Genomic DNA, 72,089 nt, shown 5'->3' on the forward strand with positions numbered 1-72,089 from the left:
CTGCATTTCCAGTGAGGGAATCAATAATAATCTGTGATTCTCCCAGCACAAAGGCTTCCCCCCAGGAGAATTTATGAAAGTCACTGAGCATTCCACTTGACCCGGGCCAGACAACAGTTGCACAAATGCCCAGTTCGGCTCCATCCCCACATTTTGTTAATGTGGGCTCTTTCTTCATGGACAAGATAACAAGATCTTGGAACCCCTGGCACAACTGCTTATAATAAGTTACAGTTAAGAAAAGCTAAATATTAGACTAAAGCTTAAGTAATATTACTTGAGCCCAAAGACTCCAGGTGGTTGAGTGGATATTTCATTTGGTTAATCCAAATATTAAAGAATCCACACAAAGGGAGCAAAATGCCACCAAGGCTGTACAGCCAGTATAAAATAACCAGAAGTAATTCAAAGTCTGGCTTTATAGACAAATGAAGTCACTTCCTAGATTTGACCACAGTCAAGCTGGGCAACCTCTCAGCTTCCATGTCCCCATCTGTAAATGCAGAGAACAGCAACTTCCATAATACAGGTCTGCTGTAGGGATGTGTTCAAAGCACGTAGCCCAATGCCTGACACACAACAAGCACCAGATACATGTCAAATATGCTACTTTTATTATTCACTAGATAAATTCTCACCTCTCACTTTACTTACCTTTTCAGTATACCCTACCGTAGTGTCATACATGTTAAATATCCCCAGGAACTTTGAACACACACACACACACACACACACACACACACACACACACACAGATACACCCTTCATCGTGGTTTAGAAAACTTAACTGGTTTTAGAAATTGGGATTAAAAACTTAACTAGAAAGACTTTTCCTTTCTCTTCTGTGGATGCTGAAGCAACCTCATTCACCAGGAAGATCTGTGACACGTCCCACTTCACGTGCACAGCCTCAGATAGTCACAAGGTTAAGCACGCTGAATTTTGCAATGCCAAAAATAAAAGTGTGGATATGCATATGTATGTATATGTGTATATGTGTACAACTATGTAAATTCTTGTCATTTGAAAGGCATTATATAATCTCTAAGTATGGAATATATGTACAACTATCACTTTGTATTTGACTGTGGCACCCTTCTAAAAAAACTGTGTTTTTATATTTCCAGTTGAGTTGAAATTGTAATTAGTGTGAATTTCTAAACTTTATACTCTTGTAATGGAAAAAGTCTCACTATTTTCCAGAATTATAGATGACCTTGCCCAAATGGGGGAAGCAAAAGATTGCTTATTTGAGGTGAATTTATATTTATGGCCAGTGAAATATTTCTCTGGTGCTCAGAATCCTCCTCTCCGGTACTATGAGAAGGCTACTTTGGTTAGTTGCTCCCATTCACATCTGAGCAGAGCTGCAATAACAGCAAATGGCCCTTGGAAATCACAATCACATTAGGCTGCTGTTCAAATAGCTTTTAGGGTTGTGATAATAGGAGCCATTCCTAATAACTGGTGACTCTGTGAGACCCTGCCCAGAAGGCCTCCAAATGGCAGCACACAATTTAAATTTTAATCTGGAAACAGTGGAAATGATGAGATTCCAGCTGGGGACCTTCTGGTCTGAGGGCCATGTTCAGCCTCCCCATTATGTGCCCCAAAGCTTCGTTGAGTTGATGAGTAAATGCCCCTACTCTTTTTACACTTTCCCGTTCCATGCTCTTCTCCCACCTGATTCTCCAGACAGCAGGAGGTTGCATTTCTCTGCTTCCAGAGAGGCTGCTTTGGGGCTGATGAAGCATTCCCACATTGCCATGATGCAACCAAACACATCTGTGCTTGACATAAGTGGAATGATACTTTTATCATTCTGACAAGTGATAACTTTCTGAACTTCTTCTTTCCATGTGCGGGGTGGGCTTTGGGACATGCATTTCCATTTTGAGCTTCAAATGAAAGCTGACAGATGCATGCCATGGGCAGGAGGAAAGCACTTAATTTTTTCCTACAATAAGCAATAACCCTTAGTATAATAACACAAGTTAAACAGCTAAAGGGAACATTAGTGGGACCCTATCGGCATGAAAAGGAACAGCTGGCCATGTTAGTAACCACTGCGTGTCATTACTTGGGAAGTCCACTCCCAATTCTACTACCAACTTGTATTTCCTGAGTGTTAGGCGTAACACTTGACAGATGAGAACGCATCGTAATGGGACATTGGAGGCAGAGCTCTAGATTTCAATATGTGGCAATGCCAGATTTGGTTTCCAATAAGCAGAGAGGAAAAATCTTACTAAGTGAAATAAAGTTAGAAAGAACATTTTGAAGACCCCTGCAATAGCTCTCTCATATCACTGCCTAAATCCTTTTTTTAATAGGAAACTTTTTGCCCAGTGCAGATCAATGACGCCTAAGAATGCTGATTTGTCTCTCAGACTGGGAGTGTGGATCTAACGAAAGCATGGACATTAATATCCGGATGTGGGAAATGCTCAGAGTGCAAACTCAGCTGCTTCCACTGGGCTCCATCAGGAGACCTAATCCAGAACCCCGATACCATTGGCAGCAGAATTAGAAAGTTGTTTTGATTTAAACACACACACACACATACAGACACACACACACACACACACACACACACACACACACGAGCAAATTTCTGCAAGGTGGAAATGGGAATAAAAACCAGTGTTTCAGAATTTTTTCTTTGCAGGTAGTTATCAAATGAGGTACAATATTTGCTAACTGAGGGTAATTTGAATTATCCATGGATAGTTCAAAAACACAAAGAGTTCATTACCCAGATATCTCTATTTAAAATAGATTTGCTTTTGTTCATCAGTGCAGTGCACATGGCTGGGAAATGGCAAAGTGCCAGGATGAAACTGCTCCTAATTTTCAGAGGAGGCCACCAGCTAATTACACAGACTGCAGGTGTGAAGAGAGAAGCTCAAAGTAATCAATAGCAGTAATTAATCTGCTAGACTGGAGCTAAAGAGCTAACAGCTGGACATCAGAAATGGACACATGCAACAAGATCAGCAATAATTACCTCTTTAAATATTGAATTTCCATAGCAACAATTAAGCATATAAATAAAGGCTGGAAACCAAGGCCTCAAGGCATGACACTGCATGGCAAACACAACATTCCCCAAATCAACTCTTTTAATAAAACACCAACAATATGCTTGGGCTGGGCTGACCAGTTTCCAGGGTTGAAGGAAGATGACTAGCTCATACAGCCTCAGCTTTCTTGGCAGCCTGTCATTGGCTATGGGATCCTGAGTCACAAAGATAGCCCTAGAAGTTTGCTTTGGGCAAGACAACAATGCCTTTTCATGTCACCTATTTCAGCAGAGCTACCAGCTATGAGACACATTTCCCATCTGTGCAATATGTTGATTTTTTTTTAAAGTCACAAACCCTATAGCCAAAATTCCTAGCTAAAGTGCTGAAACTATTAGTTTTAAAGAAAGCAATTGGGCCGTACTTTTTTAATATGAATTTTTATTGAATTTTAGAGAGAGGAAGGGAGATAGAGAGAGAAACATTGATGCCAGAGAGAAACATTGACAGGTTGCCTCCCACATGCCCCCTCAATGGGAATCCAGCCTGCAACCCAAGCATGTGCCCTGACTGGGAATCTAACCAGGGGCCTCTTGGTGCATGGGATGATGCTCAACCTACTGAGCCATGCCAGCAGGGCTTGAGGGTGTTTTAAAGACCAATATGACAAACAAAAGATGCACACATTGAGGCTTCCTTGACATTCTTTTTTTATGAAAAGAATAAAGAAATCTTTTTGTCAGTTGGTTTTGTATTATTTTTGAGCCAATGGGAAAGGAAGGTTAGTGGTGATTAAATGTAAACTGAGTACCTGGCGCTATGCTACACACTTTATGCTCTTCATCTAGTTGAGCCTAATACTGTTTGTCTGATGAAGCAAAGAGGCATATGGAGGCTAAAGCTAGTAGATGGGAAAAGAAAGAGCTATAATTTGAACTCAGTCCTTGGAGTGTTTACGATGTTTCAGCAAAGCATGCTGAAGTCTTTGGGAAGAGAATCTGTTCTTTAAAACACTGCAAATTACTGTTATGATTTGAAATGCAATTTAAATTATGCTGTTTATGTTCTACCACTGTCACAAAATCAGTGTTGGTTTACAATATTCAAAAGATTTTTGTTTAATTTTCTTTCCTTTCATGTGTATTAGTTTTGACTTTAGTTCCCAACTTCCATGGCCTTTATTCAAACAAATAAGCATTCCATAAACAAATATGATGAACAATTACCAATCATTTACTCACCCAGAATCATATAGCAGGGTAACTTTGAAATATGGAGTTAGCCAGCCACCTTTCAACTTAATCATCATCAAAAGAGAACAGTTTTTATTGAGATCCTATTCTCTGCTGTGTACTAAGCAAGGTACTTTTCGTGTATTATCTCATTTAATTCTCATGACAATATTATAAACTATATAATTAATACCCATTCAAAATCGAAAAAAAAATGAGGCTCAGATAGGTTAAGCAATATTCCCAGGCATATGTCTATCAATTCAAGCTTCCTTATGTTAGGACTTACAGTCAATTTACACTCTCTCTACCTCCATGCAACAGCCCCTTACGTTGTCCCTTTTTTAAGGCATTAACTCCTAAAACATCAGTAGTGGCATTCTTCTGCCCACCCAAAGTATGATGATTACAGTGGCAGCTTTTGCTAATGAGCATTTTTTTAAATATAGTTAAGAGCTTAGACCCTAAAGTTAAACTCTGGATCTGAATTCCAGCTCCAACAGCTGGTAGCTCTGTAGGTTATTCACCTCCCTGTAAAGCAGCAGAATAATAGACCCTGCACAGTGTTGCACATCATCTGAGCTAGCATTTGAGGACCCCTAAACTAAAAGACTCTCAGAAACTGGTACAAGTCTATCCAATTTTCCTCAATGTCAGTAACAACATTATTCTATTAATCTCAGTATTTAACAAACTCCTAATGTATACCCAACCCTCCAAAGCAAGTACACTGAAGATTCAACAGAAACTAAACTGCGTCTGATTATAAACTGCGTCTGAAAGATGAACAGTCTGGGGATTGAAGAGAGCCTCGTTTTGGACAGATGGATTATGACACTACACAGGAGGAGGTATTTTAGTGCCTCCCTTTATTGATCCATGTAATCAGTGAGCAGAATTTCTCCATCTCAGTAGTCTGCCATATCTCTTTAACTCAGCATCTCCAAACCTCTGACCTATTGACAGCTTCCCTACTTTTCAGCGTGCACTGTTTTGTTCTGCTCTGCACCTTCTGAGTCTGCTCATCGATTTCACTCTCCTTCTATCTTCTAGGGATCTCATGTCTTTCAGTCCATCTTAACATTAGTGTGTGTTCAATTCTGAGAACATAAAGGTGAAGTCTATCCACTCCTTTGTCTCCTTTCCGGTGGTTGTTTTTTAACTCTCTGCATGAGCCTGCAGATAACATTTTCAACATGTGGCTATGTGAGCCAAATTGCAGTGGACCTAAATATCATAGAAATAGCACACACCATATCCATTAAAACAAATGTCACTTAATTACAATCTCCTTGGATAATAAAAGAAAATATTCTAGCCCAATCAAAGGCCCTCTTAATTCAGGCAATCTTCATCATGAATTAATAGTACAACTGAAGAATTTGGATATTCCTTAGATATCATTAATAAATGGACTAGAGCTATAATTGATTAGGGCTAAGATCATGGCAGCAGTATATAACCAAAACCATTAACAATTATAAAAATTGCTTTTTAATATGTATGTAGTCGAGTCAACAATATTCAACACAGCTCCTAGTAGGCACTGAGAACACAGAAATGAGTGCAGCATAGTCCAGTGATCCTCAGCCTTTTTGAGTTTGCGGAACAATGTGAATGTTGGAATTTTTGATGACAGTAAATGAGCTGCAGTTCATCCACTATACACTTGGTCATCGTTTATAATTATGCAGGTGTTTGAGTAGAACTATGCACATCCCTGACCGTGATTCTTTTATCATCCAGTGGGAAAGTTCTTACACGTTTCCAGAAGGCAAGCCATCTTTCTTGATTTGGCTCGGTGTTGTACTCGACCCAATTACATAATACACACTGTGCACTGATTTATATAACTCAATCCTCACCCATCACACAGCGCTAAACAGTATGGATTCCCAATGGCAGCAAATATGTTCACATCCTGATTAAAAGCTATTGGTACAGTTGTGAAAGGTTTGAATATTTTATAGGAAACAAATGAAGTCAATATTTAACCTTTTTTTCCTTCATGACTGAGATTTCTTTTCTCAGACTTTAGTTATTATTCTAAAATTTTCCAAAGCTTCTCTAGTACTAAAGACGGTTTCCAAAGGCCTGATTTCTTGCACTTTCCGAAGTTTAGCTGCTATATCTGTCTTTTTTTCCCCCCAGGCATCCTATATAATAAAAGCCTAATATGCTAAGTGTACAACCAACCATTCGTTCAACCGTTCGACCAGTTGCTATGATGCGCACTGACCACCAGGAGGCAGATGCTCTGACTGGTAGGTTAGCTTGCTACTGGGGTCCGGCCAATCAGGACTGAGCAAGATGGGCTGGACATGCCCTGGAGCCAACCTCCTAAGGTCCCTCCCCAGCCTCTAAAATATTTCATCTAATTAATTTCCTTTCAATGTGCATGAATCCATGCACTGGACCTCTAGTAGTATTATAATGAAAAGTCTGTGAGCTTTGAGATCAACAGACATGGTTCCAAACCTAGTTCATCACTAATTAGCTGCATAATCTTGAACAACTTTATTAAATTCTTTGAGCCCTTCTGTCCTTACCTATAAAATGCAGATATTAACCTTCCTTTGAGAGTTTGTCTAGGAATTAAAGATTAGAATTTAGAGTATAAAATGCAGGGTTATAAATAAACACTTCCTCAATAAAAAGCAGTTATTACCATTTTTTATTATTAGTCTTACTTGAATTATTGCATTAGTCTCCTCTGTAACTTCTATATTTATAACCTGCTCCCTTCTTCAATTGACTCTCTTTAAAATCATTATTAATACTGCTACTACTACGGCTTTTCTACAATATGGTCCTGCTTCATTTCCTTCCCTGCCAAAAGTCATTCAATGGCTGACTAACACTTTATCCCAAATGTATCTGAACTTGCAGATCCCTGCGAGGGACTGTATTAGCTCCCTATTGTGAGGGACTGTATTAGCTCCCTATTGTTGCTATAACAAATTACCATGGACCAAGTAGCTTGAAAAAACACAAATTTATTATCCCACAGTTCTGGGGGTCAGAAGTCTAAAATCCAGGTACTGGAAGGGCTGCATTTCCTTTGGTAGCTCTAGGGGAGAGTCAGTATAGAATTTTCATATCTCTCTGTGTCTATTCTCCTTTATTTCTCCCTCTTCCACTTCAAATGATTCTGGTGGTTACATTGGTCTCATCTGTACAACCTGTAATAATCTCCAGCTGTCTTTTCTGTGTTTGGAATTGAGCTCAGTTCCACACTGAAGTCTCTCTCCCCTACTGCAGTAGCTCAAATAAAATCTGCCTTGTCATTTACCAAGTGCCTGGAACAAAATTTATTTTATAAACAAATGCTAAGAAAATTCAGACAGAGTCATCAGAAATCACTGCTTCCTAGCCCTGGATTCACGGGAGATGTAGTCTATCCCTGCTCCCTTGCAGGCAATTACAATCTCCTTGGATAATAAAAGAAAATATTCTAGCCCAATCAAAGGCCCTCTTAATTCAGGCCCTCTTAATTCTATGCTGAATCCCATGGTTGAGATTCAGCATAGAATACTACTTGTGAGCAAGTCCTTGAAGGATTAACTCAGGGTCAGGCAGCAAAATCAAACAAGAAATTCACAGAAGAAAGAGGAGCCAACCACAGAGTAGGGTATGTCTAGTGACCATGATGTACCAAAACTGGTCCCATGGCATGAGCATGGCTATTGCTAATATGCCCTGGTTTCCAGTCTAATTCTTCAGCATTCTTGTTGATTCTATTGGCTGTTTCTATCATTCTAACAAATTTTATTTTAGTATATAGTTAAAATAGCAACCCAGAAACCTGATCAATAGGCTTCACCATTACCTAGTTTCAATTTTATTTTTTTTAATATATTTTATTGATTTTTTACAGAGAGGAAGAGAGAGGGATAGAGAGTTAGAAACATCAATGAGAGAGAAACATCGATCAGCTGCCTCTTGCACACCCCCTACTGGGGATGTGCCCGCAACCAAGGTACATGCCCTTGACCGGAATTGAACCTGGGACCCTTGAGTCGGAAGGCCAACGCTCTATCCACTGAGCCAAAACGGTTTCGGCTCAATTTTATTTTTATTAAAATTAATTTTGAAATATGCAAAAGAAAGAAATATTAGTTTCCTAGGGCTGTGGTAACAAATTACCACAAATTGGGTCACTTAAAACAACAGAAATTTATGTTCTCACAGTTCTGGAGGCTCAAAGCCAATGTGTTGGCCAGATTGGTTCCTTCTAGAAGCTCTAAGACAGAACCTGTTCTGTGCCTCTGTCCTAGCTTCTGCTGATGGCTGGCAATTCTTGGCATGCCTTGACCTGTAGGTGCATCACTCCAATCTCTGCTTCTGTCTTCACACCGTGTTCTCTCTGTGCATCTGTCTGTGTCCACATTTCCCTTTTCTTGTAGGGACATCAGTCATTTGACTAGGACTCACCCTAATACATTATGTCTTATTTTAACTTGCTGACATCAGCAAAGACCCAATTTTCAAATGAGGTCACATTCACTTGTGCTATGGATTAGGACTTGAACATATCTGTTGGAGCAGGGAAGAAGGGGACACAATTTAACCACAACACAGAGAAATTATTTACCATGTACTTTCAGAACTGAAAGCCAGAGTAAAGTAAGTTGGGTCAGAGGTGGAAGGTTAACATAGGACGACGGTATAAGTATAGGGTGGTGGAGAGGTCCTGGGAGACAATGTTGTCACAGAGCATGCTTTACAAGCCAATCATCTTCAATTTTAATTACATTTACCCTCTTAAATTTAGGTAAATTTTACCCTCCTAAGAAGAGGGTAGGGAGCTACAACTAATAAAGGGGAAAGAGGTAGAAAAAGACAGTAATATTAGGGTAACAAAGTTAAAATTAGACTGACAATTTGAAGGAAATAGAGACCCAGCTTCATAAGAATTCAAAATAAATATTCCAAAGCAAATATAACAACAAGAAATGCTATACCAAATAGTTCACATAGAAAATCAAAACTGTGTAGCATAGTACAAATGTGAATCTAGTTTTAATGAGTCACTGAATAAATACATTCTCATGAATTACTCTCATATTTGACGATACTATTTGCTAGAAAACCAGTCTCAAGATAATTGTACATAACAGAAGGAGCCAAGGAAAAACCCCAGGCATTAACTTTCTAAAATTATGGAAACTATAAATGAGCAAAACTTTGTTCTTGGGATTGAAATGACTGCTGTTGTCGCTCTTTGGTCTCCCTTCATTTCCTTTTGATGTCTCCACAAATCAGTGACAGCTACAGCACTTCTGCTGAGGCAGCACTTTTCTCCCAAGTGATCTCAAAATGTCTGAGAGAATGTTTGAAACTTCGTACACTCCTTAATTTGCAAAAGAAGACCTTATTTTCAAGTGCCTTAAACCTTAAATCAAGAGGCATAGAATAAAGATGAGAAGTACTCTAAAGGGTTAAAGTTTTTAAAAAATAGCACCAGAAAGTATTGCCACCTACCTTTGGAATCTTGGAAACAAGATTTAACCATATATTTAATTGAATCCTCAATGTTATATTTTTCTACACTAAGCAGTATTAAAGAAAAACATCATCAAATGCAGGATAAAATGAAGGCCAAAGGGGAAATGGGCATCTGCTCCATTCTTGATGAAAATGGAAAGTAGAAGTTTGTTTAAAAAAAAATTGGAATGTTCAATTATTCTATTTCATCAAATTATTTTCTTTATATTTCTTTCTCTTTCCATCCCACTCTTCTGATCAAAATAGTACTCAAAATTTACACAATCTTCACAACTGGTTCTTGTGAGAGAATAGATCTGAGAGGTACAAAGCAGATGGAGGCATGGAGCCCCATTGGATGGAGACGTATTAAAAGATTTCAGGAAGAATGAGTGAAGCTTTGAAATCTGCTCCTTAGCTAACTGGCTCATTATCTCTCTGTGGTGGTTAAATGCATTCCTACTTCTCTACAGCCAAGGGATGCATAAGTTGCTGTATTCCAGAGTCATGACCTCCAACGTTACCAATGGTAGCAACCACTTTTTATTTCACAGAAATGTAACAGGGAGGCAACGTGCCAATGTGAAAATAAAGTTCTTACATAGAAGGGAAATGTTCATGGACAGTATGCAAGTAGAGGTTTCCACTGGGAAATGACCTCCCTATTCCAGATAACCCTAGGAAATGATAGGGAAACACTAATGGGATGAGGACCAGGAAGATGTGGTGAAAATGGGCTGGAAAGTCTATCAGGGAAGGGTCAAAGACCTACATACAATTTTTGCAAAAGATTCCTTTTTGTAGATTGATCCCAACATTCTTTGTTCACCTTGAAAGAATAGCACCCTGATCCCCTTGTTTATCCGATTTTAAGCACTTATCATCTGTTTTCTGTCTCCTTTGCTGCACTGAAGTAGCCAATGACCTTCTGAACACCAAATTCAAGTCTTGCCTGTCTCCCTCCTACCGAGCCACCCTGCTGCATTTGACTCTGTTGGTTTTATCCTTCTTCAAACTATCTCTTCCTTATACTTCACTGAATACATCATCCTCATGGTTCCCTGTGTCTCTGATTACTCCTCTCTATCCTTCAATTTATCTTCCTTTTCCTAAGTGAAGAAATCTCCCCCCAAAGTCATTACATTTTGCTTTTCTCTCACTCTACTGACTCATTTCCTTCACAATGGCTGTCTTCACCCCACTGCCACCTAAATTTGAACTACTTCTCTTTGAATCTCCATTGTTTTTAAACCATCTCTTGGCTTATGGTGGAGTTTGTTAGCTACTTGTACATATCTTTTTTTTTTTTTCTTACAATCTATTAGATTCAAGCAGTTGGGAGTATAGATAGACTCTGTCATATATCTTTGCATCTCTGAAATTTAAGCCAGTGAAAATTTTTCTAATTGAATTGAATCTGCTTTTCTCTTACAGAAATGATAGTTTAAGTAAATAAGGGACAGAGGTTTTTGTGGATGCTTTCAAATGGCATTTAAATTCAAAATCAGTCCCTTTTCTACACATAGAAATCATTCTTCTGTCTTGTAAGAGAAACTTTCATCCCACTGATCAAAAAATTGAAACCAGTTATCCTTTTCAAACACCTCAAATGGGCTGAAATAAGGAAGAAAGCAACAGGGTAGCATTTTCTAAAACACATACATACATTGCTGTACTACTAGAAAATCATGGTGACGTGTGGTGTTTTTTTTTTTCTCCTCCATTAAAAATAAAGAAAAACCTTATTTCTTTGTCTACTTGAAATGACATACAATATGTACTTAACTTGTAAGATGTTCAAACTCCTAAAAATACCACCCATTATAGCATGGCATTTTCCTCATTCTGTCAGAAATTCAGCTTACATCAATAGAAAAACTACTGTACACTTTTACCTAGATATTTGAATAGTTCCAAGCAAAAGCATCTATCATTTCAGTGCATTATTCTCCCCCCACCCCGCCCCTTACCACCACCACCAAAAAAAAAAAAAAAAAAGGCTGTGATGAACTCCTATCAAGACATTCCAAGATACAGTCTTCAAATGAACAATTTTTTACAATAACTTGAATAATATTTGCAGATGAGAGAAGCCAAGAAGCCTGGCAAGATGAGTGAACCTCTTCCCCCAGACCTAATAGCCCGGCTGCAATCTAATTTTCCATCACACTTTATTTAACTTTTCTTTACTTATATCGCATAAATTAACTCAGCAGCCAAGCAGAATAATTTTGCTTCATTTAGATCTTAATTAATGAATGTGATCACAAAGCCATGTGTACAATTTCAATGAAGATACACTATAATTATTCTATTGTATGGGTTAGCGTTTCAGCCGTGCACTAATATATTTTGAATGTGTAATATATGATGCTTTTGTTTTCATCTGCCATAGCACCCTACTGAAATATGTCTACCAGTTAAGAAATACTAAAATAAATTATTAAACACAAAGAAAGCGAAAAGAAAGGGGGTAAATCAGGAGGAAAAAAGAAACGACAAAGGAATAAGTATGCTCCCAGTAACTCATTTTCTCATATAAATTTTATTTCCAAATCACTTCATTAAGTAATGCATTAAGTTGTGCTACAATCGATCATACTTCTTTACCAGCATTTAAGTGAGGGGTTTTGCAGATAGGGAACTCTGGGCATGTGAGCATATGTAAAAAACGGAAAAGAGAAATCACAAAAGAACACAGGCACTTATGTCTGCAGTCAGTCATGAGTTACACCAGTAAGTACCAGCTTGAGACCATGAATTATTTCTGCCCAGGCCATACAGTTTATGGAGTCCTGCTCAGGGAACATTACACCCGTAGGGCAGGCAATTATATGTCTTAGAATTAATCCCAAACAAGACAGTGATTTAGAAATAGACACATTCTCTTTTGAAGAGCTTTTAGTTATAAAAAGTCATTTTTTCCCTCCCCTACCCTGAAGGCCTTCTAACCACCCCCTCTCCTCTCCCCTCCTCTATTAAAGGTATAAAACAGTGCTTCCACCTGCTAGCACTCACAGACCAATAACTTTAATTTTTGGCACTTATTTACAGGCTGAATAGACCCATCCACACCTGCTTTCCCCTTAATTAGCTGGCTATCTAAAGGCTGCAGATTGGAGGCTGCCAGCTTCCTGAACCAAGAGGAAGATCATTTAGTTGCTGATGTAAGAGAACTGGAGGTGGGGAAAGGAGGAAAAATAATCTTTTTTTTTTTAGAGAAACCAGAGAGGAAAACATTAGTACAAAAGAAGGAATCATTGATGAAGAATAAGAGAACAAAATAGACATGTTATTACATATATCATTATATATACACTAGAGGCCCAGTGCACGAATTTGTGCACCAGTGGGGTCCCTCAGCCTGGCCTGCACCTTCTCGCAACAGTTTTGGCCTGATCCCGCAGGCCAGGCCAAGGGATCCCACTGGTGCACAATTGGCACCGGTGAGGGACACTGGAGGTTGGCCAGCCGGGGAAGGACCGTGGAGGGATCTCGGGCATGTCTGGCCCATCTTGCTCAGTCCCAATCAGCCAGACCCCAACAAGCTAACCTACCAATCAGAACCTCTGCCCCCCAGTGGTCAGTGCATGTCATAGCAACTGGTCGACCAGTCAACTGTCTGCCCTCTGGTGGTCAGTGCATGTCATGCGAGCGGTTGAGCGGCCTTAGCATATCATTAGCATATTACGCTTTGATTGGTTGAACAGATGACCAGACACTTCGCATATTAGGCTTTTATTATATAGGATAATATATTGTGATATACATCATATTTATATAACTTTACAAAAATATAATATGTATCTTTCATTTTTTAGGCAACTTCAAACCAGAAAAATAAACAGCAGCCCTGATAATTAGCAATGATATAATCACTTCTACTTCAAAACATCTGAAATTTTTCATGGTATCCAACTTTCTTCCCAATTTATTACCTAAGACATCACCCTATATAGCCCTTGCAGATGTGAGGAAAGAGACCCCCAGAATAGAGTAAAAAAAGAACTGGGTTGGGTTCAGAAGCCTCTGGGGCTCTGGACTTCATTGTGCTGCTGACCCACTGAAGAATTTGGATAAGTCTCATAATTAGTTCTCCTCAGTGTCCTCATCTGTAACACATGGGGATGGATAAGGTGGTCTCCAAATTATTCTTCTGCTTGACTATCCTGTCATTTCACCCCCTCTCTGCAACAAAAACTACCACTGAAATCACCCAGTGACAAGGAAAAACAACAAAAAGAAGAGTGTTTAATGAAACTTACTCACTTCACATCACTGTAATGTTTAAAAAAGTTTCAAACCACAGTAGGTGAATTTCAGAGCTCAGCGGAAACTTTAATGATGATCTTCTCAACTTCCTCATGTAACAGATAAAAACAAGGCCTAAGATGGTTTACTGATTTGTTCCAGGTTCACAGAGCACAGTCAAGAATAGAAATCAAGTTAAACTGTCTCCCGGGTCAAATAACGGGTGATTTTATAATGAAACAATCTAACCGTACATACACACGTGTCCTTAAGTTTGCACCAAAGTAAAACTGGACTCATTAAACAAGAAGGGCATGCTGCACACTAAATTTTAGTTGCAAGTTTCTCTTTCCTTCATATGGTTTACAAACTCTTTATAAATGCAGTGGACGCTCAATATAAATTTGGTATAAGTAAAAATGTACTCTCCAAAGGCCCTTCAAGATGAGTCCCAGACCAGCATGTCTGTATACTCCAGATAAATTGCAAGCATGCCCCCAGATGATTGCACTTCTCTACTTAAATCACATCAGTAGGGTCCACTGCCCTCAAGATGGTATCAGACTCCTCACAGGAACCTAGGAAGCCTTTGCAGCCGACGGCTGCTCACTTCTCCAGCTTTATCTCCACCTGATGCTCACCCTGGCAAATTGTATCTCTCAGCCACATGGAGCTATTTGCAGCTTCACAAGCACAGCCTGTTCTCTCCCACTTCTCCCTCCCTCTCTCATTTTCGCCTGCACTGATCTAGTATTCATCCTTCAAGTTCCATGTTTTGCATCACTTCTTCCAAAAAGTTTTACATTTGACCCTCCTCTGGCCGACTCAGCACCGCTCATGTGCTCCTGGTGCTTCCCTCCACCTGGTACAGCTGACCCTTGAACAACAAGGATTTGGAGTGCGAGTGTCCACTTTTATGTGGATTTTTTTTTCCAACACAGTTGGATCTTCTTATCCACAGCTTTCGCACTTGTGAACTCAAGCAACCGAGGATGGAAAACAGTATTGTCACATTCCCATCCGCGGATTTCCAACCACGGACTGAAAATACTGTCTTCCATCCTCGATTGGTTGAATCTGCAGTTGTGAAGGACCGATTGTAGTTAAGTTTTGCAGAGTCAAAGGTTATATGCAGATTTTCAACTGGTTGCTGGGGGCTGGGGGAGGGGGGGGCAGCGACCTAACCTCTGGTGTTGTTCAATGGTGAACTGTATTACCTCACTCTACTGTACTTGCATTTCATTCTGCTCTCTCACTGCATTGTAAGCTGAAGAGAAGGAATTTTCTTCTTCTGGGTTAAATGCCCCATAGTCCTTAGCACTGTGATAGCTACTCAAGAAACGTTTGGCAAATTTATATATATAAAAGCCTTAAGCAACCAGCCGACTGTTGGACCATCCGACCAGTAGCTATGACATGCACTGACCACCAGGGAGCAGACACTCAACGCATGAGCTGCTGAGCTGCGATGACTTGGCAGCTGTGGTTCTCAGGTGGCGCACCCAGAACCAGAGAGGAGGGAGCCTGATTCCGGGGTGTGTCACCCAAGAACCGCCCTCTCGCAATCTGGGACCCCTCAAGGGATGTCGGAGAGCCAGTTTTGCCCCAGTCTCCACAGGTGAGGCCAAGGGGCCCCACTGGTGCACAAATCTGTGCACTGGGCCTCTAGTACATTAATATTAAGAGAGCTGAAATTAGGAATACATTACTGTAAACTAATTTGGTCATGTATATTTTAAAGAACTGACCATGTGTCTCTATAATTTACCTAAAGTGTTAAAGTATTTTCCTTTATGCTCATGGACTCATTGACTTGCCCAGGATTCTTTGAGCATCCTCAAATTCATGAGATTTACTAACTGAGGTACAGGTATGGATGCAGAGCTGTTGGCTGGGATGACTCAATAACTGAAAATGTACTACTGCACTCTAGTCTTGTAGGATTATCAGTTTCAATCCTGCCCAGGAGTCTATAGAAGAGAGTGATTAAGATATGAATTCTGGAGTCTGATTACCTGAATTGAGTCTGATCTCTGTTACTGAATGTAGCCTCAAGCAAGTTCAAGCTCTACTTTATAGACTTAAATTAATCAATTATGTAAAAACCTTAGGAAAATATTGGCACATAGGAATTGTTCAACACTTGCTTAATACTTTTGTTATGATGATGATAATCATAATCATTATCCCTAATCACTTTATATATGTTGTTGCCTCATTTAATCTTCACAACTCAAGGAAGGCATTGTCTCCATTACGAATTAACACAAGATGAAACACTATAACATCATTTTGGAATATGGGATGTTACAAAAGTTGTATCTACAAATGTCAAGATTCCTCACCTCACTTCCACACTCTAAAGACAACTTGTCCCTCAGATGTCCCTATTAATGTTATATGTATGATTCTCTCAGTTACCCACAAACACAAAGCACTGGAATTTTCTTCAATTTGCCTCTCAACCACAATACACAACCGATTCTCTTTTACAATATCTTTTGCATTGTTCTCACCTTTTAATTCTTACTCCTACCCTCTTTATTCAGGTCCTCATTGTCTCAAAAATTAGATGACTCTACACTTAATAACTTTTGTTTTTTAGGTTTTAAAATATCAATTTTGCAGAGACAGAGCTCTGCTTTCAGAAATTAAAATTTTTTAATGTAATCCAATAAAAGCCAACCACAAACTTCTCCCAATTTCTGCATCTCTTCCCCAAAGCCAGTAAAAAAATTTTAAATAAGTCAAAAAGAAACAGAAAAAAAACTCTGATCCAATGATTTCCACATCAACCACATCATACAGAAAGCTTTTGAAATAATCCACATGTCTTATTAGGAATGTAAATTCCATACCAATTTAACTTTGCAGTTTCCTAGTGTGGGGGCCTTGTCTAGAGTATGCTGGATGTTCAAGGCCAATCTGAGCATGGGAATCCTAATCAGAGTGTTCAAGGCTAGTTTGCTATACACAGATGCAAAGGCCAGGACGCAGCAAGCTATACACTGCATAGGTGTGCCTTTCTGTAGCCCAAATACTGATGTCACTATTTGGCATAAAGTCTCTTTTGTTTGAGCTTGTTTGAACTTGTATATAAGTTGCCACTGACCAGCCTGTTGCTGCCTACTTTGTTTGTAATAAAGCATGTCCCATTTTCCTGCTTGTTTTTTTAGTTTCCTACCCCCAGAAGGGTCAAGTCCCTGGCTGAGGAGCTGGCCCTGGCACCTAGTGACTTATTTGTGTGTGTTTTTTTGTTGTTGTTGTTTTTTGTGTTTTTGTGTTGTTGTTTTTTTTTGGATAGTTAAGCAAAAGAAGACACTTAGTGAAGTGAATTAACTTCTCTTCTACAATTTGGTTTTCATGATACTGATAGCTTTTGTAAGACCAGGTATGCTTTGAGATATCAACAAACCTTTTTTATCCTCAGCTCTTAGAAATAAACAAAATGAAGAGAAATGTTTACCTCAATTCTCCTTAAGAGTTTGTCAGTTTTCCTTTTGACTAAAACTAAGCTCCAATTAGATTTTTCTGATTCTTGTGACCTCTTGGTCAGGACAAAATAAGAAAAGAAACAGTTCCCTGGCTAATAAATTGGATTGTGACCTAGAGAGCATTCCAGGGACTAACCTCTGAGAAATCACAACTCTTGGGCAGCCACAAAGTTTCAATCACCATCATAGCCTGGGTGGATGTCCAATCCAGTAGACCAAATTCTATTTATCTTCTTAGAAAGTATCTCAGAGCCAGAGATGCATGTCTATACTGTTCCCTGTTCCAAACAGTGCATCACACACAAAAAAGGAATGCTCCTAATGTTGCAGGCATCCTGTCTACAATTCAACAGTACTCATTTACTTTATTGATTGGAAAATAAACTGCAGGTTTTGAAAGATGACCACCTCACTGTGGGGTTTTCCTTTACCCTGACTATGGCTGCGCTTAGAGAATAATGGCTCCTTTGGTCAATAATGACTCAGAATACTTTTACAGGTATAATTTTATTTATTCTCAAAATACACTGAGTGGCCAGATTATTATGATCTCTGAACGCATAATAATCTGGCCACTCAGTGCATAGCCTATATAATAAAAGGCTAATATGCAAATTGTCCCCTCAATCAGGAGTTCGACCAGCAGGCAGGCTGGCCAACCACCCATGTCCCCTCCCCCTGGCCAGGCTGGCCGGACCCCACCCATGCACGAATTCATGCACCGGGCCTCTAATATATAAATATTAGAGGCCCGGTGCATGAATTTTTATGTGGCCAGATTATTATGTGTTCAGAGATCATAATAATCTGGCCACTCAGTGTATATCTGTAATCCAAGAGTAAATTGTGAAAACTTTGAAACCAAGGAGTTAATTTAAACCATTTTCCCCAGATTTGAGTTTTAGGGTAAATGAGAGAGAAGGAATGGAAATTTGAGAAAAAAATAAAAATGGACATATCTTTGTATTAAAGGATACCTTTTAAAATATATAGAGATATTTTATTTGAAAATACATGTTTTTCTATAAAATTATCATACGTTATATATTTTAAGATAGTGTACATAAATAATAATTATAAAATGATTGTTTAAATTAGTTAGCCTTTCTAAGTAAAGCCAATGTGGATGAAAGGGACCACATGCTAACCTGACAAACTCAGGGAAGGCTGCAAGGTGCTCTTGCAAACTCAGAGACCTAAAGTAACCACAAAGGATGGTCTGAAATTAAACTTTAACTAAAAGGAGTTATGGTGGGTAGTTACATCCTAGGCAGGTATCTTCATTGACAAGGTCAACCTTTACCTTAACTGAGCCTATCTGTCTTTTTGCATCTATGTTAACATATCCTTGAAATGCCTGGGTAACTTGTAACTTCCCTTTTTCCCAGACCCTCAGGCCACAACCAAATGCCCTGAGCACCAGGACAGGAGACCATACATTCCTTCATTGTTATCATGTTAATTGTTGACTGTTGGCTATCCTGCACCCACCTAAGTATGTGTCTATCATTTTACTTTTTATCCAATCCCAGAGGTTCCCCCTCCCCTCTGCTCCCCCACCCCACCCCCACCCTTCCTATTCCTGCTTTGCTTTCTCCTGCCTCTCTAATCTATCACCAATAGATTTCAGTCCCCTCCTTTGATTGCAATGTATAAAAATGGATGGAAAAATAAAACATTCTCTGGAGCATTATCCCAATACGTTGAGATTTTGCTTCCCGGGAATTGTCGACAGTTTGGCTCAAATAAACTCACAAAAATTATTTACAGGTTTGAATGTTTTTACATTAACATTAATCATTAAAAAGTAGAGAAAATCTTCCTAACAGAGGAAACTAATTTCCTAGTTTTAAAAAGATAAACAAAAAATGTAACAAATAAGTTTGGTTTTCTGGACTTTAGTATTAATCACTTTGAAATGTTTCATTGAATTTACTGAGGAGAAAAAAAGGACAGGGGAAAAAATCCCTGATACCCGTTTTTGCCATAAATATTCTTTAAAATAATCTCTTATTCTGAGCTTTCACCTTTAGAATCTCCGAGTCCTCTAATGCGCCCATCTTATCACCTCCAGTCTTTTGAAAACTGTCTGATGGTTCTAAGACAAGTGTCCTTCAAAGTTTCCCAACATGTGATTTTTCTAAATCCAGACAACTTGCTTTCATGTTGCAAAAGATGAGAGTAAAACCAGATGCAACCCAGCAGGGGACTCAATGCTGGGTCGTGCAGAGGGCTTGTTGCAGCAAGCCATGGCTTGATAAACTCTCAGGCTATGTCCTTTGACAAAGGCCCCAATGTGCATTTTATTTTGCAACAGGGCAATGAAACCTTCCACTTCCACCTCTGAGGCTTTGTTTCAAACTAGTTGAATAGGTAGCAGTCCGTTATCCCATTTTTGCTTTTGAAAATGGAAGCTACTCCAGACTGTGCTGGATCTCTTCTGTTATCCCATCCAAGTCCACTATGCACTCTCCTCCACCATGTCCTGGGAGGCTGACCATGTGGGCCACTCTATCAGCAAGCTTCTTGCACTCTAGCTGCTAATTGGGTTTTCTGGGGAGAGCCCATCAGAGTAGACAGGAACTCAGAGAGTAGACAGAAATCAGTGTAGACTTCATCAGCAAGCTTTTTGCACTCTCCCAGAGGAGAACCCACTAAAGTAGACAGGAAATCAGAAAAAAGGAAAAGATGGAGGTGAGGTAGTCATTCATGAGCTCCCTCTCTCCAGTGTCATCATAGGATAGCACTGTCCCTAGACTGAAGGTCACAGCCCCTGTCAAGCATCCTTCTTCACACAGTTTCTTTTAGGGCTCTGGAAACTCTTCCTCTCTTAAATCATCCTAGATTATAACTGGTGGTTTCTCTACAGTCTGAACACACTGTTGTGAATAGTCCCCTTAATAAACTCTGTTCAGATTACCTAATTTCCTGCCAGGACCTGGACTGACACAGATTGTATTCAACTCCCACTCTGAGAACAAACAAGAGGATGAAACCATAGCTATGAATATAAAGTCAACAAAAGGAAATACACTAGTGCCTTTAGGAAAGCACAGCATCCTAAATTGAGAAAACAGTGGTCTGCCCAAGCTAGAAAGTATCCAACTCACTTTTAAAATGTTACCCGGGCCCAGCCAATGTGACTCAGTGGTCGAGCATTGACCTATGAACCAGGAGGTCACGGTTCAATTCCTGGTCAGGGCACATGCCTGGGTTGTGGGCTCAATTCCCAGTAGGGGGCATGCAAGAAGCAACTGGTCAATGATTCTCTCTCATTATTGATGTTTCTATCTCTCTCTCTCTCCTCTTCCTTCCTCTCTGAAATCAATAAAAATATATTTAAATAATTAAATAAAAAAAAAATGTTTTTCTGCTATGCTTTCCTGTAAAATAGAAATAACAATACAGTATTTCCTAACAAATCATGCCCAAAATAGTTTTAAATAAATGTCTTTAGGAATAGTTTAGTAGGAATAAATTTTAGGTAGCAAGATTTAAAATACTTATCCTAATAATGATTTTATAATTCTGAAATATTTATAGTTCTTTAAAATATTTCAAGGGGAAAGTAAGAGAAATCTTTATGTTTCCCTCCATTTCTTGCCCATTTGTATGTTTTTTAAGCCTTCATGTTTCTAAATAGGCAGAGTTATTTTTAACCCTATTTGAGAACTAGGAAAAGCTGAGGAATGAAGAGATGGCTTGATTAACTAGTGTTGGGGATAAATTTCCATGAAAGATCATCCAACTCCTAGAATTCATAACTCTCAGCTTAATCTCTGAAAAGCAAGTATAACAATATCAAGACTCAAAGATAATGCCAAGTAATTCCTGTTAGAAGCATTCCTCTGACCCATGATGCTGATAGACTTATTTCACACTCACATTTTAATAGTCCATTTGGTCCTAATCCAAGACATAGCCCTAGCTATAGCCCTAAATGAATTCCCCTACACTTTTCATTTCTTCTGGGGAATTGGACTAATTATGGTGACTACTTTGGAGAGAGCAATGGTTTGAAACCCTTGCCTGAGGGATACAAAAGTTGTTTTACTTCGTAATTAGGCATTTCTGTCCCAGGGGCATTTTATAGTCATAGTTTGAAATAACAGCCATTATTTTATTACACTTTTCTATTTTTTGCACGTAAAAAAATATTTAGAACATGTTTTCAGCTGAGTTTTATTAGTCATAATGCCAGAAAGCGCCTGGTGTTATGGATGATGGAATTATCTTTGAGGGCTTCCCTTTAGTGTTATTTCTTCCTTATAGTCTACATTCTCTGCGTGTTTGGTACTAGAAGTGAAATACAGAGTGGAAATTGAATATTCTATCTGTTCCTGGAAGTGACCTGTACACAAGGATAAAGTGAACCCCACCCATACGTCTTCCCATTCTCTTGTCCCTAGTACGCATTATATCTTCTTTGCCACATGGGTAGCTACTTCTATCTTGGGTAATGCCATATTAACAAGAACTAGGAATGTGGAATCAATTCAGCAGGCACAGAAGTAACCATTCAAAAACAATTGACATTAAATAATGCCCCTATCAGGCAATGGGATTAAATGTCTCTCCTGGGGATGTAATAAACACAAAGTTATATACATGCACTGGCACACATGCATACAGAAAGAACAGAATAATGAAGTCATAGAAATGGAAGGGATTGTCTAATATATCTAGACAATTATTTAACATAATACAGTAATCGCGTCTATAATATCCATCAAGTTTCTGCATAAATTCTTCTAGGGACAGGGTACAGGTTACATTACAGCACACATCACACTGCTACTCTATGAAAATATTATCCCTTATGTAGAGACAAATGATGTTTCCCCTTCACTTCTGCCCAGTGACACCAATTCTTCCCTTTGGTGGGACATAGAAAGATCCTAGTTCTTTCCTTACATTACAGCCCTACTAATGCTTGAAAAATAGTTACCAGGTCCTTTATAATGAAGGGTGTCTTTTTTGCTAGCCAGTACTATTCTCCCGCCTTCTTGTGATAATAGCATCTAATTTTCCTTTAGCCAGACCTTGCTCACTCTTTTTTTTTTTTTTTTTTTTTTTTTTTTTACTTTTGACACTATTACAGATGTCTCCCATTTCCCACCTTTGGCCCCCACCACCCAGCCCCCAGCCCCACACCCCTCCCTAGGCCTTCACCACATTCTTGTGTGTATCCACAGGTTATGCATATATACATATATGTTCTTTGGTTAATCTCTTCCAGTCCCCCCACTTCTCTCCCCTCTGAAATCTGTCAGTCGGTTCCATGTATTCATGCCTCTGAACCTAATTTGTTCATCAGTTTATTTTGTTCATTGTATTCCATATATAAGGTAGATCATGTGGTATTTGTTTTTCTCTGATTGGCTTAATTCACTAAGCATAATAATCTCCAGGTCCATCTATGCTGCCTCAAAGGGTAAGGATTCCTTCATTTTTACATCGACATAGTATTCCATTGTGTAAATATACCCATCCTTTTTTATCAACTCTTCTACTGATAGGCACTTGGGCTGTTTCCAGATCTTGGCTATTGTAAATGATGCTGCTATGAACATAGGGGTGCATATATCCTTTCTGATTGGTGTTTCAGAATTCTTGCTCACTTTTAATCCATGTGGTTGTTTGCAGGGTGGGTACACACACGGGAATGGGTATGTGACCCAGACTTGCCAATAAATACATAAGAATTTCCTGCCTCAATGCTTAGTTTATAACTGGGAACTTGACAAAACTAAATCAATGAGACACAATTCCAGTTGTTTTTACAGAATCTTTGAGAAAGAGAAGTTCTCTTTCTGGTATTGGTTGTTAGTTTTAGAATGATGTAAGCTCAAAGTCTCAGGTACTACCTCATGGAGTGATTTTTGCCTGAGAATGAAGCCAAATAAATCAGAGCCAAGAAGCAGAGGAAAGAGATACGATGACATGGTGTGGGTATAAGGATATCAGTTGAACCTTATGCCAGGTCTATTCCTGGACTTTTTACTTTATGCTTGAGTCACATTCCATTTCACTCTTTGTATAAGTCAGTATGAGTCATTTCCAACCAAAAGAATTGGGTCTTATTTTTTCTAAGGAGCATTACAGCTCCTCCAAATATTCTTTAAATGGAATATTTTCCTACCTTTTTACCATCTTAATCAACTAGAGGACTCTGACTTACAAATACTAGTACAAATGATATCATACTCTTTCCTTGTTTGGAGTTCTCAGACAGTTAAGACACTCAATTATTTTACTTGCATAAGACTCCCCATCTTATACTTGTTAATTCATTGCTTTAAACTAAGCTTATTTTACTCTACATGTATGCATACTATCATGATTTCCATCAATTAGATTCCTTCATTTAGCATATTCATTAAGGTTCCCAGTTTGGGACCTACGCACATTTGATAAGAAGGCTTTGATCTCTTCATTTTAGTAATTGGAAAAATGTTTATTAAGCTATAGCGTATATTGGAGCCTTGTTGAACACAACTTGAGGCTCCTATCAATCAGTATCCTATTATGTGAGCTCTTTAACCATTTGTTAATCCATCTAACAGAATATTATCCAGCCCATACTTCTCTATTTTGCCTACAATAATGGTATAAAAGTTTCCAATAAATTCTCTGCAGAAATAAAATTGACTATGTTCACAGAATTCTTTCCATCTTTCAATATAATAACCCATGCAAACCAGTTACTTTAGCATATTGTTTATGGACTCATTCTGGTTCTAACTGGTCACTGTTTTCTTTTGTGAAGACTTCTTATAAACAATTCATGTAGAATTTTGAAAGAGCACCATCAAAATAATAGCATAGTAAGCTTACATTCTATAGTTTTGCTCATTTTTTAAAATACCATCTTCTTCAAAGATGAGCAATATTGTTCCCATGATTATATTTCCAAGTTTTTTCATTACCTTTAAAGGTATTACATCAGGGAAGTGGCTCCACACATTTGAAGGTGCAAAGTGCTTATCACCTTCTTGAACTTTAGTTAACTTTACTCATGTTAGTTTCACTCTTTACAGTTTAAATGTTTTTCTCTTTGGTAAAGAAGGAAAAGATAAAACTGGGTTAAGTGAAAGGCAAATAACCAGGAAAAAATAGTATAACCGATAAAACAGCAAAATGACTTGTATCTTTGTTCTATTAAAAAAATTGATACTTAAACTATCAAAACTCCAAAACATAAGTGAGCAAAGGACATACAAATATTCATGGAACAGGAATTATATCTGGATCATAAAACATGAGAAAGGTTGTACCTTCATAGGGTTCCAATAATATAAGTTAAGATAAATACTTTATTGTTTGTTTAATCTCTTCACCTTTTTCACCCAGTCCCACAACCGCCTTCCCCTCTGACAACTCTTAATCTGTTCTCTATATCATGAGTCTGTTTCTATTTTGTTTTTATTTTATTTGGTTCATTACATTCCTATGAGTGAAATCATATGGTACTTGTCTTTCTCTGACTGGCTTATTTCACTTAGAATAATGCTTAAGGGAGATGGGGGAAGTAGAAGAGGGTAAAGAGTGGATAAATGGTGATGGAAGGAGACCTAACTTGGTGTGGTGAACACACAATTCAATATACAAATGATGGATTATAATATTGTATACTTGAAATGTATATAATGTTATTAACCAATATCATCTCAATAAATTCAATAAAAAAGAAAAAAATTACCCTGGCCTTTATGGCTCAGTTGTTTGGAGTATCACCCCATACACCAAAAGGTGGGTTCTATTCCTGGTCAGAACATACTAGTACTAGTATACCCAGTTTTCGGGTTTGATCCTTGGTTGGGCAAAAGAAGCAACCAATTGATTTCTCTCTCACATATCTCTCTCTCTTCTCTCCTTCTCTCTCTCTTTCTCTCTTTCTCTCTGCCTCTCTCTCTCCCTCCCTTCCTCCCTTCTTCCTCTCTCTAAAAAATAAATAAAATAAAATGAAAAAATAAAAACAATCATAAAAAAATAAACCGTTTTAAGCTCAGCCTATAAAATTAACTATCTTTTTTTTAAAATATCATACACATTGTATATAGGAAGCTATCACCTATATTTTTACATATATATTATGTAATCACATATATTGATAAAAGAAATATAACCTTCTACTACTTTCTTGTGGAGCTATCAATATTTATAACATGCCCCAAGGTAATATTTTGAAATGCAGGAAAACCTTTAGTTACAAATTCATAATTAAAGATAGACACTATCCATATAAGCAAAAATAAGGAATGTGAAATAAATGGTGCCTTATCATTATAATAGGATCCTGTTTAGACATTAAAATATAATTACTATGAATTTTGTATAAGAGAAATATTTATGTTATACTTTTAGGTTTGAAAAGCTAAAATGTGTATTCTAGGTAATAATAACTATGTAATACAAGTCAGAAAAACTCTTTATTGACCAATAAAGCATAAGAAAACATACCAAAATGAATGTGGTTGTGACTCACCAGATGCTAAATTTCTTACAAAGAGTGTGAATGATTTTTATAAGTGAAAGAATGGTAATGGGTTTCATTTTTGAAATGGAGTTGAAAGGTTCTGTTGTCTTGAAATTCAACAGAATTTGGGCATATTTTTTTAATTTAATTTTTTTTATTGTTTAAAGTATTACATAAGTCTCCATTTTCCCCCACTGACCTCTCCCCATTTGCTTCCAGCACATGCTCTCCCCCAGCACATGCTCTCCCCATTCCCCTATTGTCTGTGACCATTGGTTATGCTCATATGCATGCATACAAGTCCTTTGGTTGATCTCTTATCCACTCCCCACCCCCATTCCCTTACTTCCTTCTGAGGTTAGACAGTCTGTTTGATGCTTCTGTGTCTCTGGCTCTATTTTTGTTCATCAGTTTATGTTGTTCATTATATTCCACAAATGAGTGAGATCATGTGATATTTATCTAGCTCTGATTGACTTATTTCACTTAGCATAATGCTCTCCAGTTCTGTCCATCCATGCTGTTGCAAATGGTAAGAGTTCCTTCTTTTTTGGAGCAGTGTAGTATTTCATTGTGTAGATGTACCATTGTTTTTAATCCACTCATCTGCTAATGGGCACTTACGCTATTTCCAAATCTTAGCTATTGTAAATTGTGCTGCTATGAACATAGGGGTGCATATGTTATTTCTGATGGATGTTTCTGATTTCTTGGGATATATTCTTAGAAGTAGAATCACTGGGTCAAATGGGAATTCCATTTTTAATTTTTTGAGGAAACTCCATACTGTTTTCCTCAATGGCTGCACTAGTCTGTGCATGAAGGTTCCTTTTTCTCCACATCCTCACCAGCACATGTAGTTTGTTGATTTGTTGATGATAGCCATTCTGACAGGTGTGAGATGGTACCTCATTATTGTTTTGATTTGCATCTCTCAGCTGATTTTCATATGTCTCTTGGCCTTCTGTATGACCTCTTTCAAAAAGTGTTTATTTAGGTCCTTTGCCCATTTTTTGATTGGATTGTTTATCTTTCTTTTGTTAAGTTGTATGAGTTCCCTGTAAGTTTTGGATATTAAACCCTTATCAGAGATAACATTGGCAAATATGTTCTCCCATGCAGTGGGCTTTCTTGTTGTTTTGTTGATGGTTTCTTTTGCTGTGCAGAAGCTCTTTATTTTGATGTAATCCCATTTGTTTATTTTCTCCTTAGTTTCCATTGTCCTAAGAGATGTATCAGTAAAGATATTGCTGAAACATGTGTCTGATATTTTGCTGCCTATGAATTCTTCTAAGATATTTATGGTTTCCTGTCTTATGTTTAAGTTCTTTATCCATTTTGAGTTATTTTTGTGTATGGTGTAAGTTGGTGATCTAGTTTCAATTTTTTTTTTTTTTTGCATGTATCTGACCAATTTTCCCAACACCATTTATTGAAGAGACTGTCTTGACTCCATTGTATGCTCTTGCCTCCTTTGTCAAATATTAATTGAGCATAGTGGTTTGCTCGATTTCTGGGTTCTCTGTTATGTTTGTTCTTGTGCCAGTACCAGGCAGTGTTGAGAATATAGCTTTGTAATATAGTTTGATATCTGGTATAGTGATCCCTCCAAGTTTGTTCTTCTTTCTCAGGATTGTTGTGGCTATTTGGGGTCTTTTTTTATTCCATGTGAATTTTTGGAGAGTTTATTCTAGGTCTGTGAAATATGCTGTTGGTGTTCTAATGGGGATTGCATTGAATTTATAGATTGCTTTGGGAAGTATGGACATTTTAATGATGTTGATTCTACCAATCCATGAACACATATCCTTCCATTTGTTTATGTCTTCCTCTATCTTTCGTCCTGGTGGTCTCTCAACTCTCTCCAGCCCAGATCCCCAATCCTACCATTTTCCAGGTGTCCTCTGCCCTTCCTGGCTGTGAATTGTCTCACCAGCCATGTCTGCTTTGCCAATTCCAGATGGATTTATTCTATTTAGTTGCTCCTTATGTCTGTTCCTGGATAAGGCTCAGGACACGTCTGCCTGTTCAGTCGAAATTTTTTCCTCCGGGCATACTTTTTATAAAAGCCATTTAGATAGTCAAGAAAAATCATGAAAGCAATCACATTTTCAGAATAATAAGAGAGGGAGAAAGAGAGTGAGTCAGTCAAATCACAGCATGATTTGTGAGATCTAAGAAAAGCCCTCCCTCTGTCCACCACCACCACCCATGAACACACATATCCAACACATGTGGTGTCCACTACGAACCACCTTCCCACTTGTGTTCTGCCATAGGTTCATATATATATATGAAATTGATTTCAGAGAGGAAGGGATAGGGAGAGAGAGATAGAAACATCAATGATGAGAGAGAATCATTGATTGGCTGCCTCCTGCATGCTCCCTACTGGGGATAGAGCCCACAACCCAGGCATGTGCCCTTGACCAGAATCAAACCCGAGACTCTTCATTCCACAGGCCGACACTCTATCCACTGAGCCAAACCAGTCAGAGCATGCCATAGGTTCCTTCCAGCTATAATTAAAGGCATTGTAGCTATTCCTCAAAAGGTTAGCACTCAAGCTTTTCAGTCATGAATTAATATTTAAATCACAGTCAGTTGATAGCAAAGTCTTCTGCATGCAACAATGATTAATTTGGTTGAGGAAGGGAGATAGAAGAAGATCCATTGCCATATGTAAAATAGTCAACCTCTTCACTTCTGAAATATGCCCGGGAGTCCTGAACACAGAATTTACATGAATGCAGTACATCTCATACACACTTAATACTTTGAGTTCCTATTATGAAACCATGCTTTCATAATTAATACCATTCTATGCTTAGCAGGAATGAGCAAAGCCATTCTGACTTAGGCCTTACAATACACTAGAAATATCCTTGAGCATTCTTCCAGTTATAAAATGACATGAGATGTTTAATATTTCAAAATGTAGAAATATGTAGGATGAGGTGAGGAAAAAAGCAATTCCTATCTAGAAGGAAGAGAGAAACTAAGATTGTACTGTGACCCAACATCTGATATTTATTATTAAATCTACATCATGGTGAGAAAACTAAACACCAGATACCACAATTTTTTTTTAATAAAGGCAGTTTTTTAATGCCAACAATGCATGACATACTGATTTGAGTGATTCAAAATTGACTTCTAAGTTACCATATTTTTCCATGTATATGACGTCCCCATGAATAAGATGCCCCCCACTTTTCCAATCCAAAATTAAGAAATCAATATTTTAAACATCAAACAGAACATATTTTTATTTAGTAATTACCGCAGGTAATGTTTACATACCAGTACTATGCAGTATATTACTTTATTTAGCCTCTGTTGCATCACTGCTCTCTTCTTCATCACTATTAGTTCCATACATATCAATTTCTTCAACTTCTATTGTTCACTGCTGTCTTCTGAGTCATTGTCTATATATGTGAGATCATCCTCATAAACTGGTGGCTTTTTTCTGAGCTAACCTTGTTCATGTTCTCATGGCTAACCCTTCTCTCCTCATGAAATTGAAGCACCATTTTGACTTTCCTATAAAATCAACAATGTTCATTTCACCTGCAAACATTCTTTCCTAACACTGAATAAGCTTGGTTGACACACATAAGCCATTCTGGTGCTGCTCCATAATCCAAATCTTAAACCTCTGCTCCAAGTTTGCCCATTTTGCTGTTTTTTCTCTTAAGGCCTTCTTTTTTGGCATCTTAAGGAGTTGTTCTTCCTGTTTTCTCCACTGTCTGATTATACACCAAGTGGGAGGAGATCCAAATGGTCTCTCTGCAGCTCTATTTCCATGCTCTTTTGCATAGCTGATTACATTCAGTTTGAATTTTGCAGAGTAAGACAATCACTTACTGGTATTTAGTATCTTTTTATTTTTTGACATCTTTATGGGCTCAGAATGCTCTGGTCCCTGTTGCATCAGTGCACTCTCCACCTCTACCTCCAATTATGGCATCAGCTGATGTCAATAACAATAAGGCTCATGATTGGAGGAAGCCTGTTTGACAAAGTATGGGCAGCTATGCACCCGCACGACCCCCACCTTGGCTGACTTCTGTGTATAAGATGCCCCTCAATTTTTAGTTTAACGATTTTGGAAAAAACAGTGTCCTATACACAGAAAAAATACCGGTATGTTGACTGCATGACTCTTTCTATAACAAATATATAGGATTCTCCTGTGAGATGACTTTCTTCTCACAGTTTTTCATGGCTTTTAAGATTTATTTTTTTTAAATGTAAATGGTACATAAAGATTTATTTTTTTAATGTAAATGGTACATTTGCATTTCTGCTTATGTAGAAGAAAGCCTTTGTTCTTAGCAGATACATCCTATTTAATAGTGATGTTTCCAACTTCCTTTCAAATGTCTTAGCAAACAGGAAAAATAAAGTGTAAAAAAATGATATATATATCCATACACATCTATACATAGAGATGGAGCGAAACCAATACAGAAATATGTTAACAAATGATAAAGAAGATTATATTAGTTTATTGGTGATCATAGTATTTACCATAGTACTTCTTTTAATTTTTCTACAGAGTTTTTTTTTCAAATAAGTTGGGGAAAAAAGACATGCAAAGCAAATATATAACCCCATGACATAATGGGGGAGTTTAGAAATCCAAAGACTGTGTTTTGCACACCACTCTGACAAATATATATTGGTGACCCTAGGCAAGTGGCCTAACTTCCGTAAAATGACATGGATGAACTGAATGATCTCCAAGGCCCTTTCCTGAAATATGAGTATTTGGCAATAAAAATAGTCATATGCCCATGCATGTTTACATATGCAGATAGCATAATAAACTTGCTATCCTTCTTCATAAAATTACTCCTTCTCAGCACCTTATTGTGTGTGCTTAATGATATTTGCCTACTTGGCACTAAAAACGTGTTTCTTGTTCTAAGAACAAGACCTTTTATCTATCTTTTTTAAAAAATTATACAAAATAGCAAGAAATAAAGGAAGAAAGCAAGAGAGAAAGGAGAAAGGGGAAGAATAAGAGAGGAAGAGAGGAAGGAAAAGAGAGAGGGATAAGAGAGAAAAGAAAAAAAAGAGGAGGGAAAGAAGAAGGGAGGAAGGAAGAATTCTAAGCTGAGGACTTCTTCAAATAACTATATATTTTAACACTGAAGCTGGGTTGTAACATGGGAATTGAGATTTCTATTTAGTAGTACATTATTAGTATTTCTAATTGGGAGTTGGAAATGGGACCAGCAGCCACTCCACTGACCCTTGAATATACATATGTAACACATGTGGTGTCCACAAGGATCCAAAGGAAGCTGTGAATAGAAGCAATAATGGATAGTCCTGAGAAAGAGAGTAAATCAGTTTTTTAAAATTGTATGTATAATGCTCCCAAAACTTCACCAGGTGGACCATTTTCCAAGACTAGAACAAGTTTCTAAGGCTATTAAGAAGAAAACCAATTTAACCAATACTCTTAAGCTTAAAAAAAATAAAAGAACAGAACAAAAGAACATAAAAATTAAATGCGTATATTTGAGATTCTTATTTATTTAAAAAATGCAAGAGAGTTGCACAAAACCACTATGCTCAAAAGTTAAAAAATTTTAAAAGTCACTCTAAGTCAATTTTTACTATATATTCTTTGGTATATTCTATTTGTTTGGGGACTTTTTTTTAGATAATATGCTTTTTATGGCTGTAAATGCTGATTTTTTTTTATCATGGCCATGGATTAACTTTAAAAACAAATTAAAATTTTAAAAGGATGAAAGAAAAAAACTCCATGTAAAATGGCATTATTACCTACTTCTGTTTGATATGAAGAAATTTCCAGGACTATCATAAACTGAGGCAATGAATACATTGATATTTATAAAATGATTCTTTGACTGGAAATTTTTTTAAACACGGGAGACTGTAATAAATAACATGAGAGTGTAGTCATTTTTCCTGTTATTGGGTTGATTCTGTTTACTTTTCACTATTCTTGATGACTTGTGTTGGGAGTTGCCATGAACCCACTGAAGAACTGATTTTTTTTTTTTTAATTCCAACGTATGGATACTTGACCTTATAATTAGCAAAAAGAAAAATGATTGTGGCAGAATAAAATCTTACTCTCTTGCTTCCCTAAGGGAAGTCAAGCCTACCCTCTCCCAATCTCACTCTCTTTGTCCTATCATTTTTCATCTATATAACAGCAGCAACAACAACAACAATAAAGCCCATAAAAAGGATCTTACCCTCCCACAATGACAGATCTCAAATGCAGAATAGATGAGAACTTACTCTATAATAGTGACTGTTGGCATGGAGCACACCCACCCAGAAGATTTAAGCTTGTCGAGGCAGCTTTCTGTTTGAGCTCATACTCCCTCATTTGGCCTAATGTGAAATCCAGTAGCTTGCCTAGAATAGTCAAAAAGAGCCCACCCAGATCAGGAACTCAACAACACTAATAGTTTTAATAAAATGAGGGGATATGTTAAAATCAATGCTGTGAAATAACACCCACGTGCACACACTAATGTGAACCCACAAGAGGAATTATACAATGTCTCCTAACCTCAATATCCAGTTGTCTTCTCTTCTCCAACCTGAATTCTTCCAGAGTGTGCATGTCCCTATCTTGCTCTGTAATAGTTTCCATATGCTTATCCCAAAGAGTTGTCCCCCAGAGCTCAGGATTTCCATCCACAAAGACTAAACACTCATTTATTACTTGATTTCTCCAGGATGCTTTTCTCCCATCAATAGGCTGTGCAAAATATGCAAAGTGTGCACAAAGTTGCCTGCTGCCTTCACTTATTGAGGGGAAGGACTGCTTGATGCTGCAGCTCTCTCACTCACTTTTTCATTTACTATCCCAGTGGTCAGCAAACTGCGGCTCACGAGCCACATGAGGTTCTTTGGCCCCTTGAGTGTGGCTCCTCCACAAAATACCACGGCCTGAGCGAGTCTATTTTGAAGAAGTGGCGTTAGAAGTTTAAGTTTTAAAAATTTGGCTCTCAAAAGAAATTTCAGTCGTACTGTTGATATTTGGCTCTGTTGACTAATGAGTTTGCTGACCACTGTACTATCCTAATGCATCCCTCCTCCACTGTGATCTGTATTGTGCATGATATGACAATGAGAAAAGCATTTTAAAACCCTTTGGCTGGGAAGCATGACTTCTTATTTGACCTTCACTGAGTAATATCATGACTATCCTTGGGTAATATGCCCCCCACATTAGCAGCAGTCTGAGATTGTTACTTAAAAGCATCACCTAATGTATGGAGGCTACACTGGCAAGCGCCCCAGTCCAAGCTGCTTTATAAACCATTTCTTGCCTTATGCAGGCTGATTGATGTTCACATGCATCCTGATCATCTTCTTACTTTCATGAACACTTCTCCCATCTCCACTGGCCTTCTTCCTATCAGCTCAGGTACTAGCAGTTTGACACTTTGATAGAGATGTAACTATATAACTGCCTTAGATATAATTAAAGCACTGATATGACTTGAAGGTCACCCGTACACCCAGCACAGTTCTTCACTCCTTAAAACTCGCCATTGAATACATTGTCTCACTCTACACAGGAAAATACTAGTCACATCTTGTTTAAGCTATCATTCTCATATCACTTCTATATCAAAGGTAAATTACAGACTGTCTCCTCACCACCCACCAGCATCCTCTGGCAGATCTCAAACAGTAGAATTTAATGTCAAAATACAGACATTGTTCAAGGAAGAACAAACCTAGTGGCTCTTCCTGTGGTAAGCAGCCAATCATAACAGGGTGTGGCCCCACAGACAGGGAAAGAGTTACAGCTCAATGGAGAAATCTTTTCTACCCCAGCAGTGACAGCAGCAGTTGAGAATTATAAGAGTTCATATAAACAGCCCCAACCGGCTTGGCTCGGTGGATAGAGCGTCAGCCTGGGGACTGAAGGGTCCCAGGTTCGATTCTGGCCAAGGGCACATGCCTGGGTTGCAGCTCCATCCCCAGTGGAGGGTGTGCAGGAGGCAGCCGATCAATGATTTTCTCTCATCATTGATGTTTCCACCTCTCTCTCCTTCCCTCTTCCTTTCTGAAATGAATAAAGAAATATATATATTTTTAAAAAGAGTTCGTATAAACAAAATAGTTGGAACACTTTGGGGAAAGTAAGGAGTAACTACAACCATTTGCCAAACCCATAGACATATAGTTCTGAATAACTGCTTCATTTAGACAGCCAGAGTCAAAATCCTCATCAACGTCAAGGGGAACTTGAAGCAAAACCAGAGCACAGGCCATTGGCTGATTGCAACACAATCATTATACCTCCAAGGTTTTCTCAAGGTACGGTATGCTCTGAATTTTTTCTTTTAAATACATATAGAAACTGCATGGGGGGAAGGGAATGCATCTATTTGTAATCAATATTTTGATAGGTTATATGAAATAACCAATCCTGCACAAAGGCTATAGCTAAGTCTCATTCACTGCTGTGTTTTCCCTTCAACTTACACTTACTTACTGGATTGTTTGGCCATTCTCACCTAAATGAGATTAAGGAAAGACAAAGAGGCAGAACTTTTAGAATTAGATAAAGCCTTTTTACCTTTATTCTTGAAGGTCCTTCTTTAAAAAAAAAAAAAAGATTTTAGTGATTTTTAGAGAGAGAGGAAGGGAGAAGGATAGAGAGATAGAAACATTGATGAGAAACATCATCAATCGGTTGACTCCTGCATGCCCCCTACTAGGGATCGAGCCCATAATCAAGGCATGTACCCTGACAGAGGAATCAAACCGGTGACCTCTTGGTTCCTGAGTCAATGCTCAGTTGCTGAGCCACACTGGCCAGGCCCAAAGTCTTTCTTTTTGATAAATTGTATTTTCCTGCTTAAAATAAGGTCTCCAATGAATATGCCTGTCATTCTCTTAAAAATAATAATAACTGGTTGTTAAGGAATAAAAAACACAAAGCATGTGTATTTATTTCTCTGCCTTTCCCTTCAACTCAATGGCTATGAAAGGGCAATGATAGTCCCACAGAAACCGGGATTCTTTTACCTGCACCAGAAAATGCATGTAAAAAACCTCAACAAGCCAGCTGCGGCCATATCTTTGTTTGGCAACCTGAGTATTCTCTTCGGTTGGTCCTGCTCATAGCAACACACAAAGGATTCCTCTGCAGTCAGGGATAATAGCTGATCCCATACTCTGGCACTAACACTTAGAAAGATTAATTACCCTATTACAATCTTAGACATTACTAAGAAAATCTTTGTGTAAACCTTTTAACGCACAACAAATGCAGCCTCCTTGGTGCCTTCAGTTTGTTACACAATATAGGTCCTCACCCTCCCACCCTTGTTCACCATCTGCATCCTCAGGAAGGTCCAGATACACACACACAAAGGTGCACACACCTCAGCAAATCCACCCCCCACTATCGGGTCCAAGCTGCTTCCTGATATGGAGGCTTAAAGAGGGAGTGTGGCTGGAACAGATAAAGTTAAAACCCCTCCCGCCTGTAAACTGGCTGCTTCCGAGATTAAGCGGCAGGGAAAAAACACTCTGTGATTCAAAGGCTGCTGCTGTGTCAGAAACCAGAGGCACCTAAGAAGATTCAGGTTGTAATCCCCACACAAATTATATACCCAATATGACGAGGAGGGTTGACTTCTCCATGCATGGTATTAAAGTTTCCCTCGAGTGCAACACTAGCTGTTAGACTTTAGGGCTACCTCTCTGTTTTTTCATCTCCACCCTTGCTGTCTACCTGCCATGGTTCCTTTCTTCCCCAGGGATGTTTCTTCCTCAGATTTCTTACCACACTTTCAAGGAGAACCCATTGGGTTCAGGACATAAACATAATCAAATGGAAGAGGAAGCAGAGGGCCAAGCAAATAGGTTGTAAGTCACTTATAGGCTGAACAAAGGAAACATTTAGCCATCTCCATATCTCTTATCAATTATGATATTTCACTGTCATCAAACAACCTTCAAATGTCATCCTCAGAAAAATGCTGGAATACTGTTGATAGTAAATTGGCTAAGAGCATGGCATAAAGCCTTAAATCCCAGCTCCAGCAGGTATTGGCTACATGGACCTGGCAACGTTATCTAATTAGCAGAAGCCTCCAATGCTCTGTCTGTACAATGGGAGTGATAGTGATACCAAATGCACCAGGGTGTTGTGGGACTAAATGAGGAAGTGCACAGTGTGCCTAGCACAGCACCTGATGCATAGTCGGTGCTCAGAAAATGCTAGCTGTCCCTGTAATGATGGTGCTGGCTACTCAGCTCCTCACAGAGTGATTTCAGGCTGCTAGCCCAGAGGCACCTTAAGACTAACCAGTCACTTGCCCTGAGAGCTAGTGAGTTGATCAGGCTCCTTTGCTTTTCTTAAGCAAAGTTTTGACAAATGTAATGACAGGGACTTACAAAGATACTAACTCATGAGGGGTGGGGAATTGTTTACCAAATTGGTAGAACTAGCAAACCCGAGGCACACTTCCCTTTCCTAACTCTATCATCCCTATCACCTAGGAGCTGGTCTAGTTTATCTATTTCTCCTGCTGCCATTTGTTGCTCTAGTTATACCTACTGTCTCATAGACCACAAAGCATAAAGACTTCCCTTTTTTTAAATCCTTATTTTATTGATTCTAGAGAGAAAGGAAGTGAGAGGGAGAGAGAGAGAGAGAGAGAGAGAGAGAGAGAGAGAGAGAGACATCTTATGAGAGAGAAACATCAATCAATCGGTTGCCTCCCGTACAAGCCCTGACCTGGGATCAAAACAAGCCCTGACCCGGGAGCAAAACTGGTAACCTTTAAAAAAAAATCTTTATTGTTGAAAGTATTACATATGTCCCCTTTTGTCTTCCATTAACCCCTTATAGCCTGCCCCCCACCCCAGGCCTTCACTACCTTATTGTCTGTGTCCATGGATTATGCAGGGGACAACAGCTCCAACCAACTGAACCATAAGGCCAGGGCAAGACTTTTCTTTTTTTAATGGCAAATGATAATTATTTAAAAAAATCTAACTTTCAGGAAAACCCAAAACTGCTCCAGCAGTACAAGCACTTCCCATTGGGAAAGTTTGTTTTTACACAATTGCCACCCCCCCCCCCCCAAAATATGTGCAATCATAAATGGTATAAATAATACAAGCATGAGGACTTTCTTTGTAGTCAATGAAGCTACTGCAAAAAAAAAAAAAAAAGCAAAACACGTTTTCCACTCACTGGTCTCATAGGGAGGAGTTAAGAGCTTTCTACTGGTTCTTTTTATTTATTTTAAAAATGTTTTTATTAATTTGAGAGAGAGAGGAAGGGTGAGAGAGAGAGAGAAACATTGATGTGAGAGAGAAATATCAATCAGTTGCCTCTGGTTCACTCTCCAGCCAGTGGCCAAACCCCTAACCTGGGCATGTGCCATGACTGGGAATCTAACCAGTGACCTTTTGGTGCACAGGTCAGTGTTCAGCCAATTGAACCACTCTGCCAGGGCGTGTAATGGTTCTTGATGAATGTGGAACTGTAGACCCCAATCCCTCACAAAGCATGTCTCTCCGGATGGGTGGAGAGCTGAAATTTATGCTTTATCCTGTTAAACGTAAGCAAAGTCAGTCTGTTTTTCATGTATATAGCAATCTTGCTATTTAGACACTGGAAGAAAATTTCAAGTGATTAAAATGAGATTCAGTGTGAAAGTAGTCTGGATGTTCAAATTTCTCCTCCTTGATGCTGTCGAAACAGTGACTTTCTCTGGTTCTATAATGTTTAATTTCTCAGGTGTTGCTATCTAACAATCTCACATAAACAAAAACCGTTACATAAAACACACAAACAGAAGTGAGTGCTCCAGGGCTGTCCAATTCCAGAGTAAAAATGAAATCCCAGTGACATGAGGGGTACAGGGGAACTTGGAACCAAAGCCCTCAAAATGCATGACATTCTTTTAAAGACACCCACATCACCACTTTTCTGAAGTATATTTCTACAAATAGGCTTGAATTCCAAACTTTAAATAAAGGACAACAAAGCCAGCTTACCAAGATGACCAGTTTCTAGTAAAAAAAAAAAAAAAATGTCTGATTAAAACATCTACAGAGCCTGGCCGGTGTATCCCAGTGGCTGAACATCAACCTATGAACCAGGAGATCACAGCCTGTCTCCCAGTCAGGGCACATGCCTGGGTTTTGGGCTCCATCCTTACTGTGGGATGTGCAGGAGGCAGCTGATTGATGATTCTCTCTCATCATCGATGTTTCTATCTCTCCCCCTCCCTTTCTCTCTAAAGTCAATAAAAATATATTTTTTTAAAAATCTACAGGCATGTACTGAAGCCAGAAAAAGTTACTGACCTCTGATTACTCCCCTGCATAGATTCTCTTTCAATTTATAGATCAGACATCAGACCTGTGGTTGGGAAACCCTCCTGTTCAAATGCCACAAAATCTACCATTAGTACATGCAAATATCTTCAGGGTTACAAGGACAAAATGCCTACAATCCCACCTATTAGGTATTTTAGAGCCTTCCAAAAAGCAATTTGGTGCAGGTGCTAGGTAAAGGAATTTCTAACAGCCAGACTTTCTCCTTCCCTGGGTCTTCTTTTACCTCTCAAAGTTCTTTTTCAAACATGAGGATTATGGTAAGCAGTTAGAGGATTGTTTTATCCTGACTGTGAGGAAAGCTCTCCAGTTTTCCTAAATCCTTTGGCCTCCTGGTATGTTCCCAATGCCAGCAATATTAAATCTATAAAGATCACCTTCTAACATATTTATGCACTTCTGAGTAGAGAAGGAACGGCCTTTTGGGAGCCTCTGATACAAGTGGGATATAGGTTTTATTTCATTTACCAACACCAATCAACTGGTAATGACTTCCTGGCCAGCAGTGTTGGGACAAATTCTGAGCCCCAGGAAAGTATACTGATCTCTATTATTCATGCCTTCCTTGGTCACAGGATGGTGGATTAGCCCCTTGCTTGTACTTATTTGCCATCCTTGATCTAATTCAATGCTTTCATTTTAAAAAAGAAAACTGAGCCCAGCCAGCATGGCTCAGTGTTTGAGCATTGACCTATTAACCAGGAGGTCATGGTTCAATTCCCAGGTAGGGCACACGCCCTGGTTGTGGGCTCAATCCCCAGTGTGGGACATGCAGGAGGCAGCTGATCAATGATTCTCTCTCATCATTAATGTTTCTGTCTTTCTCTTCCTCTCCCTTCCTCTCTGAAATCAATAAAAATATATTTTTTAAAAAGAAAACCGAGACTGCAGGGGCTTTTCCAAGGTCATGCTGCTCTAGTGGTAGACTTTCAATTCTAAATCTGGTGGAGTCCCACACACCACGTTATTTATTAGTCATTTTTTGTTTTTAGTTCTTTAGTACTGGAAACTGATGTGTATCATGGGCTTTAGTGTATCTAATTTAACAGGCAAATCCTCAAAGTTTTGGAATCTGCATTACAATGCTGCTGTAAAGTTTTGAAGATCCCATTACAAAAATAATCATCATCATAATAGCACTCAACAATGGTTCCTAAGTGTTAGGCATGGTTCTAAGTATATTGCATGTACTAACTCATTTAATCCTCCCAGCATTGCCATTTTACAGATGAAAAAAACTGAAGTACAGTGTTGATGCAAATTTACCAAGGTTGAGCAGAACCAGGGGATGGTGGAACCAGGTTTAAATGCAGACTGGATCCAGAGTCCATGCTACCCCTAAGCTTCAGGGAAAGAGCTTATATTATACACATAAAAACTGATGGCAGTCAATTCAAATATGATGCTTAACTGAAGAGAATGTCATAAGGAGTAACCTCCATGTTAAGTCTGTTTCCTTCCCATGGACAATTGGCCTCTTACATACTAGTACATACCCTGCATTTCTCAAGCAACTTCTATGATGTCTTCCAATTCTGACAAATCATCTGTATTCTATGCGTAACCTCTTGGCCATTCCTAGAGCAGACTGACTGTGATCCAGAACAGCCCTGAGTCCACCACCCATCTCCTTATTCCCACACCCTCTCTCAAGAAAGAATTGACCTTGTTTCTAGAACCTCTGTTGCCAAGTATATTCTTGTCTACAGGAAATAAGGGTATGGGGCAGGAAGAGAGACAGTCGTGGAACAAAGGGTATTAAAGCAGAGTCATCATAAGAGGAAATAAGGCAGGAGCTGCTGATGCTTTCAAGATCTACTCCAGCTATTACTCTTACCCAGTCCCCTCACTCCACTCTTTAGCAGCCATGAACACCAGGCAGTGTATTGGATACTAAGGATGAGATGATGACTAAGCTACTCTTCCTGCACTCAAGGAAATGACATACTAGAGTAGAAGGCAGATGCACAAGAAGATAAGTAGAAAGCAACGTCTCAGGGACAGAGCAAGGAATACTCACAAGTGGTTTGTGGGATTGTGGGACTGTGTAGGAGGAACTCCTAAATCAGCACAGTCTTGAGGAGTGAAGGGCCAGGATGGGGCAGGAAAGCTTTTTCTGATTCCCAAAAGTCTGCTTCTCCAGCAGACTGTATTTCTACTTTAGGCTCTGCTGGATGGAAACATGTAGTAGTCACCTGAGAAGGCAGTTGGCTCAGTGCTGCAGATCAGACTCCTGTACTGAAACACACAGTCTCTGGAGACAGATGGGTCTGCATTCAAACTTCTGAACTATCCTTTACTTGCTGTGGACCCTGAGTGAGTTATTTTACCTTTCACATCCTCGAGTCCTTAACCATTAAATAAGCAAAATGCATAGTATTCCAAAGGTTATTATGAACAAGATACCTTTTAAAATTATTAACAAATAGAGGTTGCTAAGTAAATGTTAGCTTCCTTCCCTATTCCTCATCCCTTATATCCTGCTATCAGGATTCCCATGGATCTAAGGCAGTAGGGGAACAGGTTTGGGTCTTAATAGAGGCACAACTCCATCCTGCGAAGTCCCACACAGGCTCAGAGCCATCTGACTTTGTCCTCTTCCCCAATTAGTCTGTGGCACCAGCAATACCACCACCTTCATTTCTATCTGAATCGTGATCCATCTGGGCTCCTCCGAATCCATGGGCTCCCACGCAATTCAGCAACAACTCAGCCTGGATCACCACTATCCTATCACTTAACCATGCACTAGACAACAAGACAGTCACAAGAGGTCTTCCTGTGAAGGAATCTTCATTCAGCCTGCATTCCTCCCTCCTCAAAAGTGGGAACATCACTACAGCTCAAAACTGGGGCCACCAGAAGATCAAATTTGTTATGAGACAACAACAAACCTTGTCATAGTGGGTCTTCATTATGGCATCATCTAACTTTTTCATTCTGGCTTGGAGAAGCTGAGTCCAGGCTTTATGAATCTAGGAACTCATAGCAACAATGACAATGAATTGAGACCCTTGCTGATTATGTTACATGAATTATTTTATTTACTCTCATAACAACTCAGTCAGGTACCGTTATTAGGCCCATTTTACCCATGACAAAGGGAAAATTGAAGCCATAAGCAGCTGATTAACTTACCCAAGGTCATACAGCCAGAAAGTGGTGAGATTTGAGCCCTGGCATCTTTACAATTGAGCTTAACCCCCACACTGCATCAGATTCTGTTTTATAATCCCAGGTTGTGCAGCTAGAATTCACCTCTTCAACAATATTTATTGATCATACACTGTGTGACAGTCACTGCCCTAGTACTGGCAATAACACAGACAGAACCCTGTTTTCATGGAGCTTACCTTCTATTTGGATTAACAGAAAACAAAAAGATAAATATACACTGAGTGACCAGATTATTATGATCTCTGAAAGCATAATAATCTGGCCACTCAGAAAAAAAAAAAAAAAAAAAAAAAAAAATATATATATATATATATATATATATATATATATATATATATATATATTTTAGAGGCCCGGTGCATGAATTCGTGCATGAGTGGGGTCCGTCCAGCCTGGCCAGGGGGAGGTGACATGGGCGGTTGGCCGGCCTGCCTGCTGGTCAAACTCCTAGTTGAGGGGACAATTTGCATATCAGCCTTTTATTATATAGAATATACACTGAATGGCCAGATTATTATGCATTCAGAGATCATTATAATTAGGCCACTCAGTGTATATTGTAAAATACCAGGTGGGGATAATTGCTATGAAGAAAAATATCTATAAATGGAAAGTACTATGTAGCTAGGGCAGGCAGATGATCATCTATTTCAACCCTGTGTCTTCAAGTAGAAAATACATTACTATCCCCACCCAGACTGGATAATAAGAAGCTGAAAAGCTAAGTGACTTGCCCAACATCCCAGAGCTTGCAAGAAATAAAATACAAAGTAAAAGCTAAGTCTTCTACTTTCCACTGCTTTTTCGTATGCCATATTTGGTTTGTCTAATAATATTTCAACCTGAAATTACCCTTCTATAAATGTGTGCTTTTAAGCACAGATAATCCCTGAGTACTCATTTTTCCTTGTTGGTCCCAACAAAATGAGATCATCTATAAAAACAGAGTGGGAAGGGGAAAGGTTGTCTAGAAAAGAAAGCCCTCTAAACTTATGAATAAGAAACTAAACTGTCCAAACTGAGACCTCTCAGCCTCACTTTTAAATGCCTTGATTAATAGATGATAGTCAGGATGAGCTCCATTATAATACTCAGGGATTTGGCTCTCACAAGTAGAGCCAGCCTGAATCCAACACTTCAATTATTAAGGGAACTTAAGAGCCCAAAAATCACTACTAACAGCATTGATATAATTTCCAATCCTGCTCTTTTATTTGTTTGGGTAATAAACAAATGAAATTTTAGTGATAAATTGATTGCTCTGTCCTGTGCTGTAAGGCTATGAGCATACTAATGGGATGAATTGTGATTATGTGGTTTTGACATGAAAAATATTAATCAGCTTAAACTCTCTGAAGACTTTTTGGAAAACATGACCCAATAGGGGGAAATAAACCCCATTCTTGTAACTGATTAAATGTCTTTATGGTTTTCTTCCCTTGCCTATATTTTTAAAATATTGGCAGAACAGATAATTGACAATTGCAAATCTCAGCTACAAACTGTATTACTTAGAACAAGCAGGGAAAGACTAAACCTGTGAACTGATAAAAATACAAACTTTGGATGGAGCTTTTTCCAGAGCTGGGCATTTGGTTAGCCAAAAATCAATTACATATCTGCCTCTGTAAAAGTGCAACTATAACACAGACCTTTACTGGGGTGATGCTGCCTTTGATATTCTGATTTCAAATCTCATTCTGACTGCAGTGGGGAGTCCAGCATGCTTCTCAGTGTTTCTGGGGTTCTTGGGAGACATGTTTTACCTTGACATCTTTGCTTCCAATTCTCTTCTTGTGGTCATTTCCTTCTCTCCTCTTCATGTCAACCCATTCATGAAATGTAATACTTTTTTCCTCATTTTTCAGAAGGACTACTCACACATGGCAATGGCATATAGTAAATTCTTTACTAACAATTCAAGGTAATGTCTGTTTAGGAAGTGGGATGGTTATATACCACTAGAGGCCCGGTACACGAAATTCGTGCACGGGGGGTGGGTGTCCCTCAGCCCAGCCTGTACCCTCTCCAATCTGGGACCCCTCGAGGGATGTCTGACTGCCCATTTAGGCCCGATCCCAGTGGGATCGGGCCTAAATGGGCAGTTGGTTATCCCTCTCACAATCCAGGACTGCTGGCTCCCAACTGCTTGCCTGCCTGCCTTCTTGATTGCCCCTAACTGCTTCTGCCTGCCAGCCTGATCACCCCCTAACCACTCTGCTGCCAGCCTGATTGATGCCTAATTGCTCCCCTGCCAGCCTGTTTGCCCCCAACTTCCCTCCTCTGCCGGCCCGGTCACCCCTATCTGCCCTCCCCTGCAGGGTTGATTGCCTCCAACTTCCCTCCCTTGCAGGCCGGGTGCCTCCCAACTGCCCTCCCCTGCTGGCCATCTTGTGTCCACATGGGGGCAGGATCTTTGACCACATGGGGGCAGACATATTGTGTGTTGGAGTGGTGGTTAATCTGCATACTACTCTTTTATTAGATAGGATAGAGGCCTGGTGCAGGAGTGGGGGCCAGCTGGTTTGCCCTGAAGGGTGTTCCAGATAAGGGTGGGGGTTCCCTGGGGCATGGGGCAGCCTGAGCAAGGGGCCTGTGGTGGTTTGCAGGCGGGCCACGCCCCCTGGCAACCCAAGTGGAGGCACTGGTATCTAGAATTTATTTACCTTCTACAATTGAAACTTTGTAGCCTGGAGCGGAGCCAAGCCTCCTGCATGCTCCACTGGCAGCCATTTCTGTTTGAGTTAATTCACCTTCTATAATTGAAACTTTGTAGCCTTAAGCAGAGGCCTGAGCCTGGCCAGGGTGTGCGGAAAGCTTTGCTTTCTCCGTTACCGTGGGCAACCCTGGCCTGGTCTCTCCAGCTCAGTGGCTGCCGCCATTCTGTTTGAATTTGTTTACCTTCTATAATTGAAACTTTGTAGCTTGAGTGGAGGCTTAGGCCTGTCAAGGGCAGGTGGAAAGCTTGTTTCCCTCTGTTGCCTGGGAAACCTTGCTCTAGGTGGCTGTAGCCATCTTGGTTCGGTTTATTTGCATACTCGCCCTGATTGGCTGGTGGGCGTGGCTTGGGTGTAGCGGAGGTATGGCCAATTTGCATATTTGTCTATTATTAGGTAGGATGTAGCCCAGATTAGCAGTAAAGAGAATTTCTGTGGCCACCACCATCAAGAATTTTTCTTGCCCTCCATTAAGACTCTCTCTCCATGACTTAACACACACACACACACACACACACACACACACACACTTAATCTCCTGCTCCTTCTCCTCTCTACTTCACTTGTCCCTATAATCCAAATGTTCTCTTCAATTCTCATTCAGCATCATTCGACTATGACTTCCCTCCCTTAGACCATGTGGACATGAGAGCTCTCTTTTTCCAACCAAAATGGTCAACTGACATATCAAGCCAAAAAATGGAGCCTTCCCATAAAAGAAATTATGTGGGAAGCTCTTAAAGCAAAAGCAAAAGTTTTTCTCATCTACACATATGATCCAGCTAATATTATCTACCACCTCAAAGGATGAAGAAAAGAGCATTATCTACCTGCCTTTACCGCAGTCATAGCCCATGACAATTCTTGTGACTCTTCCTTCTTATCCCCCAACACACTTCCCAATGCTAATTCATGTTGTACTTTACCACCTGTGGTATTTATGTCTCTGTAAGACAGGCTACCAATATGAACTAAAGACAGGCTTATAAACCTCATCTGTTAAGCTGTATTGCCCCAGTTGGCAGGCCTCCAATTCATGGCAGAGTATGTACCTCCAAAAGGTCCTGGAAGTCAAAATATTGTTAAAACAGATCAGAGTTACCTTTAGAAACTATTTCATAATATTGGTATATTTCTGATCAGGAGCCTGATTCCCAAACTTTATTCAGGAATATTCAGTCACCCCTTTGATTGGATGTAAAAGAGACATATATCAGGTGTTATCTAAATATAAAATCAATTTAATGACTATTTTTCATTATATGAAAATTTTTTCTAGGGGGTAGAGGAGACTAGAAGGGGTCAATGGAGAAGAAGGGGAACATATGTAATACTTTCAACAATAAAGTTTTTTCCTAATTATAAAAATAGTATATGTTTGTTGCCAAGTGTTTTACAGAAATCAAAAGTTATCTGCAAACTTACTACCAACAGATACTGGTAACCACTGTGTACATTTTGTTATAGGTCCTATCTCTGCATATTTTTACAGATATGAGGTCACTATAGTACATAGTTTTGTGTTCTAATCTTGAAACTCATTATTATATACTAAGCATTTTCCCATTTGTAATCATAATTAGTAATGTCTGCATGTTAATCCATTTATATAAAAACTAATTTACATCACTTCAGGTATCATCCAGCACTTAGGATTTTATAAATGCTAAGTTAACACGATGTTAAATGAACTGTTTGATAAACTATGATAAAATGTGTGTATGCACATTAAAATGCATGTACAAAGTCCATTATAGTACAGAGGACAACACAGTAAGCAGCCACATGTTGTTTTTTTCCAATTGTTTTAATGTGGTAAAATGTGCATAACATAAAGTTTACCATCTTACCACTTGTAAGTGTACATTTCAATGATATTAAATGTATGCATAATGTTGTGCAACCATCACCACCATCCATCTCCATAACTCTTTCCATCTTGTCAAACTGAAACTCTATACCCATTAAATAATAACTTCCTATTTCTCCCTCTCCACTCCAACCCTGGCAACAACCTTTCTCCTCTCTGTCTCTATGATTTTAACTACTCTAAATACCTTATGTAAGTGAGATCATACAGTATTTGTCTTTTAGTGACTGGCTTATTTCATTTAGCATAATGTCCTCAAGGTTAATCCACGTTGTAGTATATGTCAAAATTTCATTTTTAAGGCTGAATAACATTCCACTGTATATACCATATTTTGTTTATCAACTCATCTGTTGATGGACTCTGGGCTGCTTCCACCTTTTAGCTATTGTGAATACTGCTACTAGGAACATGGGTGTACAAATATCTTTTAGAGACCCTATTTTCCATTTTGGAAACTGCTGGATCATATGGTAGCCCTGTTTTCCACAGAAGCTATACCCATTCACATCCTCACCAATATTGTACAAAGTTTTTAACTTCACCATATCCTAGTGAGCACTTGCTACTTTTTTATGAAGTATTACGTATAGTATTACATATGTCTCCTTTTCCCCCCATTGTTCTCCCCCGATCACCCATAACCCCCTTCACATGCCCCTCACCCCCTCTAGTGTCTGTGTTCATTGCTTATGTTTATATGCTTGCAATCTAGTCCTTTTGTTGATCTCTTACCACCCCCCAACCCTCCCCTGCCTTCCCAATGAAGTTTGACAGTCTGTTCGATGCTTCTCTATCTCTGTATCTATTTTTGTTCATCATTTTATGATGTTCATTATATTCCACAAATGAGTGGGATCATGTGATGTTTATCTTTCTCTGACTGGCTTATTTTGCTTAGCATAATGCTGTTGTGAAAGGTAAGAGTTCTTTCTTTTTTCAGCAGCATAGTATTCCATTGTGTAAATATACCACTGTTTTTTAATCCACTCATCTGCTGATGGGCACTTAGGCTGTTTCCAAATCTTAGCTTTTGTAAATTGTGCTGCTATGAACATAGGGGTGCATATGTCCTTTCTTATTGGTGTTTCTGCTTTCTTGGGATATATTCCTAGAAGTGGGATTACTGGGTCAAATGGGAGTTCCATTTTTAATTTTTTGAGGAAACTCCATACTGCTTTCCACAGTGGCTGCACCAGTCTGTATTCCCACCAGCAGTGCAAGAGGTTTCCTTTTTCTCCACATCCTCACCAGCATTTGTTGTTTGTTGATTTGTTGATGATAGCCATTCTGACAAGTATGGTACCTCATTGTTGTTTTGAGTTACATCTCTCGGATGATTAGTGACTTTGAGCATGTTTTCATATGTCTCTGGGCCTTCTGTATGGCCTCTTTCAAAAAGTGTCTTTTTAGGTCCTTCGTCCATTTTTTTATTGGGTTATCATTTTTTTGTTAAGATGTATGAGTTCCCTATAAATTTTGGAGATTAGGCCCTTATCGTATATAACATTGGCAAATATGTTCTCCCATTCAGTGTGCTTTCTTATTGTTATGTTGATGGTTTCCTTTGCTGTGCAAAAGCTTTTTATTTTGATGTGGTCCCATTTGTTTATTTTCTCTTTAGTTTCCATTGCCCTAGGAGCTGTATTGGTGAAGATATTGCTTCGGCATATGTCTGATATTTTTCTGCCTGTGGATTCTTCTAAGATTTTTATGGTTTCCTGTCTTACGTTTAAGTCCTTTATCCATTTTGAGTTTATTTTTGTGTATGGTGTAAGTTGGTGGTCTAGTTTCATTTTTTTGCATATATCTGACCAATTTTCCCAACACCATTTATTGAAGAGACTGTCTTGACTCATTGTATGCTCTTGCCTCCTTTATCAAATATTAATTGAGCATAATGGGTTGGGTTGATTTCTGGGTTCTCTCTTCTGTTCTAGCACTTTCTATTTTTGTTGTTGTTGCTAGTGGCTATCATAATGGGTGTGAGGAAGCATCTCACTGTAGTTTTGATTTTGCATTCCCCTTTGATTGGTAATGTCGAGCATTTTTTCTTGTGCTATTGACCATTTGTATAACTTCTTGGAGAAATGTCTGTTCAAGTCTTTCATCCATTATTGAATTGGGTTGTCTGGTTGATCACTGTTGAGTTTTAGGAGTTCTCTATATGTTATGGACATTAAGCCCTTATCAGAAATGTGACTTATCTAAGCATAGCACCATTATAATTATTCTTTTATATATATAGACTTTTCAAACTGGAATATATAGAAAATGTTATGCTGGTAACAATATCTAAAAATGGTAATTCTACCCTTATCTAATCCCAATTTCATCTCCTTGTCAAAATCCCAAATCCTTTCTTACCACTACTGGCAACATCGAAGACTGGGACCTACAATACTCCCAGAACTGTGGAAACTTGTCATATTTCCCTTCAAATGCTCTCAGTAAAAGGTTCAACTAAGAGTTCATGATGAAATTGCAATCTTTCATGACAACATGTGAAAAGACGCTTTTCAAGGGGAATAATTATTAGAATCACATTCAGACTCATAAATCAAGCTAAAAGGATTTGGAGGGGGAAAAACAAAGCCTAGGGAACAAGTTTGTGCCCGAAAAACTTGCACTTTTTTTTTATACAAAAAAAAACCCAAACACCTAGTATGTGAATATCCCAGCCTCCCAACTTCACTACTCTTAGTAGAGTGTCCTACTATCATGTGAAACAACTGAAAAGGAGCCATAATCCAGAGACAAATCCTAAAAAGACTGTATGAGAGCAACTGGCTTCACACATGGGAACCAAAAGTACAGCATATTTGGGAGTGATATAATTGTGTGATGCATTACAGTCAGGGCCAATAAAACTAATGCTGTGCTGAATAAAGAGGAATAAAATAAATAAAGTGAAATAAAAGGCCATTAAATTCTGGGACTCCACAGATTTCTCTCCCAGTGAGCCCACTCTAAGCATCCACATGGCAAGTGGGCTGTTCAGAACTAAGCAATGTGTTGTAACCAATCACCTGTCTTCTGAGGCACACAGAATCAGCCAACAAATCTATCATATGCTTTCTGCTTCTAAAACTTTCCTTGGTATTAGAAGCCAGAAAACCCTACAAAAGACGACCAGCATCTTATCAGAAGTCCCTATAAATGACTAGTCTTGGTATTTTCCTGAGACTCAGGCAAAAAAAAACAAAACAGGCAAATCAAAGCAGGGCACTCATCCTTCTCCATAGCTGCCCCCTCCTCACAACACCTGTCTCACCTGGGTCTAGCACCCCTGGTTTATTTCTGAATTTTCCTACAAACCTACTAAAGCTCCCAGCTAATTCTCACACTTCATTGGAAATTTGGCCACAAGAGTACTATGAGTGTTACCATCTGAGAGACTGTTCATTTCTAAACCTGGGAATTTATCAAAAGGGTGTGGACGGGGCGGGGTGGGGGAATCTCTCACATGAAGAAAGTATAAGGACTGAGGAAGGGGAAATAAACTTTATTTTTATTTTTTTTTAAATATATTTTATTGATTTTTTACAGAGAGGAAGGGAGAGAGATAGAGAGCCAGAAACATCGATGAGAGAGGAACATCGATCAGCTGCCTCTTGCACACCTCCCACTGGGGATGTGCCCACAACCAAGGCACATGCCCTTGACTGGAATCGAACCCGGGACCCTCCAGTCCGCAGGCTGATGCTCTATCTACTGAGCCAAACCGGTCTCGGCATATTTTTATTGATTACTTTAAACAAACTAGAGCAACTAACCAATATCCCAAAATGATAAATTTCATAGTCCTTTACTTTGATTTGGAGATAATTCCATAGAAGTCTCTTGTTTCATTGTTTCTCAATCTAGGTTCATTTCCCAGCCCAGCTCCCTCTATGCCCCTCACCATATTTTTAAATTCCCCCTCTGGCTTCCTGGAGAAAGAACTATCCTAAAGGCCTCCCTGGAAGCCTGCCCACTCACTCTGGCCGGGGGGCCCAAACAGAGACCATCAGGCTGGGGCTGGTGCACCCCTGGAGATGAAGCAGGAGGGGCTGGCCCTTTGGTTGGCGGCAGCTGGTTCAACCTTAGCAGGCAGCTGGTAACAGCCTCCTGTTTGCAGCCGGGGCAGAAAAAAACAGTGATTCCAATATCCTCTTCAGCATCAACCAGCTCCATCTCACATCTTCCGCCCATAGCGCTCCTGTCACAGTGATTATGGAGGCAGCAGTTGTGCAGTAATTAGGATCCTCCTGGGCCAGCCAATCTCAGTGAGAGCAGAATGCCAGCTGCTCCATCGCCAGAAACGTCTCCTTGGCATCCCTTCCTCCTCAGCATTCTTCCTCTCTCCCAGTTTCTATCCTGTCCCCAGCCACCGGAGTCACTCGGTCAGTGGACAACTTCTCTTCTGACCCAAATAACCCAAAGGTTATGTATTTGCTTGGCTCACTGGGAGCAGCCTCAGCTCAAAACCAGGAGGGAAAGTGCTGGGACATTCTCTGTAACCCTTTTGCTGAGAGTTTCAGAAATCAGCTGAGCAGTTTTTGTTTAAATTCTCTACCTCTTTGACTTTATTGCTCACATAATATCACAGGTTCTCTGGCTTACTGGACATTTTCAGTGTCCACATTTCTCCCAACAATCATGATCCAGGGGTTGTTTCAACTCCAGAACCTGTCATATTCAGGATCTAGAGAAGATGGCCTTGCTGATGACAGTGTCCATGGGACACCTTCCTGTAGGAGGGCGTGCTCTAGAGATCCCAGAGTTGCTTCCCCTTCTTAGTTCTTATTATTAATACCCCTTTTCTCTTTTTAGGATCTCCAATATGCAGAAGATGGCCAAAATGATCCTGTATCTGTCTTCTGATGAAAAACAGGGACTCACCTGGCAACGTGAGAAATTGTCCCTCTCTGTTTCCTTATTCCAAGAGCCAGAAAGGAAATGCAGTGATAAGATCTGATTATGCTGAAGGAAGACAGAAGAAACGCCTGGAAGACCACGCCGATCTAACTGCACTGCTCAAGAACCAACAAGTCTATTTTCTTACTACCACCACTTCCATTTTCCCATCTCATTGTTAGTCAAACTTACCAGAATGTAATATTTCTATGTTACCAGGGATAATGAGTATTTTAAACCTCATTCCCTTCCCTATGACCCAAAATAAGAACTATATAAATGTATGCCCTACTATCTATTCCCTCAAGCCAACCCATCCAGCTCCTTGACTCACTCCAGAAAGCTGGCCAGACTTAAAGGAACAGAAATACAGCAACATCAGTGAGGTCTGTGAACCCATGCGTCCTGGGCAGAGTGCAGGGTGGAGCAACAGGATTTTCAAAGGCCCCCAGCCTTTCCTCCAGATGCTCTTTGAAGTGCCTAAGGCACCACTTTCATCCTGGATAGATGTGCGAAGGAGTCTTGGGGAAGCAGAGAAACAGGAAAAGACCATAAAGAAAGGGCTGGATTGTATTTAAGAAATGGCCATTCTAATAGCTCTATGCCTGCAGGCTCTGCCATCTCTTCCCTTACTAGGGGAGGAAATGACCAGCCCTTTCCAGGATGCTGAGTGAGCAGCCCACAGGCATTCACAAATAAAACAGACCAGTCAAGGGAAGCCAGCAGAGCAGACAAGAGGTCACCCGGGAAGAAAGATATCATAGGCTTCACCTGGCTCTAAGCCGAGGCTAATTAGCATGTGGCAAATTGGCATATTGGTGGTGAAGCCTGGGAAGTTCACACTCCAGAAAAGAAAGACTTAGCCAGTTACTACGTCACTACCTGATCAGCCAGGGTGAAGGCATATAGGAGACCTGTCCTTGGCACCAGGTGGTTGAAGAAATAGCTCAGATCCATATAAGAGAGAACCTATCACAACCTAGGATGATGTGACATATACATCCACAATGGTGCAAAGAAGAAATGTGACAATATGGGCTACAAATGGCATTTTTTATAGCAAGTATCACACAACCCTTTTACCATATTATAACATTAGGAAAATGTTGGTCCTATAGCTTCTTGTGAAATAATAGAAGCAAATAATTCAACTTAGGTATAAAAACCTAGAATATTTTTTTTTTGGTATAAAGACTCAGGCTAGCCCAGCCAGTGTGACTCAGTGGTTGATTGTCAACCCATGAACCAGGAGATTAGGGTTGGATTCCCAGTAAGGGCACATGCTGGGTTGCAGGCTCAGTCCTCAGTAGGGGGCATGCAGGAAGCAGCAAATCAACGATTTGCTCCCATCTATATATATATATATAAGGCTAAATGACTGGCTGACCAGCCAGTAGGTATGACGCACACTTACCACCAGGGGCAGACGCGTAATGCAGGAGCTGCCCAGTGACAGCAACTCCCACACTCCAGGACCCCTCAAGGGATATCAGAGAGCTGGTTTCGGCCCAATCCCTACAGGCCAGGCCGAGGGACCCCACCTGCCAGGCCGAGGGACCCCACTCACCCCCCAGATGGCCACACTGCTGCCACAGATGCGGCCAGCCGGGGAGGGACTGTGGGATGTTGGCTCCAGGGCATGTCTAGTCCATCTCACCCAGTCCCACCCCGTCAGCCACATTCTAACTAATTTCCTTTCAATGTGCACGAATCTGTGCACCAGACCGCTAGTCATTAATGTTTCTCTCTCTCCCTGTCTCTTCCTCTCTCTGCAATCAATAAAAAAACAAATAAACAAACAAACAAACAAAAAAACTCGGGCTGAGCATGACACTTGCTTTAGCCATCCATGGCTTGAAGTCTGTATTGATTTCTAAGTGAGACTATTCTGTCCATCATACCTGTAATATTTACACCTAATTTAATCAATTAATAAACCAGTAGAGACTTTGCTACTACCTTTTTTTGGAGGGCCTTCTCAAATAATTATTTTCACTATTTTCTCTAGTGCCAGATTATGGAATGACCCCTCACTGCTGCCACGACCACCACCACCAACACCATGTGTGCCACTTCAATACACTTGCCCAATCTTGGGACCTAGTTGTCAAGACTGACTGAGTCACTGTATCTGCAGTTGCACACGGGGAATCAAAAGAGGCCCTAGCCTTTTTTAGTCTTGCCAAATATCCTGGTCTCACAAAAGGGATCCTAAACAGAACTTAGCCTTTTGGGATCAGCTTGGGGGAGGGGTGGTGTGAAGAAACAAAACTTGACATTGACATTGACTTTCACTTGGCGAATAAATAAGAATGAAGCGTGGCAGTCCACTCCCTACCTTTTATATCCTTTTGCTCCCTCTCTTCCCAACTTGCTCCTTCTACTGTGTTAGGTTAATAGATGATTATTTTCATGAAAGCAAACCTGCTCAAAGCTTCAAAAATCTTTCAAGAAATTGTTATTGTGATTTAATCTTTCAAACTTTGCTGTGTTAACAATCCCTTTAGACTCATAAAGAGCTTACTGGAACCAGCATTAGAATTAATTGAATTTGTAGTCTCACCAAACAATTCCATTATTAGTATTAAGATAATTATGGTAAGTTTTAATATCATTGCATTCTCTTTATTAAAGGGGCAGTATCAAATTAAACACAAAGCAGTCTCAACTTTATTCTTATGTCCTCATTCATAGTTCTTCCTGTGACTCAATCAAAAGCAGGATATAAACCATGTATTTAGTTAAAGTCTATATCTTCATTATTAATGGCTCTAAACTGATAACAACAAAGTCTGCTTATTCCGTAGTTTATTTTTAGGCATTTTTGTTTCCTATCAGAATTGTGCTGTTTATGGAAAGCTTACTTTTTAAGTCCTAGTTCATTTTTATTTAGGAATATTTTCCAACAGAGCTTCCTGTACAGATTCAAAGTCCTTACATAGTTTGTCTTTAAAATCTGATAGAAAAAAAAAATCAGCTTCTAAAAGCCAGGGACAGCTTGCACTGATATTTCTGCTATGAGAGGTAGCAGAATGGACTCAGAGCCAGGAAGACCTGAGTTCTCATCCCAGCTCACCAATAACCACCAGTGTGATTCCTCAGCATCAATTCTTCCTTGTTTAAAGGAAAAAAAAAACACAAAGAACAAGCAGAGGAAGGGGGATTTTTAATATCACTATCATCTCTAAACTTTCTAAGTCTTCCCTTTTATGATTATAATTACATGATATTATAAGAGATCTATAAATACCTCTCTCACTAGTGAGTCACAAATAGTTCTTTTCTAAAGAATTTATTGTACTCCTCATTATTGCTATATGAAGATAAGAAATACTTTTTTTTCTATGATTGCTTGTTGCCTAACACAATGTCGTTTGGTAAAAATGTTTGCCTTAGAATCTGAATTTGTGTTTGTGTTTGCTGTGTGGGATATGTGTGCCTATGATAGATACAAATTTGTATGTATGTTGGGGGAGGTGGCTATAGTGAGGCTAAAAGGAGTACTATTTCCATTTTTTTATCACTATTTTCCTGAGTTTCAACAGATTAAGAAAATATTGAGTAAATATAGTTATATCCCTTGAGAAACTATGTTCTATTCTTTCCGGTGTTCCTAGATGGTAAATAAACATCTAAACCAGCGGTTTTCAACCTTTTTCATCTCATGGCACACATAAATTAATTACTAAAATTCTGCGGCACACCAAAAAAATATATTTTTTGTGGATCTGACCCAAAAAAAGGTATAATTTTGATTCATTCACACCATATGTCTATTGTTGTGTTGGCTGTTGTCATTTTTTTATTTGACAATCTAAGGCGAGAAGGGCAGTGCCCTGACTAGTCAGGTAGTGCATGCTTTAAAAATTCTTGTGCACACTGGTGTGCCTGCCATCGCACATGGGTTGAAAATCACTGATCTAAATGAGCCAGTCTTAACAATCATGACTTTTAGTGAACATCTCCTAAGAAATCAGCCTTGAAAGCAGATGTTATATCTAAGTCATAGTCATTTACCCTCAAAAGGTTAATACTCCAGTTGAGGAGGGAGGAATCATAGCATTTTAGAGTTGAGAAAGTTATCAAAGTTCTTCTATTTTAAAAGTTATCCCATGAAATTGTCAAAAAGATTCAATTCTTTAACTCAATAGAGATAATCTTATAGTGGAAAATCCAGGCACACTGCACAGGGCATGGCAGAGTAGAAAAAAAATGGTCATTTATTCCTTCAATTCTGTGCTTAGTGAGGTTTGTAAAAATAAAAATAAAAAACCCCCACACTATACCCCCACTGAACATAAAAGATGGGACTGATATGCATTGGTAAAACACATTCCCCTATATTTATACTCCTTCAAAAATCCGAAGAAAATCAGTATTTGTGATAGATTGATTTCTTGTGAAGACCAGGGTGAGGAGGCCAGGGTGACTATGTGGATTGGAGAAACCACTCCCTTAGCTGAGTTAATTCCACGTAGTTGCCCTCCCTCTAGTGGTCAAAGTAGAGATGGCAGCTTTCTGTTTCAATCTTAAGAGTCTGGATGGAAAAAGGAATAGGGGTTACCCAACCCCCAAAGTTTTGCCTGTCTGTTTTAGAACCTCAGTGCTAAGTTATAGAACAAGTTGTCTTACAAAGACTTATTCTTAATTAGAACATCTTGCTTGTTTATAATGATCATGGCACTTACAAAAGACCATATGTCTTTGAAATGCTGCTTGGCAAGACTTTTCCAATGTTTACCAAATCTATTTTGTATCCCATGCTAATAATAGTGCAGTGGGTCCCCAGGCAGAGCGATGGGGACTGAGGACTTCTTGTTTCTTCTATTACTCAGTATTCTGCCTTCAGAATATGAAAGACCTCTTAGTTCCTGTGAAAGGACTGAAACAGAGCTCAAAGTTTCCCAAATGCTGTTATTTTGGGAAACGTTTATTTCAAGCACTAAATTGTAATCTTTTGACAAATCAACATTGAGCAATGCTCTGCACTTTGTTACACACATACTTTAAATTATTCCTTTTAAAGGAAACTCAAATGTGTGGTCAACCTTTTTGTTTATAATATTCATAATATAACTCTCTAGAGCTGTGGCAATTTAGTTCAAGAGGGAAACTGCAGAGGTACACTCCGATTTTAGAAGTTGGAACTTATGCCCAGTGTTGGTAATAACTAGTTCAAGGTCACACAGCTAGACTCTCCCCACTAGTACATCCTGTCTATGCCATGCAATTAGAAATGAATTGAAAGTGAGTGGCTGCACCTACATTACCTATCACCAACATAGCAACACGGCGAACAATTAAGCCATCAATTTATTTTATTTTGTTGACAGAGCAATAAATAACATGCTCGGTTTATGTTTTCACTGCATAGGTCTGATTTTGGCCCTCTGGAAGACTCAGCTCTTATTATTCATTTTGGTAAGCTTCAGTCCTCTGCCTCATCCAAGACCTGCTTCACTTATGAGAGCCCATCAGATACCTCCTATGTGCAGAATTTGTATTTGATACTAAAGCAGTTTTCCTTCAGTTAAGTTTTTGTGAACATATAATGAAGCCTTAAGAATTTTTCTTTTCTTAATTGTGATAGCTCTATAGCTCTAGGTAGCTTAATCCTTCATTGTAACATACTTTATGTAATTGGAATGTCTATTACCAGGTCCTTCTCTCTATCAGGGAAATGGTGGCAATACAGCAACCAATTGGAAAGAGCTTTGAAAGAACTCATAAAGATGAGAAATGATCATTGAAAATAACTGCCCTTGTGCCAGCCAGTATTCCAAATGCATTATCTCTATTAATTCATTTATTCCACACAATAAACTGATGATAAAACTACCATCCGTGCCCCCATTCAATAGAAACATTCATTTTAGTCAAGGTATCTTCAAGTTTTTTTAAACACATTATCTCATTAATTATGCCAATATTCTTGTGACAGTACTAAATGCCTCATTTTATATCTTCTTCACAATACCGGTTCCATATTCCTTTTGACACAATACTGTGTTTTAATTTTTCAATGGCTGTTGATGTCTTAAGTTCCTTAAGGGGAGGGTCTGTGATTTATTTCCCTGGATTTTCTTGTTATAAATAACTACTATGTGCAGTGGGCTGTTTTTCTGAATAGAATTTGTTTCTTTACATCTAAATTTACTACTAAAGTTTCATTAATCAATTGGAAGGGTTTGCACCATAAAGATCCCTTATTTCCCAAAGAGGAAAGCAGAATTTCATTGAAAGTTTAGGAAACAGCAATTAAATTTAACTCTGAGGGTGTGGAGCTGCTTCTTTCAGCTATAAAAGAACTTCGAAATTAGCAGGCACTGAGGGGAAAGAAGTCGGACCAAGTTCTTCTCTGATGTGACTATGTATTCTTGGGAGACACACACAAAAAAGTCACAATACATGTGCTGGTGCCAGAAAATGTAACAAGAGTGAACAGTGCGGGTGAGTCAGCACCTAGGGGCACAGCTGTTCCTCTGGGAAATCTGAATTGAAGCCAAACTTAGAGGGGTGATATGGGTCTCAGGTTTCAGAGGACAAGACCGCCTTTCCCAGGACACAACAAGTTTTGCCTAAAGTAATAGGCAACGCACACTACAGTTTATTGTTATTTTTAATCAGTTTGCCAAAACTTCAACTTACGTTTCCCCTAAAGCACAGGCATGCACCTACAAACCCTCGTGTGCTCCTTTATGCTTATGATTTTGATGGTTTATGTGTCATCTTGGGAAGAGGGGGAAATTATTTTGCATTATACAGCTGGCTGTGTCTATGTAATTTCAAAACCCCATTGAAAAATGGGAGGGAGGGGGAGGATTTCGTCTAGTAAACAGATGGTTTTATTCCAAGGTATATTAGTGTCTTCAGTTAATAATTTGAACAACTTCACTATGAGGGCTCTTGGTTGGAAACCACCGAGGAAGCAAAATCCCACCTCTTAACACGAGAACAGCCTAGGAATTCCAGGAGGTAAACACCGAGGCCCAGAAAGGAGGTACACTGCCCGCGTGTATCCATGTCCTTGGGCGGCTATGGGAATGCAGAGAAGGGAGGGTGTGCCTCCAGCCACAGAAGGATTTCATGGAAGGCGTGAACTACTAGCTGATCATTAAATAATGGTTAAAATTTAAGTAGGCGGAGCTGGGAGAAGACCATCTCTGTAGAGTTAACCATGGGATCGAAGGCAGAGAGGAGAATGCTCAGGGCATAGAGGGGGAAAATAGTCACGCTTCAAAGAAAGTAGTGAAACGTGATCATGGAAAAGGAATTTTAGAGTCAGGCTAACTTTTTCAATCCATTTATAGTGTTCTGCAGTCACAGATTAAAACTCGGAAGAACAAACTTGTAATGAAAAGCCGGTTCAGAAAGGATCCGACAGGTAGTGAAGTTCACATTATTCAGGGTGAGGGGCAGAACAGAGAAAAAGGAACCTTTCCATATCAGTTAAAGTTCTGGGGACATTAACACAAACAAGGCAATTAGGACAAATGCTGCTTAAGAGCCTGTCTCTGTCTCTTGAGACAGAGCAGGAAGACTCAGCTAATGATACCAAGATGAACTCTAAAGAATTGGGTGTGGGCATTTTAAATGAGGAGCCTTTGACTCCAGAACTATCTCTAAATGAGTTCAGCTTTATTGGTCCTTGGGGCACAAGGTCAAGACCTAAGTCCTCTGCAATTATAATGATGATGCTTGTTATTTACTAACGTGGTAGGTTAATTTTGAGTGAACACACCCAATGGTTTGTAAGATAATGAGAGCATCTTCCACTAATCAAAGAACCACAATATTGGAATGAGGGATTCACTCTTTTCCAAGAAAAAAATAAAAGTTTGTTTTCTCTGGATTTTTAAATGACCTAATTTTGGAAAGAAAAAAAAAGCCTAGATGCAATATGTGAGCACAATGAGACAATTGGAAAATTAAGGGGATCCTGTGTTAATTCTTTCACTCCAATGCTCTTTTACATTAAATATATATATATATTTTCTAAATCTCAAGGGTAGAAAATATTTAAATCAAAAAAGAAATTTGTACCTTTAATACAAAACACAATGACAAGATTTTGAAGCCGATGTGTCATTTGATCAGCTACAGCCATAACCACAACTAACTATGTCACATCATGTCCAGTTAGCTCTGTTGTGTTCTGGAAAGTTCTCTGTATTTCAGAAGAACAAACTGAGTCAGTTTGAGATTACTTCCTACACATGGCTTTTTGCCACCTTTATTCCTTAGTGCCATGGAGACACTCAAATGTCATCTGCATGTGTGCCTCTACACTGCTGCTTTGGTTTGTGTTTTTGTGTGTGTTTGTGTGCTCAGCATCCACATCCTATCTAATAAAAGGGTAATATGCAAATTGACCATACCTCTGCTACACCCACAAGCCACGCCCACCAGCCAATCAGGAGCGAGTAGGCAAATTAACCCAACCAAGATAGCTGCGGCCCCAGAGAGAGCAGGAGGCTTGGGTTTCCCCAGCAATGAAGGAAGCCAAGCTTCCTGCACACCCTGGCCAGCCCTGGACTTCACTCAAGGCTACAAAGTTTCAATTATAGAAGATAAATAAATCCCAACAAAAATGGTGGCAGCCATGGAGCAAGCAGGAGGCTTGGCTCTGCTCAAGGCTACAAAGTTTCAATTATAGAAGATAAATAAATCCCAGATACCAGGGCCTCCGCTTGGGTCACTGGGGGGTGTGGCCGGCCTGCAAACCACCACAGGCCCCTCACCCAGGCCGCCCCACACCTCAAGGGAACCTCCACCCTGATCCAGGACACCCTTCAGGGCAAAACAGCTGGCCCCCACCCATGCACCTGGCCTCTATCCTATCTAATAAAAGAGTAATATACAAATTGACCATCACTCCAACACACAAGATGGCCAGCAGGGGAGGGCAGTTGGGGGTGACCAGGCCAGCAGAGGAGGGAAGTTGAGGGCGACTGGGCCTGCAGGGCAGGGCAGTTGGGGGGGACCAGGCCTGCAGGGGAGGGCAGTTAGGGGCAATCAGGCTGGCAGGGGAGCAGTTAGGCATCAATCAGGCTGGCAGGGGAGTGGTTAGGGGATGATCAGGCTGGCAGGCAGAAGTGGTTAGGGGCAATCAGGAAGGCAGAGCAGTTGGGAGCCAGCAGTCCTGGATTGTGAGAGGGATGTCCCAGATTGGAGAGGGTGCAGGTTGGGCTGAGGGACACACACACACACACACACACACACACATGCATGAATTTTGTGCACCGGGCCTCTAGTTCATTTATAAGACTCACAACTATTGAGCACTTACTATGTGCCAGGTACTCAATGTACTTGTTCATTCTTTTTCTGTTATTCTCACAACCCAAAATTCTTCAGCTATTTCTATTGATATAATTTGCAAGTTAACTTTCAAGTCATCCAAGAGTACATGTTTCACATTTTGCTCAAAGTAGTACTTTATTGAGGAAAGGTTAGAGAGAAAGCAAGGAGAGACATATACTAAAAGATAAGAAGGACTGCTATACAACCACTTTATACATAAGGATATTACTTTTTTAACAAAATTGCTCAAAATCACTGAATTTTACCCCCTCTAGCTTTAAGCAAATAATTCTTGGGAGCATCAGTTAAAGTATTCATCTTATTATGACTTTATATTTAAATAATCCTGTATTGCCAAGGATAATACTGGGTTAATCTGAATTATCTACCATTAAGATAGGAGAGAAAGCACTTCTTTTTCTGTGTCTACTCAGAATGAAGTTAAATAGAGATCTAGCAGGGAGCTGCTTTGTCTGCTGATCAATGTAGAGGACCACATAAGAGAAGTTTCAAGGGATGCCGATTCTCTGCACAGATAAAATAAACTGATGACACCCTATCTGTCTCCTTCACAATCCTTGGCTAATATTCACTCTAGCCAAGTTTGTTAGAAAATATGTACTCAATGTGTTAACTACCCTTACAGTCCGTTTCCCTAGTCTTTGTTCAGCAAAATAGAACAATCCCAGTTTTTCATATTTGCTTACAAAAGACTAAATCAGGAATTAGAGGTAATTGAGAAAAAATGCATAGGGTTCAAATGGACCAAAAAATTGTGAAGCCAGTGACTTTTTAAATATGTTATTAGTGACTCTTAATAAGTTATTGAATGCCCACCATATATAACATGGGGGGAAATATTTATCTACTGGTTCAGCAACATATATTGAGAGCCACTTATGTTTCAGACTCTGTGCTGTGCTAGATGCTGGGAAGGTGGGAGACAATCTTTATGTTTGAAAATACTTCAGGCTGACTAGAGACTCGAATACAGACCACATTTCGGTTAACAGAGGAGAGACATAAACAATAATGCTTCAAATGGCCTTTTGCCACCTTTCTGAGCAAGTCTCCCAAGGCTCATGAAGTGAAGAGCAATTTCACAAAATGAGCCTGGAGCAGTGCGTGGGCAAAAGCGATCTTGCTCTGCTCTGCCTCCCCTCGCCGGCTGTCACTTCACAACTAAAATGAAATAAACTTGTCAAGGTTCTTCTCTAATTGCCCCAAACCTCTCTGGCAAGGAGAGCTGAGGCAAGGAGAGCCATGCTGAAGGAAGAACAACGGAGAAACTGACCAGTGAGTCAAAGTGGACCAAGAAGGTTTTAGGGGACTACCTCCTACATACCCATTCGAACTCATCGCTTCTCCCATGAAGATGAAGAAGAAATGAGTAAACAAGCAAATCTAAAAGGTTTACAAACCTATGTCCTGAGGGCAGGAAGAGGCATTTATGCAATTTGGGGTTGAGTGCTCTGGAAAATCCTTAGCAATGCGGAATACTCTACAGAGGGCAGGCCATTGGACAGCAATAATTTTCTGAGGTTGGTAAAGAGAATTGCAGGAATTTGAAGGGATGGGACATACATAGAAGGATCCTTAATATATCACCAGCCTTCTATCTTCAATTCTTATAGAGAGGTAGTTTTTTTCATGTTGATTAATCCTCTCTCTCAGATACACATACACCTGATACCCAGCTTCCCCATTCCTTTGGGTAAATTCACTTATCTTGCCAGTTCCCACTTCTATGCCAAATGATTTCTGTCTAATGATAGTATAATCTGGTTAATCGCAATGAACCGGCAAAATTAAGGGTTTAGTTCCTTAAAAAAAAAACAGCTGGGGACATAGGAGTATGGTACATTGGAGAGCTATGTCGTGAGAAGGTGAATGAAGGCGAAAGAAAAGAAAATATGACATGTTACCAGCCCCTATATAATATCAGTCCCTGCCTTCCTCAGCCTATTCCTCTGAATGCCCTTAGTTTGACTTTGTTTGGGGCCTGAGCTTGTCCTGACAGCAGTGTAACCACTAGAATCAGTTAATCTACAGATGCGTGTCCTAAACAAGCTTCTGACCCAAGAGCAATAACAGGATTTGGAAAGAGTGATGCTTGTTTATCTGAAACACTGCATTCCCCACTTGTTCTGAACCTAACCAAGAATGGCCATACAAACACCTTCCCAGCCACACAGGATCCTTGCCAACATAAGGTCTCAAAGCCTTTCCACATTAGGTTTCAAATCCATGTCTTTTTACCTTTCCCCGTGGATTTTCATATATTTCTTCCTATTCTGTGTTCTACCCCTCTCTTCACATGCTTTGATGCTGCATACCCCTCTCTCAAATGCACACGCTCAGGTAGGCATTTCCCTCTGCCTTGGGCATGAGCTCAGGTGCAGTATCTGCCCTATAGCCATGCTGCCCTGTTCTACAGGTCTATTGACCATAACTATGTGGTTATATTTTTACTGCTATGAATCCACCTGCCTCCTGGCATATCCAGCTTTTGAGCAATAGTTTGCTTGCACTGGTTTCCTACTATGAGGTTTATCTCCTGACTCATCAGCCATCCCCATAGTGTTCACTTGGAGAGAATATGCCTCTGTTTGTCTGGCATTAGCTGTACCTAATATATCCTTACAGGTGTGGAAATCCCCCAGCCCTTGCCCCAAGGAGACCTCTTCCTTCAATGGATATTCTCTCTTTATCCTCCCCCAAAAACCCCTTCCTCATCTGCTTTATGAAGCCTCAATTCCCTTGCCCAACACTCCACACCCCTCCATGAAAAGTGAGAGTAAATGATTCAAACACACGAATCGAAATACATTGGCTGAAATTCACAAACGGTCTCAGATCAGGTCATCCTCTGAGAACAGGTCATGGGGAAAGGAAGGCAAGATGATGGACACCCTGTGTACTTAGAGGGGCGGGGGGAGGGGCGGGGAATCATTTGCACCTTGCCTGGCACAGAACCACAGTCCCTCCTGCACATGACTGCAGACATCGTCAGGGTAACATGGCACAGAGGCACAACCCCAGACTGGCATGGGTGCTAGTCTCCACTCTGAACAACTATGGGACTACGCCTCCATCAGCCTCCATTTCCCAATCTTTGAAATGATGGCTTAGAAAAGATGATCTCTACGGTTTTTTCCATCATACAAACCTGCAATTCTGCTAATTTTTTAGGGGAAGAGACAAGACATTTTCATAGAGCCTTTGAGGTCACTGTGCAGGAGGAATGCACCATTGAGTGCATGGAGAGAGCAATTTATCTCATTTTATTTATTTATAAATTTATTTATTATTTTTTATTCATTTATTTAAAAAAACTTATTAAAAGATGCCCTGTTAACATTTCCTAGAAAACATGAGAGTTGTCTTCAAATATATGGAAGACTCTCACATGGACACCCTCTTCCTCAAGTAGAATTGCTCCATATAAACCCATAAGGTAGACATGAAGCTGATTAGTAGAAGACAGATTTAAGTGTTTTTGTTTTGTTGTTGACAATCCTCACCTGAGGATAATTTTCCATTGATTTTTCAGAGAGTGGAAGGGAGGGGGAGAGACAGAGATAGAGAAACATCAGTGTGAGAGAAACACATCGATTGGCAGCCTCCTGCGTGCACCTGACCAGGGCCAGGCATCAAGCCTGCAACCGAGGTACGTGTCCTTGACCAGAATCAAACCCAGGATCCTACAATTTGCTCTAACCACTGAGCACCAGCTAGGGCCATATTGAAGTTTAATGTAAAAGAAATGTTTTACTCATTTGAGGGATGGTCCAAAAATAGAATCAACTAAAAGACTTACACAAACACATTACTTTCTCCCAAAAAGTTCTCTAAAAATGGGAGTATTTGACTGCAAGTATTATTTGGTGACTTCAAGTATTTGGTGATTGCTCTTGTACTTTCTGAGAGAGAGGATCCTTCCCAATGTTTCTTACTGCTGCCCGCCTCAGCCAACATCCTGTACAACAGAAGGACTCTTTAGCTCTCAGATCAAAGCCTGCCTGTGTGCAAAGTGCCCATTGTTCATTAGTGAAATGTGACTTGCACCTGCTCCACTGCCGTGTACTGCTTTCACTGGGTCCCTCTCGGTTTCAGCAGGCTGTAGCGAGATCACAGGGACAGTCACTTTGGTGACGAAGGAAGCCACGCTCTGCCAGTCAAAAGCTGGACCAGCTGTGCTGGTCCTGTGTGAACCAGGTGCCTACTGCTTCCCCAGGAACCTGGTGCCAAGCCTTGGCAGCAGAGTGGCCCAGCAGCTGCTCCTCCAGCTTCAGTCTTGTCTCTCTCTCCGCAGTCTGAGAATCCAAGAGCAGTCCCCTGGGAGGCCTGTTACAAAGAGGAGGAAAGAGAACTTTGAAAGAAGGAGATGGAAGGGTGATGATTACAGAAGGTTGGCTGAGGGCAATAAAAGCAGGAAACACAGTCAATGGGTTTCAACCAGTCTCAGCTTCTCATATTCTGAACAGCATCATCCTTAAGAGAGGAGAAATTCATATCAGAAAGGCAGAAATCACAGTGAGAAAATAATGTGTTTATTAATAATATCATTGATATTATTGTTATGGATCATAGATTTCAAATCCATGACAACATTGCTCCAAATAAAACAGTGATCATACCCTAGCTGGTTTGGCTCAGTGGATAGAGCATTGGCCTGGGGACTGAAGGGTCCCGGGTTCGATTCCAGTCAAGGGCACATGCCTGGGTTGCAGGCTTGATCCCCATTAGGGGATGTGCAGGAGGCAGACAATCAATGATTCTCTCTCATCATTGATGTTTCTATCTCTCCTTCTCCCTTCCTCTCTGAAATCAATAAAAATATATTTTTAAAGAAAAACAGTAGCCCTAACCGGTTTGGCTCAGTGGATAGAGGGTCGGCCTGCGGACTGAAGGGTCCCAGGTTCCATTCCAGTCAAGGGCATGTACCTTGGTTGCAGGCACATCCCCAGTAGGAGGTGTGCAGGAGGCAGCTGATCGATGTTTCTCTCTCATCAATGTTTCTAATTCTCTATCCCTCTCCCTTTCTCTCTGTAAAAAAAATCAATAAAATATATTTTTTAAAAGAAAAAAAAAACAGTAATCATGATAAAAACGAACAGCCTCAATTTAAATTATCACGCAATGTCATGTGCCTGCAAGGATGTTCATTTGCATGGTGTTCTATGAATTAATATGGACAATAGCAGCAGGGAATATGATTACCATTGGTTCCTATGAGATTTCCCAGTTGTAGGTTCACTTGGTATTATGACTCAGGAAATACTATTAGTCAATACTAAATTTTAGGAATTTGGGTCTTGAATTGTATGTTGTGTGTGCTTTTTCTAAAATATTTAATTACCACTAAGCCACTCAGCCAATTATCTATGACCCTTAAATCCTACCATCTCCTCATTACTCAACTAGGTGGAGCAGGAGTGAGCAACCCAATTGCCAAGTAAGTTACTTCCATCCCCAAGAGGCTCTTCCTTGCACACTGTCCTTGGAGATGTGGCAAAGGGCTCCTTCCCAAGCAGTGAATTCCCAAGCAGTCTGGAGGAGGTGGGGAGGGGATGGAGCCTAAATGACACCGTTGTGCAGTGACTCATCCCTTCACTGACTTCATTCGCTTCTGTGTCTGCAGCCAGTTGGACAGCTATGTTGGCCATGTGAAGTCAGAGAATTGTTTTGTTCCAAAGACAGGAAGATGGGGGAGAAAACAGATAAAACAGTGGATGCGTGTGTGTGGAGCTATAATTGCTACATGACTTCATCTTCTCTGACCAGCCACAGTCACAGCATTAGTCACCAGTGCTCAGAGGACGAGACAGGCCTGGGTGGATTCCACATGCAGTGACACAGGCCTGGCAATTAGGGCTCAGGTCCGGGAAAGGGCTCTCACTGTGCCGCAGTGAGGTGATGGGTAAATGCCTACAGCCAAATGATATGGTCATTAGCTGGAAACTGAAAAAAATTAGGCTACTACAAAAATTAGACAAGGACCTTGCCCTCAAAATGTCCACCGTCTAGGGGAAGAGACCCCTGTGATGAGCCAGAAATGGAAGCAACGCTCTCGGATCACCGAGGAAGTAACTGGAAAAACAGTAGAGGCTTGAAAAACAATATAAATGGGGCCACCACCAGCACATTCTTTCTAATGTGAGCTGGACCCTCAGCTCTGCCTGTATGCTTTTCCTTGTCATTGATCCATACTCACTCTCTGCTGTTTCCCACAAAGACTATTCCAAACCTCCAGCACTCATGCTGGAACCCAAGCCTCAGCCCTCTAATAATACAAGGGTCAGCAAACTATGGCTTGCAGACCAAATTCAGCCCACTACCACTTTTATAAATAAAATTTTATTGAAACACAATTTTTTTTTAATTCTCATTTATTTTTGGCTCTTGGGCAATGTCATTTTTTTTCAATGTGAAAAAGAAAACAAGTTCAACACAAAATAGAAATGTGAAGTGTAGGATAGGACAAAACCAAGGACGGCGGGAGTGCGGGGGATACAACAGCCAAAGAAGATAAATGAGATGCTGCCAAAAGACAGAGGGTATCCTGTCCCCTTTCCTCCAGGGAATGACTCCAACATTTAGGTGCAGTACATACATTTTCATACACGTACAGCAGGACTGATATTCCTTTTTAGGTAAGAAAAGTTGGGGATGGGCAGGGCCTTTCTGGAGGCTTGGGGGCCAGGACTGGTCTCTCTCTATCCCTTTTACCCCCTTCTCCAATCAGACAAGCCCGAAGAGATCCAATGTGGGAGGAAGAGGAAATGGAAGAAGGAAGAATCCCACCTGCCAGAGAGGGGCAGACGCTGCAAAGGAAACAGAGTTTGGAACAGAGCTGGAAGGGAGACTGAAACTGGGATAACACTATTAGCACCTCCTCCAAAACTGAGAGAGGAGCAGGGAAAAATACCTGAATCCCACTCTCCAACACTGGTCTAGAATGGGAGACCCCACCCATTCCTTAAAGGGACTTCTACCGCTACATTTGGCGTGGTTCCCTTTCTTCTTGGCTACCTTGGGGGCTTAGGATGATGTTACAGGACACAGTTCTAAATGGGATCTGGATACCATGGCTGGTGTGGCTCAGTTGGTTAGAGCACCATCCTGTACACCAAAGGGTCGCCTGTTGATTCCCAGTCACAGCACACATACCCAGGTTGCAGGTTGGATTTGGTCAGAGTGAGTAGGGAAGGCAACTGATCAACGAGCTGCAGAATGAATGTCGTGTTAGCAGGCATGAGAACAATATTAATCTCTTGTGTATCTTCCATTAGCGCTCATGGGGTACCAGGTACATTGTCAATGAGCAGTAATATTTTGAAAGGAATCTTTTTTGCCAAGCAGTAGGTCTCAATAATGGGCTTTCAATATTCAGTAAAGCATGTTGTAAACAGATGTACTGTCATCCAGACTTTGTTGTTCCATTTATAGAACATAGGCAGCGTAGATATAGCATAATTCTTAAGGGCCCTAAGATTTCAGAATGGTAAATGAGTATTGGCTTCTACTTAAAGTCACCAGCTGTATTAGCCCTTAACAAGAGTCAACCTGTCCTTTGAAGCTTTGAAGCCAGGAGTTGACTTTTCCTCTTTAGCTATGCAAGTCCTAGATGGCATCTTCTTCCAATAGAAGATTTAAGCACAACTAAACGTCTGCATTGAAAGTCTGTTGTTTAGTGTGGCCACCTTAATTATCTTAGCTAGATCTTCTGGATGATTTGTTGCCGTTTCTACAGCAGCACCTGCTGCTTCACCTTGCACTTGACTTCTTTTTTTAAACCTCATGAACCAACCTCTGCTACCTTTAAACTTTTCTTTTGCAGCTTCCTCACCTCTCTCCACCTTCATAGGATTAAAGAGAGTTAGGACCTTGCTCTGGATTAGATTTTGGATGAAGGGAATGTATGCCTGGTTTGGTCTTCTATCCAGACCACTAAAACTTTCTCCATATCAGCAATAGGCTATTTCACTGGAGTAGCACTTTTAATGTCCTTTCAAGAACTTTTCCTTTGCACTCACAACTTGGCTAATTGTTTGGTGCAAGAAGCCTCACCTTTAGCGTATCTCAACTTTCAACATGACTTCCTCACTAAATTTAATCATTTCTAGCTTTTGATTTACAGAAAGAAACATGTGGCTCTTCCTTTCACTTGAACACTTAGAGGCCACTGTGGGATTATTGATTGACCTAATTTCAATATTGTCATACTTCAGGGAATAGGAAGGCCCAGGTTGAGGGAGAGAGATGTGGGAAAGGCTGGTCCATGGAGCAGTCAGAACATACACAACACTCATCCATTAAGTTCACTGTCTTACATAGGTGTGGTTCGTGGTGCCCCAAAATAATTACAATAGTAACTTCAAGGATCACTGATCACAGATCACCATAAATACCAATATTGTGGTAATTCTCACAATATTGTTTAAAATATTGTGAGAATTACCAAAATGTGACACAGAGACACAAAGTGAGCAACCCCTGTTGGAAAAATGGCACCAAAAGACTTGCTCAACACAGGGTTGCCACAAACCTTCAATTTGTAAATATTCAATATCTATGACGTGCAATAAAGCAAAGCACAGCAAAATGAGGTATGCCTGTAACGACAAAAAAATCAAATGTAAAAGAACACAGTGGAACTAGAGGCAGCACGTTTTCCAATTAGCTCTACTTTACAGGAAAACCTAAAAAAAAAAAAAAAACTAAAAACCTGTGAGGTGTTTGGAACATAGACAAAGAATACAGAAACAAAAAGAATAAGACATACATAAAAGAGTTAATTTAAGATTGTATATTCAAGAAATCTTTCAGCTACAGGTAGCTTCTCTGGCTGACTTTGGTCTGAGCTGTGCTAATTAAAAAATCATGAAGATGCATATCCTCAACATACATCTGGTCTTCTCAGGCATCTTGGCTTGAAAGAAAACCCAAGGTGTCAGGAACCTGGACTGAGAAAAAAGGGGATGCTTAGTCTTGGAAGTTACAATAGTAACTTCAAGAATCACTGATCACAGATCACCATGAAGACCACTAACACTTTCTCTGTAGTCTTTGGTTTCCTGTTCACAGTAACCTAGGCAAACTGCTGCTTGGAGTGGCCCTCTCTCCTCCCGTATCTCCTTAAAGTTGGGCCCAGAGATGGAATGAAAGGAGGGAAGAGATGAATTAGACCAGGAATTCACACCTCCCCTAAAGACTCCCCACTCAGGAGTTCACTGCCTCGCCTCAATGAACCAAAAGTATCCTGTGAGTACTCCATCCTAGCACTTTGCACATTTTACTGGTACTATCTGTTTGTATCCATTTACCCATTTCATCTGAGCATAGCATACTGTACTAGATTAGGATAGGGTTGGATAGGATAGAATAGGATGCAATAATAAACTCTGAGATTTCAGTAGCTTGGTACAGGTTTTTTTGTCAATCATACAATGTCTGATGGAGGTCGGCAAGAATTTCCTCCATCTGGCAATCATGGGCCCAGACTACTAGGTGTACCAGTTAACAATGCGGATTTTGTAATCAAAGAAAATATGATAATTTCAAGAGAAACATCAAAAGTGCTTTATTCAAAGTAATGTCCATTGCTAGCTACACATTTCCCCCATATTTAGGTAATTTGTGGATACCATCCTAAGAGAACTTTTCTTGTTTTGAGGAAAACCATTCAGAGACCCAATTTTCTATTTCTTCGTACATTTTGGAGTGCTGCTCAGAAAGTGCATGTGCCATCGATCAGAACAAGTGGTAATCTGAAGGAGCAAGGTCTGGTGAATACAGTAGGTGGGTTAATACTTCCCAAGGCAAGATCTTCTAACGTGTCTTTAACTGGTTTTGAAGTGTGTGATGATGCGTCATCATGAAGCAAAGTTACTTTGCTGTATCTTCTGGCACATTCTGATGGTTTCGTGATCAAAACATGGTTCAACTTGATTATTTGTTGTCGGTAGCAATCAGCATTAACGGTTTCACCTGGTTTTAGAAGCTCATAATACACCACACCTTCCTGATCCCACCAAACGCAGAGCATTGTCTTCTTTCCGAAGCGATTTGGCCTTGCAGTCGATGTTGATGGTTGACCTGGATCAATCCATGATTTTGTGCATTTGGGATTCTCAAAATAAATCCACTGTTCATCGCCAGTCACAATTCGATGCAAAAAAGACTTTCATGCCATTGAAGCAACATTTTACTGATGACTTTTCAGTTTTCCATTTGTCTTTCATTCAGTTGATGTGGCACCCATTTTCCTTCCTTTAAAGTCTTTCCCATTGCTTGTAAATGATTGGAAATTGCTTGCTAAGCAACGTTTAACCTTTCTGCAAGTTGTGTTTGAGTTTGACAAGCATCTTCATCCAATAATGCTTGTAATTGTTAGTCTTCAAACTTTTTCAGTTGACCTTGTCTTTCACATCGAAATCATCACTTTTAAAGCGTTTAAACCAGCGTTCACAAGTATCATGAGATGGAGCATGTTCACCATAAGCTTCCTGAAGTATATGATAACTCTTTCTTCAAAATAAAGTAATGAATTAAAATTTCCCACAAATGCTCTTTTTTGGCACTAAATTCGACATTTTTAAGCGTAAAAATATCTATGATGTTAACACCTTCAGCAAATTTGACATATGAAGTTTTGAAGTTTGTTGTCAATATAACAAAATAGCATACATATCAAATCGCATATATATCAACATATGTGTTAGTCCATCTATTGAAAAAAATCCGCATTAATAACTGGTACACCTAGTATCTCCATTGTGTAAGGCTGTTAAGTCAACACACCACTCCTGGGTCTGGCAGCCTGGGGAAAGAGAGAGGAGTAGTCTACTGGCTCTTAAATGCTGTGGTCCATGATTTGTATTCACATCATTTGCATTCACATCTCATGGCTAGATCCAGTTACACAGCACCATTGCCTACAAGGGACTTAATGATATAACCTCCTGGAAGGAAAAAAGAATTCAATACAGTAAGCACTGGGAGTTTCTACCACTTCAATCTCACTTGTACTTGTGACCTCAATTCCTGAAGAGGGGCAAGTGCATACTTGGTACTGAGTAAAAGGTTGCTGAATTGTGTTGACTCTGCCTGATAAACTTAAGGGAAGTCTTCACAGAAGATGAGTTCAGGAAGTCCCTTTCAAAGTCCTAATCCCAGGGAAGGGGTCTGAAACAAGAGAGGAACCAAGAGAAAGCATGGCTGAGGGATCCAAATGAATGAATTAAGACAAGAATAGTCAATAACATCACATGCCACACAGGAAATAAATAAGAACATGACTGAAAACAGGCCATTCGATTTGACAATTAGGTCATTAATGGCTTTTCTCTGGTGCAGGCCAAATCTCATTATGGTGAGTTTTAAGAGGGAATCCAAATCACTTCAGTGAGCTAGAGTTTCATAGTATGAATGTTGCTCAAACAGATGGCTGTTTGAGATCTGTGGATGTTTTGTTACTCTGAGATTTTTAACCCTGATAAAATTTCTTGCCATGAAATAGCAATAATAAGAGTAGCTATGCACTCACCATGCACTTGCTATGTATCTAGTGCTCTGCTAAGTACTTTATTCACATTATTGCTAATCTATAATAATAAAAGTGTAATATGCTAATTAGACCAGACATCCTTCTGGATGAAGCCGGGGCTGCAAGGAAAGCCCAGGTCCCGGGTGCCAGAGGGAAGCTGGTGCCAGAGGGAAGCTGGGGGAAAGGAAGGCCTACTCTTGCACAAATTTTGTGCATCAAGCCTCT

The sequence above is a fragment of the Eptesicus fuscus genome, chromosome 9 (genome assembly GCF_027574615.1).
Source record: "Eptesicus fuscus isolate TK198812 chromosome 9, DD_ASM_mEF_20220401, whole genome shotgun sequence".
Lineage (NCBI taxonomy): Eukaryota > Metazoa > Chordata > Mammalia > Chiroptera > Vespertilionidae > Eptesicus > Eptesicus fuscus.